Raw genomic sequence first — 72,089 nt, 5'->3', positions numbered from 1 at the left:
TGTGTGAAAAAAATCTCACAGCGCTTGTTCCGTTCATTCGATGCAACACGTACTTTACAATATGACGTTGTCCTGACAGTGCATTCTTTTTTCGCTTGATGTCTGAACTTCATTTTACTTAGTTTGCGTTAATCAAACGTAATTTATGCATCCTGAAATATACTGTAGTGAAAACTGTTACATTCATGCATCTTAATTTTATTCATGCTCAACCCATAATCTTAATGATTTTTTTCTACTCTGTTCATTAAATGCTGGCACAGTAATTGATACACATGTGTATGGACTGTTAGTGAAGACTGATGAGTAAACAGTGAGTGGAATGTTACATTCACAGCCCGCAGCTCGTGGTCGTGCGGTAGCGTTCTCGCTTCCCACGCCCGGGTTTCCGGGTTCGATTCCCGGCGGGGTCAGGGATTTTCTCTGCCTCGTGATGACTGGGTGTTGTGTGCTGTCCTTATGTTAGTTAGGTTTAAGTAGTTCTAAGTTCTAGGGGACTAATGACCATAGATGTTAAGTCCCATAGTGCTCAGACCCATTTCAAACTTTTTTTTGTTTCTTTTGTTACATTTGCATTTCACGAAGTGCATTTATGTTGCTTGTTGCTAAGCTACGATCTTTCTTTTCTTTTTGGGTACCGTACGTGTTATGAGTAGATAACTTGGCACCTATCGGGGCTGACATTAATATGTTGGGTTGATTTCATGAAAACAGGTTTGTGGATAATACTGAAGTTATTAATGTGTACTTGGATATTTTTATGTTTTCTTCTTGTGTTTAATTTGGAGGGGCAAATGTTTGGTGCTTTCCAGCAAAAGGAACTTGTAGTTCTATTGAGTCGTCACATGTCACTTGCTAGTCCATTAATTTGTGTAGAGATTCTTCATCAGGTCGGTGCATTTAAGACGCTCTTGATTGTTTAGTAGGAGAGTGATATTTTAGAATAGTGAATGGCTCAAGGGATTTGTCAGGGTCAGCAAAGTTAGTAGTACCGGTAGGTGAAGTTCCTGTTAGTGATGTTCCATTAGGTAGAACTTCCTAAGTGATATTACTGATATAGGGTCATATTTTCTGTTCTTGTGGAATAAATAGCAAATTAGTTTGACATTAAGAAAACATTTATGATACATATTTTTGTAACTGCCCACTTGATGTGAGATCTATATGGAAATTCTATGTGAAAAACTTTTTTCTGCTAATTGTATCAAGTACTGATGTAGATTAAATGTACCTAATTGTATGGAATCGTAGGCTAAAAGTTTCGAAAGTTGTTGACTGGAGCTGTGTGTGCGCCATTGAGCATTCATACTGATCTGCAGTTTACCTGTTGCCAGTTGGTGATTTTAGTATCTATAACGAAACTTATTACTGGGTTTCTGTGGGCTGTTGCAATAGGCAATTTAATTAGAATGTAGTAGTCAGAGTAACTTTGATTGTCAGTTTCATCGTTGTACTTCGCAGTGGTGAAAAGTTGCAGCTTCTTCAACCCTCCCCCACCACCTTCACGCTGGCATTAACTGTGATTTGACCAGAGCGGAATTTACAATCATTTTTGCATTCCTTAAGAGAACGAAATGCATTAACATACATGAGTCTGATGACTCTAGAGGATTTATTCGAACAGGGAAGTGAATATTCGACTTTGTAAATGTTCTCGCATGACCAAGTTAATGCCTGAAATTTGAAGTGTCTCAGACTACAAGTTTTGATTGTCTGCTGCTTGAATTCAGTATCAATGCCAAGCTGATTTACTAGTTTACCCTTTACTCTGCACCCATAGTGAAATTGATATTTTTTGCTGTGGGAAGATGGGTTGGATTCAGCTCACTGTGGTATATGTTACTTCACTCTCTATGTTATCCCTCTGTGGAAGTTTCTTTGAGAGAATTCTGATTCCGCAGGGGATGATATTCTAATATTACAACATAACGCATAGGACGACAAAGGAATGGTAGAACTTAACAGATTAATAGCAGTTGAAGAGGAAAATCTTAGAAAATTGTAACTGTCAAAACTAATTGAAAATAAGTGAAAGTCCAAGAGGATAGTTTTTGTTGAAGTTAACAATCTGAGTTACATGATAGGCTAAAAGCTGCTCCAATTCAGCCTGTTAAGTCAGGTTAACGAGCAAGTAGCTATTCATGTAACAGTTTTGGAAAATCTTGAACATGCAGTAGAAGCATTCAAGGTCAACACAGAAAATTTTGTTTCAAGAAACAAAGGATTATTTTCAGTAAATGTTAAACACGAGTTAGCCGTTAACGTGCTAGAGGAGGAACAGGTTGAACGAGCTATAGAACTTGTCATGGGCCTTGATGAAACTGAATTATTACTAAATAGGGATGTAGCAAACCAAAGTTGCGTGAGGAGAAGCGACTTCAAACCTACAGTGGTTTTGTGAATGTTGTCCCATCAAGGAGTAAACCTTGAAAACACGTTTTTTTTCTTGAATACTAACATATATCTACACTACTGTCAATTAAAATTACTACACCAAGAAGAAATGCAGATGATAAGCGGGTATTTATTGGACAAATATATTATACTAGAACTGACATGTGATTACATTTTCACGCAATTTGGATGCATAGATCCTGAGAAATCAGTACCCAGAACAACCAACTCTGGCCGTAATAACGGGCTTGATACGCCTGGGCATTGAGTCAAACACAGCTTGAATGGCGTGTACATGTACAGCTGCCCATGCAGTTTCAACATGATACCACAGTTTATCAAGAGTAGTGACTGGCGTATTGTGACGAGCCAGTTGCTCGGCCACCATTGACCAGACGTTTTCAATTGGTGAGAGATCTGGAGAATATGCTGGCCAGGGCAGCAGTCGAACATTTTCTGTATCCAGAAAGGCCCGTACAGGACCTGCAACATGCAGTCGTGCACTATCCTGCTGAAATGTAGGGTTTCGCAGGGATCGAATAAAGGGTACAGCCACGGGTCGTAACACATCTGAAATGTAACGCCCACTGTTCAAAGTGCCGTCAATGTGAACAAGAGGTGACCGAGACGGGTAACCAATGGCACCCCATACCATCACGCAGGTAACCAATGGCACCCCATACCATCACGCAGGGTGATGCGCCAGTATGGCGATGACACATACACGCTTCCAATGTGCATTCACCGCGATAACGCCAAACACGGATGCGACCATCACGATGCTGTAAATGGAACCTAAATTCATCCGGAATAATGATGTTTTGCCATTCGTGCACCCAGGTTCGTCGGTGAGTACACCATCGCAGGCGCTCCTGTCTGTGATGCAGCGTCAAGGGTGACCGCAGCCATCGTCTGCGAGGTGATAGTCCATGCTGCTGCAAACGTCGTACAACTGTTGGTGCAGATGGTTGTTGTCATGCAAACGTCCCCATCTGTTGACTCAGGGATCGAGATGTGACTACACGATCCGTTAGAGCTATGCAGCTAAGATACCTGTCATCTCGACTGCTAGTGATACGAGGCCGTTTGGATCCAGCACGCCGTTCCGTATTACCCTCCTGAACCAACTGATTCCATATTCCACTAACAGTCATTGGATCTCGACCAACGCGAGCAGCAATGTCGCGATACGATAAACCGCAATCGCGATAGGCTACAATGCGACCTTTATCAAAGTCGGAAAGGTGATGGTACGCATTTCTCCTCCTTACACGAGGCATCACAACAACGTTTCACCAGGCAACGCCGGTGAAATACTGTTTGTGTATGAGAAATTGGTTGGAAACTTTCCTCATGTCAACACGTTGTAGGTGTCGCCACCGGCGCCAACCTTGTGTGAATGCTCTGAAAAGCTAATCGTTTGCATATCACAGCATCTTCTTCCTGTAGGTTAAATTTCGCGTCTGTAGCACGTCAGTTTCGAGGTTTAGCAATTTAAATGGCCAGTAGTGTATTTTTGCTACTAGATGACTGTCTGTAATGACCTCAATGTTAATTGGAAATTAAACACTAGTCTTAGAATCTATAGAATTTATGCAGGGTCAAGTGCAGACCTCAGTATGTGGATGTGTGGAGGTACTGTATTTTCTGATGAGGTATTTAGCATAACATATCTAGTTTTAGATTCTATAGAATTTATGCACGGTCAAGTACAGACCTCAGTGTGTGGATGTGTGGAGGTACTGTATTTTCTGATGAGGTATTTAGCATAACATATCTAGTCTTAGAATCTATAGAATTTATGCACGGTCAAGTGCAGACCTCAGTGTGTGGACGTGTGGAGGTACTGTATTTTCTGATGAGGTATTTAGCATAACATATCTAGTCTTAGAATCCATAGAATTTATGCATGGTCAAGCACAGACCTCAGTGTGTGGATGTGTGGAGGTACTGTATTTTCTGATGAGGTATTTAGCATAACATATCTAGTCTTAGAATCTATAGAACTTATGCACGGTCAAGTACAGACCTCAGTGTGTGGATGTGTGGAGGTACTGTATTTTCTGATGAGGTGTTTAGCATAACATATCTAGTCTTAGAATCTATAGAACTTATGCACAGTCAAGTACAGACCTCAGTGTGTGGATGTGTGGAGGTACTGTATTTTCTGATGAGGTATTTAGCATAACATATCTAGTCCTAGAATCTATAGAACTTATGCACGGTCAAGTATAGACCTCAGTGTGTGGATGTGTGGAGGTACTGTATTTTCTGATGAGGTGTTTAGCATAACATATCTAGTCTTAGAATCTATAGAACTTATGCACGGTCAAGTACAGACCTCAGTGTGTGGATGTGTGGAGGTACTGTATTTTCTGATGAGGTATTTAGCATAACATATCTAGTCTTAGAATCTATAGAATTTATGCACGGTCAAGTACAGACCTCAGTGTGTGGATGTGTGGAGGTACTGTATTATCTGATGAGGTATTTAGCATAACATATCTAGTGTCTGCGTTTCTTTTTGTAACTCGGTTGTTTCCATGTGTTCTCTATGGGTATATTTTCACGTTTTAAAGACTTTTTTTTGCATGAGTGAGGCATTACTCACGTTTCTAGCTAGTTTCTTCTGTACGAGTATATCCAATGGTCTTGCCACATCAGATCTCACACGATCAAGAAAGTTCAGCAGTGCCAGGCCTGGTTAGTAATTGGATGGATTATATTCTGGATACTGAAGGCGCCATTGGATTTGAGTGACTTGCACTCAGCTGTTTCGCAATATGAATATTATTACTATAGATGCAACAAGTGTTAAATAATGCAGTATTCTTGAGGAATAGTATTGATGTGAGAATTTTGTGAGGTAATGGGTGAGATGTGGCGGCCTGTAAATATATTGAGTTCAGAGTAGGCGTGGCCACACAGGCTGCTCGTCAAGCCGGGGATCGTCAGCAACAGCGTGGAGCCGAACAGTAGCTGGAGCAAGTGGGGTAGCCCAAGTGTGTGGTCCCGGCCGACTGTACGGCTGGGAACTCCATGTTGACGCTGTGTCGAGGAAGGTGCTTTGTGCTGATGAAGGAGATTTGTATGCTGGGAGTGCCAAAGATGGCGGACTCTGTGAAACCATTATGGCAGACATTCCACAGTTCATGTAGAAATGAATAGTAGCCTGAGGAATCATGATACCTAAAACAGAAATATGTACGTTACTATTATTTGCACGAAAATTCTGATGGTGTAATCAGATTTTCCGTATCTTTATTAGTTTGTAGTTTAGTATCTGATTGTAAATTATACAAGTAACACCCAGCAACTAATTTCCAAAATCTAAACAGTTCATCCGATTTTATCGATCAGAGTGTCTTTAGGAAGCTATTAGTGTAAACTTAAATTGGTATGAATTACATGCGTGTAACTTGAATAGTATATGAGTTATTGGAGGTCAATGTGGCCGATTACTGTTGATAACGTCAGGCCATAATTAAGCCACAGTTACATGAAAAAACGGTAGCAGCATCCTTATAAATATATATTTATTAGTCTATGTCTTTGTTTACATCTGATTTATACTATTCATGAAGAAATTGGTCAAATATGTACTGTGTTTCAGAAGGCACAGAGACATTAGGCTGCTGGCCTACTTTTGATTCTATTCTTTCTATGTGCGTTCATGTATTTTGTTTATGTATTTAATAATGTCTGTTAGAGCGTGTTTATGGTCCAGCCATAGGAATTTTATTTAATTCGAAGTTATTTAAATGTAAATCCAGTATCTCATACTTGCTTCAATATTTTTGTGACTGTGCATTGGCTTGGAGACATGGCGGGAGCTCTCTAACCAGTCACAGCGCTCGTTACAATGGCAGGCCACTACTGAAGACAATGCAGAGACTGTAGGGCGGTGGGGGAGGAGCGTCAGGTCGCACAGGACACGAGGGGGCTCTGGACGGGAAGGCGCGACGGAGGGTCGCGTGAAATACTTGAAAAGTGTTGAGAAGTTTGCGCGTGGTCACGGGAGGCAGAAATATTTCGTAGTGCCGATTTGTGCACTTGTGAGATTTCCATGGCTTCTGCAGTGGAGACGTAGTATGCGTTTAGAAGTGAATATCTCGGGAGCTATGTTGTTATTCATAACTAATTACATGAAGCAGAAATTATTGTTTCCTTGTTACTCATCTTATATTTTATTTAATTGCTAGACCATCGACATCAGTAAGTGTTTTGCAGAAATAAACGGCATTCTTAAAAGTATTCCTGCTATCGTATTCAGCATTTAAAGTCGTTAAAATAGAACCTCCAAATTTTATTTAATAGCTATCTTTCATTTATAAATTTCTATGTTACACTCACAACACGCAGTTGCCGAGTGATAGCAATCTTCGACCATTCGATTGATATGTGTATTCGTATTGTATACTCTAGACTCAGCAGTATTTGGTATGTAATGCGGAAACTACGTATCCTACCCATTAGACAACGAAAATAGCCAATACTTTTAATATTTCAACTCTGAACAACTTTAAAAGCCCGCAGAATACAACGTTTCTAGCATTTGTAGACTTAGAGAAAGCTTTTGACAATGTTGACTGGAATACTCTCTTTCAAATTCTAAAGGTGGCAGGGGTAAAATACAGGGAGCGAAAGGCTATTTACAATTTGTACAGAAACCAGATGGCAGTTATAAGAGTCGAGGGACATGAAAGGGAAGCAGTGGTTGGGAAGGGAGTAAGACAGGGTTGTAGCCTCTCCCCGATGTTATTCAATCTGTATATTGAGCAAGCAGTAAAGGAAACAAAAGAAAAATTCGGAGTAGGTATTAAAATCCATGGAGAAGAAATAAAAACTTTGAGGTTCGCCGATGACATTGTAATTCTGTCAGAGACAGCAAAGGACTTGGAAGAGCAGTTGAACGGAATGGATGGTGTCTTGAAGGGAGGATATAAGATGAACATCAACAAAAGCAAAACGAGGATAATGGAATGTAGTCGAATTAAGTCGGGTGATGCTGAGGGATTTAGATTAGGAAATGAGACACTTAAAGTAGTAAAGGAGTTTTGCTATTTGGGGAGCAAAATAACTGATGATGGTCGAAGTAGAGAGGATGTAAAGTGTAGACTGGCGATGGCGAGGAAAGCGTTTCTGAAGAAGAGAAATTTGTTAACATCGAGTATAGATTTAAGTGTCAGGAAGTCATTTCTGAAAGTATTTGTATGGAGTGTAGCCATGTATGGAAGTGAAACATGGACGATAAATAGTTTGGACAAGAAGAGAATAGAAGCTTTCGAAATGTGGTGCTACAGAAGAATGCTGAAGATAAGGTGGGTAGATCACATAACTAATGAGGAGGTACTGAATAGGATTGGGGAGAAGAGGAGTTTGTGGCACAACTTGACCAGAAGAAGGGATCGGTTGGTAGGACATGTTCTGAGGCATCAAGGGATCACCAATTTAGTATTGGAGGGCAGCGTGGAGGGTAAAAATCGTAGGGGGAGACCAAGAGATGAATACACTAAGCAGATTCAGAAGGATGTAGGTTGCAGTAGGTACTGGGAGATGAAGAAGCTTGCACAGGATAGAGTAGCATGGAGAGCTGCATCAAACCAGTCTCCGGACTGAAGACCACAACAACAACAATGACGAGTGAGATTAAATATTTGAATAAAAGTATTAATGTTCCACAATAATACTTATTAGTTCGTTATGAACTGGCTTTCGGGTTCTGAGGTCATCGTCAGGTAACTTAATGCTAAATCGATATTCCACACACCTTGAGCAAGCATTCATAGCTGTAAAAAGAATGCTGTACAGATATGTGACATTTTATAACAGTATCGATACAAAACACAAGCATGATGTAATACCTAAAGACTCTGCTAAAATAAATCTGATATAACAGCATATTCGAATATGAAACTATTGGAGTATACAAACAGAAATGTTCTACAAGTTAGTAATTGCACGGGCTACTATGTAATATGGGCAACTGGTGAATGTAATGAACAGACCAAATAAAGAGAGGGGAAGAAAGAAGTCTATGGGCTGTGGGCGTGGAACGCTTATAACAAGCTTATTAGCCAATGATGAGAGGAATAATACGACATTGAAATATTTTCAATAGAATCTAACAGTATCATCTGCACCAGATCCTTCTTGAGTTTCTCAAACCCAGTTTCTTAAGCCATCATGTTAACGGAACGTGATGCTCTGTAATAATTGCTCATCTGTCCAGAATCCCGTCTTTGGCGTTGTTGATATATTATCCTCTCCTGTCTCTCCAGAAGACGATTAACCAATTCAGCGATAGCTGAATCTACATGGAAGCCATCTAAAAGAGTAAATTATATACTACCGCCCTAAACTCTCTATGCGTATCTGTATTATCTGTTCTCTGATGACCTACCTATTGCTATAAGAACTGATCTGCTTTCTGAGTGTGTTCTTCACTCATACACTGAGTGGTTTTTATACAGTAAAGAAAACAAAAAACGAAAGGGGAAAAGGTAAATATGTCGGATGGTAACACTGAAACACTACTTCTAATGCTTGTGTCTGATCATAAGCCTCTTGGACTCAAATGGCTGCCTAGCATTGTGACGATACGTAGAAAACGTACAGCACATCGCCGGGGCCAATTATGTGGCTCTGAGCACTATGCGACTCAACTGCTGTGGTCATCAGTCCCCTAGAACTTAGAACTACTTAAACCTATCTAACCTAAGGACATCACACACATCCATGCCCGAGGCAGGATTCGAACCTGCGACCGTAGCAGTCGCACGGTTCCGGACTGCGCGCCTAGAACCGCGAGACCACCGCGGCCGGCACCAATTATTTACAGGAGGCTCTGTGGACTAACAGTTTAGATTGTGCACGCCATACTGGTCGCGTTCCTCCGTAGTTCTCCTCTGTATTCCCAGAAGTTGAGCCACTTCTACAAGTGATTCTGGCATTCTACGGGAAGCTACACACAAATTCCAATGCCAAGCGAGGCGTTTCACTGTCCCCATGAGAATGGGAATGAACAGCCTCAGGACAGACTCTACTGTAATGGTGACGATGTACGTTGTTCCTTCCGCCTGTATTCGCCAAAAAATACTTATACCATCAGTTGTGACGGCGGCTCCAGCACCCCTCATGCCAACTGCAGTGAGGCACTGGGATGGTGCTTAAATCAAGTACCCCACTACCAGCTGTAGTGATTATGAGCGTTGTTTACACGAGTGGAGGATCTGAAGCTAGTAATATGTCCACTGATAGTTACTGTTCTCCTATATTATAGCCTGCAAAGAGTTTTAGTAATAACTGTATCTCACTGAAAGTGTCAGAGAAACTCACAAGCCTCAATAATGTAGTGAGGTAGTGAAGAAAGTAAGATCAAGTCTTATTAGATATTAAGAACTGATTGTATCATGAGCTTACACCAAGTGCGAAAAGTGTGCTGCTGGACATTAAAAACAGAGTAACACAAAGCATATGAAAATATTTAATTTGTTTATAGTGCTACAGTACGTATACAGTACGCAGAGGAAAGCATGATTGAATTTTTCATTTTTTGAGGACAGACAGAGTGCAGTATAGCTTCAGTACGGCGCTTCTACTCAGGTACACCAGCGCCGATTATGATAATGGTGAGTGCAGTTTGGCCACGCAGCAGAACTGAAGCCATGTGCATACCAGTTAGTAAGTGTGAAAGTTATTTGCTGTGAATAGATCGTTCTCACCTAAAAAGATTACAGCATAATCAGCAGCAACAGCACAGCATGAAGAAATCGCACCAGCAGAAATATGCTAAAGTAAAACTAAACTACTGGGACAAATATTGGGATGATTTCCTAATACTAAAAAATCTTTTACATGAAATGAAAATGCTAATCTGTTCATTATAATAACAATGCTCTATTTTAAACTTCTATTTCACAAGAACAAAAAAAAAAAAAACTGTCAGGAAACCAAAAGCTTTACATTCTTCGTAAAAGTCATACGATTCAATCCTTTTACCCTTACGCAAATTGAAATGAATTAAACGGAAGTTACCTAAACATAATCCATGTCCGACACACGACTACTCTCCGCTCTATAACTGAGCCAAAGACTCATAAATTCAGAGATACCGCTGTCACTGTCGTGAGTCACCTATTGCACGCATGTCACAGACGACTGCTTCACTCTCGTAACATGAAATTTCCACTCACTCTGAAACCATCCGCAAATAAATGTCCAGTCCACCTAGTAAAGTCCATCTTTTAAGTGAGGTAAATGTGAAATAAACATTAATTTATTTATTCCATTAGTTACAGCATTTGTGTTTTTGCCATCAGCGGCATGTGTCAGACGTCGGCCTCGGAGTCTTAGTAACGTAGTGAACTCAGTAAGCAGCCTGCACAGACTCGACAGTTTACACCAGTGGCAGGCTGAAGTGAGCTGTCACGGCGTCAGTACTCGGGCAGGCGGAGAACTGCCAAGTCAGGCCCCTGGGCCGCCATCACGCACCTCTGGAGGCGAGGAGAAGCAGGCACGATGCTGTGAGTGTGCTGAGGTATCCCAGTGTGGACAGGAGCGACAATGGCCTGCAGAACTAGAGTGTGTCGCCACAGGACAGCGTGCAATAGGGGTGCAACATCTCTACGGAGTGAGCCAGTGAGTGCTCCTCGGGCTGCAGGCAACAGTTCGACACTCTGCAGCATCAAGCCTAGGTCCTGCTAGTAGCAGTTGGTTGGAGGCCACGTCTAGCAGCGGCAGCTAGATGAACGAGACCAGGACGGCGAGTGGCATGCAGCATTTCTCGAACTCTGCTGGCAGTGGCTGACACTGCCTGCCCAAAATTATCGGGGGTTTTACCCACGAAAGGTTTGCTGAGCCAGCATATCTTGTCAGACAGGACAGGCAATAGCCAAGTTTTGGGCCAGGGCGTGCAGTAACCCTGGTCAGCGTTGCTACAGCCTGGCTCCTTTACTTCTGCTGTGTCATCAGTGTTTGACCGTGGTGGAAGCAATGAGTACTAGATGTGCGGCAACTTCGTATATAACAACGCCTGGATGGTGATTTTTGCCTTGTTAGCCCAGGCCATCCAAAGCTTCCAGCTACAGAAAGTCTAAGCGCTCTCCTCTCTCCTGCTATTCTCAACCTTCTTGCGTCAAGGAATGATGGCGACAGACATTATCTCTGCCATAAAAAGTACAAAAAAAGCGTGGCACAAAAAAGTGTGATATTTAGAACACTGAGCTTGCACCTCTGGCGGTAACAATGGTTCTAAACACGCGGGGTATGGAGTCGAAATAGAGTTTGATACAGGTATGGTTACGACATATCATTGTGCTTCTACGCTGTCCTGGACTTCAATACCATAGTGGTTGGTTACTGATGACGGAATTCCAGTGTCTAGGGAACTTATTACTAGATAATTTCACTGGATGACACATCTGCAGATTATTGTACGCTGGGTAAGGGCTGAATATCAGCAGTGTCAAGGCAGGTCATGGCAGGACTGGCATCCTGTGGCTTCGTAGTGTCTTGTTTCTGCATGATGACATGGGGCCATCGGCCCGAGCAAAAATATAATAATTGTTCTTCATCTTATCGACTATGCGAACCAGAAATTATCGTGTAGGGTACCAGCAACATCCCATAACAATACGCCGTGTGTTGCGTCCAGTGACAGCTTCGTCTTCATTTCAGAGCCTTCCACATACGGATACGTCTCTCGTGACACTATAAGTGGAATAGAGACTCGTCTGGAGAGACGCCGTGGTGCCACTCTTGTCTCCATTACTGCCATACGCCTGCCGGTGAGCCTCCCTCTGCTCCCCCAAGAATAATCGCCGTGCCGATATTCCGTGGTGGTCCACACGTCGTCGCACTGTGCTTGCTGCAAGAAAGCATTTCCTGACACAAGGCAATCATTTCCTGACTCAAGGTAACTCATGTTACTATACGATGTTGTAGGGACGAGACAGTTCTCTCGGACTCTAGTTGCCTGTGACCATTGTGATTCGCGGTGTAGAGTAGCCCTTCCGAAGCTATCAGTTTCATATTTACCCGGCAGTCGTTGGATGCCAATCGATGCGTGCAGCAACATTGCGGAGTGATAAACTGCAGACCCGATAGGTCAGCATACCGCTGCAGTCAAACTCCAAAATTTGTTGGTGCATCTAAAATAACTTACGACAACCAACATTCAAAGACAATTTATGAATCAGAAACCCGCTGTGTAACCTTTCCTTGCATACAGAATGTAGATGGCGTTAGTTTCACCTATTCCAAGTAGTTCTACTGAAAGGATAACTACTTGCATAGCCAAGTCTGTGCTATAAGTACACTTCATGCCAAATGGTCGTTTATTGCATGCTATTTTCATGTTAGTGTTGTATCAATTTTCATGTGCAGCAGCGTACAAACATTTCTTATGTATTAAAATTCAACGCGAACGGGTGCCATTATTCTCATACATTAGTCTGTCTGAAAGATACTAACCTCTTTAACAAAAAAAAAAAAATACTTCGATGAATAGAGCTATGTCTCAGCAGCTGCACGTACTTATACAACAAGTAAGAGGAAATAAATTCATGGAGAAGGGATTGGCCTGAGATAGACGTGTCGGTGGTAGGTGGTCATTTGTGTATAAGCGACAGCCATTTTAATATCCTATCTAAGGTAACATGGAATCGATAAGGACTTTCTTTCCAATCCAGAATAAAACACATTAACGATTAATATGATGGAAGGGAATTCAGAAGTATGCAAAAAAATTACATTTTATCTTATAGATTTTCTTAACTTCACGATTTATTTGTTTCTGCAATTTCTGCAGATCATTTAAGTAAATGTCTTGTTCAAGCCTACCTAAGATCCTCGATATCCATGATCAATTATTTAATAAACTGCGAGTGGTTGGGTTCAGAAAAAAGTCACTACAGAAAGAAAGCTGCACAAGGATGCAGAAACTGCTTACGGCATTGTGGACGTATGCAAGGGCACAACGGCACCCCTTGTTGTGTACAGGCTATTTGTCGTTAACTGACTGGCGGATGGATGGCATTTTGGATGCTAGCAGTTAGAATTTGTTATTGCACAGTACGACTAGAACGCATTCAGAAGTATTCACGCGAATCTACAAATTGAATTATTCTTTAGACAATCTTGACAGGAGTTGCTAAGTGAGAAGCAACTACCTAGAATAATGACTTAATGTAGTAACTCTGTTAATACTGATGGTTCTTGCAGACGCATGCATATTAACCTACTAAATGAATTATTAGTTAGACAATACTGACAGGAGTTTCTGAGTGATAGGCATCTATGAAAACTGATTGGACTTAGTAACTGAATTAATAGTGGTGCTTGTTGCCACGTGAATGCCATATCTTAAGTTTACCGAGTCAATCATTGAATTTCTGCTCTGATAAACAGACTGGAGGCTAAACAGGCCAATCGAAAGCTTAATCTCTGGAAAATTACTAAATTATACAAGTAATTCCTTGTGGGAATAACCGGTGGAAAGCACATATTTGTATTGAATGAATGAAAATAGTGTTGTCCCATTGAGGGCAAAGGCCTTAATCACGTTATTATCATGGTGTCACATGCGTCGCAGGTGATTCCATAGGAAGGCTACAGGACGTCGAATATCGAAATTCTAGTGTCTTTCTCACAAACCCTGCTGGAGGCTCAGTGTAAGACGTTCATCAATCCTACTGACAAGGAGCTGACTGACGACGAGGTTTTTCAGTTCTGGAGAAGAGACTTGACTTTGCTGCCACCGCTAAGTTCGCACCTGTCGCCGTCTTCATGAGCGCAATTGAAATGGTTGCGGCGCGACTACCGCCTGAAGCAGCTGCACAAGTACGTCGTGAAACTTGGCGAGCTCTGGCGAGAATAAACCTACGCACTCGAACGTTAACAGCAGAGAAAGGGTAGCTACTCGAGACCTGAGAGACTGCCCTGAGATTGTTGTCTTACACGCTGACAAAGGCAACGCTACTGTTGTTCTTTCCCACAAGGACAACAATGAGAAGATGCAGAGCCTATTAGATGACGACTTCTGCCGGAAGATCAACAATGACTCGAGAAAGGAGGTGGAGAACAGGAATAGGGCTATTCTCAAGGACGCGGATTTACCAGAGGTGGTCGACAAGAAACTGTTACCTCTAGGATTTGTACCGCAAAGTCTTTATGGACTCCGTAAAGCCCACAAAGATTGGATGTCATTGCGTTGCATTGTCAGCGATATTAGGGCCCCTATATATTTTCTGGCCAAATACCTGACGGAAAATCTCAGACCTTATGTGGAGGAATGCCCTCATCACATTCACAATTCTGTGGATTTTGTAAACCGCCTCCACATCTTCAGCGTGAAAGACTCAGACATCCTGGTGAATTTTAACTGCGTTTCCTTATGTAATAGGATGCCTCTACGAGAGGCTACAGAACTTATTGATCAGAAATTTGACGAGAAGACCACCGACATTCTCAGACGTATTCTTTCTTCCACGTATTTTGTGTGTAATGAAGAATACTGTGAACAAACGGAAGGAACCGCAGTGAGCAGCCCACTGTAGCCTGTGGTGACGAATTTGTATATAGAGTACTTCGAGTATATTTGAATGCAGAGAGATGCCACCTTCACAAAGGAATGCGTTACTAAAAGCACTAGTACACAGGGTGCGCACAATCTCAGACGCAGAGAATCTACCACAGGTAATGGAACACCACAAAACTCTATTCCGAAAAAAACAGGCACTCAGAATGGCAGATTAGGCGTGCTCTCCGCCCAACCACAACAATACAACTTGTGGAGACGGAAGAAGTTACGTTGAAAGAGGTAGCTACAACTTTTATACTGCATATTGATGCACCATGGGAAAAAATCAGACGCATATTGAATCACACAGTAAAAACTGTCTTTCGCCCTCCCAATAACACATGAACATTGTTTTGAACCGTCAAAGATGATCTCGGTTTGCGGAAATCCGGCGTATACCAGATTCTGTGTCAGTGTGGAAAAGTATATATTGGACAGACAGTGCGCACCGTCGAAGATCGATGCCGGGAACACCAGAGGCACACTGCAATGACATATATCAACAAGTTAGTGGTCGCAGACCACAGCTTGTGCGAGAATCACGCAAAGGAGTACGGGCGTACCAGGTTCATGGCGCAGACATCCAAACACTGGTACAGCCCTGTTAGAGAGGCCACAGAAATTCGCACCAGGGACGATCGCATCAATCGAGATTGTAGCTTTAATTTTAACGAGGCACGGAACCAGAACTGAGTTTAACTAAGAAGACTGTTAGCAAATGAAACGATCTGGCGACCGTGGTGGGCAGGGCAGCTGTATCAACGCCATCACAGACGCCGACGCTAGCGTCTCCGCGAGTGCCGACGCTCTGCCGCCGGCGGATACCCCGGAGGGAAAGGCAGGGGATATAAGGCAGCCCCACACCCTCACAAACTCAGTTCATCAGCGTGACTGACGATGGCGACATGTCTGACCGCTGAAATATTGTGCCCGCTGGACACTATGAACCGGCAGAACATTCGTGAACTGTTCGATCAAGCAAAAAACTTGTTACGATCCCCCAGCCGCAGGGGACCTAACGTAGCAGGATGGCTGAGAGATGTGGTGTGGGAGAGAGGGGAGAATCACGCCAGGGTGTGCGGAAATACACAGACAAGCATGACACTGACGTTTATTCCGCCAAAGAAAACACAGTGCCGCTGCTGCAAGTGTTAGTAGTCTCTCGTTTCCACCATGGTGGCTAGAACGTCACGTTCCTCTCCAGTGATCAAGTGCACCTGGGTTTTCCCAGCCTACCGGTTTATCTGCTCCCTGAAACCGCAGCGCCCTCCTACTGTTGAGGATACCCTGCAAGATGTCAGATATGAAACCTCTGATACTATCAGTTCCATCTTCCCATGACGGTCGAGGGATTCCGATTAACGCCAACAGCAGTATTCTGGAACAAAAAGATGCAGTCTTCATAAACCAAGATTCTGATGCTGTCGACGTTCGGCAAGTACTGGTATTTCTACTTTTTACACGAGGGACATTTCATCCATCTCAGAAACAAATGACCTTGAAATACGGTATATGAACGAGAAACTCCATGCTTGGACTTCAGTTATATTCGATATCCAATTTGCGTTATTCCTATGCACGTTGTGCTTTTGCACTGATATTCAAACCATCTGCATGTAAAGCGTGTGGTGCACTTCAGCTAATTTGCCGTTTATTGCATGTCGCGTTCAAGATCGAAGTCTTGCAGCTTTAATGAACATTGGTGTAGATTTTTTCCTTCGGTACTAAATTATAAAGTACGTGGATGACAGTTATTTGTTATGGATTACTATTATGTAATAGATTACTATTATCTGAAGCACTAACCTGTTTCCCAAGAGCATGTAGTCCATTGGCCTTGGCAGTTACGCCTGAGAGTTCTTACTGCGCCTTCAACATGGTTCAAATGGCTCTGAGCACTATGGGACTCAACTGCTGAGGTCATAAGTCACCTAGAACTTAGAACTACTTAAACCTAACTAACCTAAGGACAACACACACATCCATGCCCGAGGCAGGATTCGAACCTGCGACCGTAGCGATCGCGCGGTTCCAGACTGTAGCGCCAGAACCGCTCGGCCACCAGCGGCCGGCCTACTGCGCCTTCTTCGGCAATTGTGGTCGCTGAATTAATATTTGGGAGGTGACAGATAAATACGTTGTGTCTGTGAGAATCGACGCAGAAGGTTTGGCCTGTCTCTCTATTGTACGTTCGTAATGAAAGAGAAACACATTGATTAGGACATGAAAAAAGAAGTGGTCTTAAATTGACATGGTGTGGGAAGGAAGTCATATTTTAAGGAAGTATTATTTATTATGGTAGCTGTCATTTTAATAGCCACTGTAGGAACTGTCGAATCAATACAGAATACTAAAAGCCACACGTTTCTTTTCTGCTCCATAATTTATTTGTTTGTCTATTTCAATATTTCGTATTTTCTCATATCCTTTGGTGTTAATGTTATATTTTATCTGCTTCATACTCTCGGAATTAATTATCTAACGGCTATGTAGCACCATGTAGTCTCATATTCGTCTCATAAGAGAAACACAGTTGGGCAGGAGACTAACAGGTAGGGAGTTAGCACTTTGGATGAATGCAGTGAGAACCTGTCACTGGATCACATAGCGACGACAGTTAAACAATTTTTTATTATTACTTACTTGTTGGCTATTTTTGGTCAATAACATCAGCTATAAGATACCACATACATTGCATGGTAAAATTCTCATATAACATGTGATATATTAATATACAGTTATCAATGTATTCTTTTTTTCCCAATCTTTATTACAAAATATCAAAAGGTCACTGGGCCCACCTGCAGTCTGCCTATTCATCTGTTTCCAGGGGCAACAAGAAATTGATTATATTGACGTATTTAGGCAGTTTAAAATGCTGCCAAATTATAATCATTAGGAAGTATATGACTATTCTTACATTAAGTGTTTAGCACAATACGTCAAATATTTATGCATTTGTAAAGCAATGTTGAAGATGTTTCATACATGTGAGGCTGATTCTTTAGGTAATTATTACTTTTTGGGGGGAGTTGTGGGGGGCAGAGGGAGTTACTTCTATGAAAAAATAGTATTTAGAATCTAAGAGGATCAAGAGGAATAAGGTAAATTACTTGTTATGTAAACAAATTAGTTTACTTTCTATGGATTGTTCCTGTGACAAGTAAGTATTCAGATATAGAACCCAGAAAGCACACTATATACTATTCTACTACCGTACTTCCCCCCATTGCTAAACCACAGATCCTTAAATTTAGAACTCTGCAATACTAAACGTCACTGCTGTATTGAATAATTTAGTATCTCGTTGAAGCATACGTATTTTAAAGTCAAATTTTTTAGTTGTTTCGTGGCAAGTTCAAAACTATATTTATTTTCTTATGTATTTATCAAACCTTTTTATATTACAGAATAACATTACCGATATCAAATATGTGACTGAGAATAATAATACTTCCTTATAATTTTTCTCTCTTGATCTTTTAAATGAGCCATGCTAGAGCGTGTACGTTAGTAGTAGCAATGATGAAATATTCTTGGGTTTCCCTTCGTACGACTTCGACGAAATTCCAGGACGTTTTGATGAATGTCACTTCCATCACGTACAATTGTCAAAACTGCAAACTAGTAATACGTTAGTTAACCACATGTTGTGCGAGTTTACAAAGTCAACACCGAACACCTCATGTGAAAGAACATGTGAAACCTAAGTAAAAGATTTAGCAAATGCACCCAATGATAGATTAGCGAAAGGACACTTCTATCTCAAATAAAAATCCTGATCAGTAAGAATGTACTTTCTTTAAAAACAAACTGACACTTCGGTGAAATAATGGCCTCATTAAACACTAGGACAGGGAGCAGTTCCTCAGCAATACAAACCAAAATATCAAAGGTTTGGAAAGCGAGTGTCTGAAGTGTAACGTATTTTAGCTGCTCTAACGGGATGGAATATCGGATATTCATATGTACCATACACTAAGTCACTTCAACTCAAAATTATGTGTGCCTTGTAACAGTATACGCCGCAGTAACAGGTTCATCGTATTTATAAGAAGGTCGCGCACTACCTGTTTAAGCTGGGCACAGGATGGTCGGTTGGTTTGGGTGAGGGGACCAAAGAGCGAGGTCATCGGTCCCATTAGATTAGGAAAGGATGAGGAACTAAGTCGGCCGTGATCTTTAAAAGGAACTATCCACCATTTTACTGAAGCGGTTTAGAGAAATCACGGAAATCATAAATCAGGGTGACCGGACAATGGTTTGAACCGTCGTCCTCCGGAATGCGAGTCCAGAGTGCCAACCACTGCGCCACCTCGATCGGTCTGAGCACACGTTTCCCGGGCTCGCTTTCTTGCCTTCGTTATTTCCCACATTTTATGATGGAATAGTTAACGTATACCGAGCCCTTTCAATAAATCAATGCACGACTGGTGGAGTAATAACTGCACGACTCATATCGTTACCGTTGTCGTGTGTTCTGTGGTTGACTCGCTCGGACCTGTTGCCAGAATCTTCTTCTCCGAGGTCAGTATACATTAATGCCGGACCACTAGCATCGCTTCAGGTTCATCTTTTCATTTGCTATCTGCAACTGAAGGTGTAATGCGTGAACTTTGTTTCACAGCGTTATAAAAATTCAAAAACATTTCAAATTATTCTCTTTTTTTACGAAGAACAGTTTATAATACAAAATCACAAATTAACGTTCACTCAGTAACGATTACAATGGGTTCCAACGAAGTAATACAAAGCAAATACATCCACGTAAATTACTTGTATCTTTGGGTCCAACTTTAAGCTAGTTAGCGATACAAGATATCAGTATTTTCATTTAGTAGACTTTTGCGGTAGCTACAGTATTGGTCCAAACTCTCCATTTGCCCACTGTCAAGTAAAGTACAGGATGTTGCAGAAAAACGAACTCTAAAAGTGGAATGTTATTATAGGCAACACCTAAATGTCTGCCACGCGTTCCAGACAGGTCCTCCATTTGCCTAGATGGAGCAGTGGAGAGGGCCTGGGCGTGCAGTGGCTGTGAAGGCCTCTCACGAGGACGGTGGCTGTGTGTCGCTGCTGCTAGACGGGAATACCGCCGTCAGTTCGGCGATAGAAGGGGTGATGCTTTACCGTCAGCACATGAAATCATGTTGGGGTGAAAAACTGTGAAGCAACGGGAAGTGCACTTAAGCTGAAATCGCCAGGAAGGCCCAGAAGTTGTCACTCACAGGAACAGATAGAGGACGTTATTGGTGCGAGGGCAATCCTCAACAGCTCCATCAACGCCCCTTACACGGCCAGAAAGACACAGTTTGGTGCACTGCCTCGTCAATGGCCATAACGGATCCTTTCTTTTTTGAGGACGAACATGAACTCGCGACCACAACCATATCTCAACGGTATGCTGCCATGGTTGGCACATTCCTCGCACCTCAACTTGAACTGTTTCCTGCCAATGACTACTGGTAACGGCAACATGGCGCTACGTCTCATTTTGCTCAAATTTCAGTGGCAGCACTGCCCAAAGGGTTTGGCAACCACATCATTTCAAGGACTAGGGACATTTTGTGGCCTTCAAGACTTGCCGACTTATCGATCTGTGATTATTTCTTTTCTGAGTCCCTTAAACAAAGGCGCAAGATAGACTTCTGGACACAATTGCCGAAATGAAAGACAGCATTCACGCTGAAATCTGAATCATTCCTATAAAGTTGCTTGAACGACCCGTAAACGATTTACAGCGAAGATTGCAACGGTCAACGTAACAATTGAGGCCATCTACAAAACATCATTTCCCAAACATGAACGGTGCGTGAAATGGCAGTACGCGAGGGTTTCGTTGTTGTGATTGAAAATTTCTTAGAGGATATTTCTCTACCTGTTTCGCTATATCCAAATAGGCCCGCTTTTCTATTACACACTGTATTTGTTAACAGTTACAGATTTCTCCCGAATACGCTCACAACCGCTAAAACTCTCTCTACGCGCTTAGTACCCCGTTTAATGTAATCAATAATTCTTGGTGTCTCTTTCATAATCACCTCCCTACAACTATTTGTGTGTGTGTGTGTGTGTGTGTGTGTGTCCCACGCTGCTGGCTTCTACGCCAGCTACTCTCATTGTTACGTTCTGTGAACGCGGCACTGGTCCGTTGCTAGGCAATGTTCTTTTGGACTGGTCAACCCAGCTGCTCTTGCCGCATTTACAAGAAGTTTCGCTGCTATACATCGCCGTACTTTTGCAACCTGGTGGACACCGGGCGCCTGCTACTCGAGGTAAAGAACATACTTCTTCTCTGTTATACCTTATATAAGCAGTGTACCGTGCTTTTCACGCTGAAAGGTATGGATTACGGAAGGCCGATACGTACTTTCTTAGTCGTGAAGTAGCTGAAAATAAAAGCTCACTTCGGTGTATAAAACTGTACAAAAAGCAAAAAACTACAAAATAACTGTTTGGGTGCAGTAAAGAACGAAGATTCGTTTCTGTGACACGTGGCCAATATTCGTGGTTGGTTGACCCGCTTTTTATCGTGACGGTTCTAAACAGTTTACCATTAATTACTTTTGCGTCAACATTGTGTTTGGTTATCAAACTAACTTGACTGAAAGTCTGTTGCATTAACTCCTCCTCCGTACACTCGGAAATGTTTGTCTTTTGGTGTTTAATGTAGCAATCATGTATAAAGTGAAACAATCAATGCTCCCTCGAATAATGACATGTGCGAAACAGGCCGATTAAACGCCATGCCTAAGATTAGGCTAGTCTAACTTTATAGCTTATGCTCCTCTTCGTCGTTCATAAACTAATCTGTTAGGTCTACAACTTTGCTTTCGCCACTTGCAATAGATGGCAGCAGCGTAAAGAGGTGGTGCAGGTGGCAGCTAGTAAGTGTCACAAAATAAGCTGATGCCTCTGTGAGCATAGCGCCATCAGAATTGTGGTGTCACCGCTAGACACCACACTTGCTAGGTGGTAACTTAAATCGGCCGCGGTCCTGTAGTACATGTCGGACCCGCGTGTCGCCACTGTGTATTCGCAAACGTAGCGCCACCACAGGGCAGGTGACAAGACACGGGCTTGACCTCGCCCCAGTTGTACGGACGACATAGCTTGCGACAAGACGTATCACGTCTTCCTCTCATTTGCCGAGAGACAGATTAAATAGCCTTCAGCTAGTCCATCGCTACTACCTAGCAAGGCGCCATGTGTATCATTGCTAATTGCTTACTACTATGCAAGAGATGTATTTCAACAAGAACAAGACTACATTAAAGTTAAGTATATTAAAATCTCTCTTCTTTTCTTTATAGTTTTCATCCAGTCTCCTGTTTCAGAATTTACGCCCGTCTGCGTTAGTTTCGCGTGCACCTAGCCACTCATTGTGTCGAGACCTTAGGGAATCGACACAACAATATTTTGGCGACGAGGATGGGATGCCGCGCCCACGTTGCAGTCTTTGTGTTATATTTGCTCTAATTTGCTTGTGTCATGGCTTCGCCGCATTCTCCAGATGTACTGTCCGAATTTTTTCGCTTGCAGAATCAGCAGACGCAGGCGTTATTGGAAGCCCTTGGACAGCTCGTCCAGGGTCAACGTGCGCTGCAAACCGATGCGGCACCCGCCGCTTCATCGCTACCGCAGCCACACAACGCTGTCGCACCGCCATTTAGGCCCTTTGAGGCCCATAACGAGAGCTGGACTGAGTGGGCCGATCAGTTCCGGTTCCACCTCACAGCTTATGGCATTCAAGGTAAAGAGCGGCAGCCGTTTTTGCTTTCTTGTGTCGGTGTGTCTACCTACCGGGTGATAGTGAAATTGTTTCCCCGACGCGACGTCGCAACTCTGTCCTACGAAGAAATTTTGTCTGCTTTAGATGCCTATTTCAAAGAAACAGTTAATGTAGTTGCAAAACGGTATACGTTTTTTCGTACAAAACGTACGGCCGGTCAGACTAACAGGGAGTGGGTAGCAACTTTGCAAGGACTTACTAGAGACTGCGCGTTTGCCTGTGAATGTGGCCTCCCATATTCAGATACTATGGTGCGTGATGCAATTGCACAGAACGTTTCTGATGTTCGCATAAGGGAACAGATTTTGAAACTAGTTAATCCCTCCCTGCCACAAGTGATAGACATATTGGACAGGCAAGACACACTTGACTTTGCTCAGGCATCATTTGAAACTTCGCCAGCAGTGTGTCACATTAATCGGCCCGCCGGGCCCGCTGCACGGGACGCTAAGCGGCCCTCGCGCCCGACTTCGCTGCGGCCGCCTAGCTTGCAACCACGTGCGCCGCGTAAGCAAGCAAATGCAGTGCAATCTTGCCCGCGGTGTGCAACTAGACATTCGCGTGCAAATTGCCCGTCACGCCAAGCTATTTGCTTTTACTGTCAAAAGAAAGGACATGTACAAAGTGTTTGCCAGAAAAAGCTTAGGTCAGACAATCACACAAATTCCAGGCCCTTTGCTTCGCGCCGGAATCGAACCCAGGACAATCAGGCTCGTGGACCTTCACCCATGGACATCCATGTAGTACATTCCCACCCGTCCAGTGACACTTTAGCTCACAGTGACCGTGTTCGTCCCACCCAAAGTGTGCGTCGACGTCGCCGGAAATCCCGTAAAGTTGCAAGTGCTTCTGGACCTGTATCAGTTCAAATTGCACGAGACAGTCGCTCTTGTCGTCAACAAGACAATAAACTTTTTGTGGACTTAGACTTTGCAGGAAAAGTGATACCATTCCAGCTCGATACCGGAGCTGCAGTTTCATTGCTCAATCACGACACGTACAAACAACTGGGCGCCCCGCCATTGCGTGCCGCAAATGTTACGTTAACTAGTTACTCAGGACAGCATATACCTGTGTTAGGACAGTGCAGCCTTCTTGCAACATACCAGGGACAGACAAAACTTGTGTCATTTTATGTTCTTCGTTCCTCTAGTGCAGTGAACTTGTTTGGCTTAGATTTGTTTCAATTGTTTAATATGTCTATTGTAAATCAGGTCCTATCCGTGAATCAGACTGTGCCTTCCGCCAGTGTTTCTAGTCTTTGTGAAGAATTTGCAGACATTTTTGCACCGGGCCTTGGTTGCGCTAAGAACTATGAAGCGCATTTGGAACTGAAAGATAACGCGCAACCAAAAATTTTTCAGAGCGCGCAATGTTCCCCACGCATTGCGTGATGAGGTCGCAAGAACGTTAGCCGAATTAGAATCTCAAGGTGTAATTGAACGTGTGCAGGCTTCTCTCTGGGCCTCACCCTTAGTCATTTTGCCAAAACCTTCCGGAAAACTGAGACTTTGTGTGGACTTCAAGGCAACTGTGAATCCACAACTTGTGACTGCTACTTTTCCTTTGCCCCGCCCGGACGATCTTTTTGACAAACTGTGCCCGGGAAAATATTTTTCAAAATTGGACCTAGCAGATGCGTACTTGCAAATACCTGTGGACGAAGAATCCCAGCGCGTCTTAGTGGTTAACACGCATCTTGGCTTGTATCGCTTCAAAAGACTGCCATTCGGGTGTGCATCCGCCCCTGCTTTATTTCAGCAATATTTACAAACTATTTGTGCGTCGGTCCCTACTGCTGCGAACTATCTGGACGATATTGTGATCTCAGGAAAGACAGAAGCCGAACATTTGCAGAATCTCCGGACCTTATTTCAGGTCTTGCGTCAGAATGGTCTTCGCTTGAGGAAGGACAAATGTGTGTTTTTTGCTCGTGACTTACCGTACCTGGGCCATGTCCTTAACGCCCAAGGTATACATCCCAGTCCAGAGCACCTTCGTGCCATTCAGGACTTGCCGTCACCGCAGAACTTAAAACAGCTACAGAGTGTGCTGGGTAAGGTAAATTATTATCATCGATTTGTGCGCAATGCTTCTTCCATTTCAGCTCCGCTTCATCGCTTACGCCGTAAAGGTGTTCCGTTCGTCTGGCCAACGGAATGCGAACGCGCCTTTCGCCAGTTGAAATCGGCGTTACTTTCAAATACTTGCCTTACGCCCTTCGATCCCCGAAAACCCCTTTTGTTGATGGTAGATGCCTCGGATTTCGGGATCGGTGCTGTGCTTGCGCACAAGGATGGCTCGCATGATCGCCCTATTGCCTTTGCGTCCAAATTGCTCTCATCTGCGCAAAGAAATTATTCCCAAATAGAGAAGGAAGCTTTGGCTCTTGTGTTTGGTGTAACAAAGTTTCACGATTTCTTGTATGGTCGTCACTTTACAATCATCACGGACCACAAACCTTTGACATCACTTTTTCATCCAAACAAGCCTGTACCTCCACGTACAGCGCAGAAATTCATTCGCTGGTCTCTTTTTCTCTCGCAGTACCGCTACGATATCTTGTATCGGTCCACTGCTAAGCACGGAAACGCTGATGCGTTGTCCCGTTTGCCTGTTGCTGAGGATAAAGCATTCGATTCTTCCGAACTTGCTTGCATGTTCATTGATTCGGAAGCCGATGACGTGGTCGCATCGTTTCCGATTGATTTTCGTCGTGTAGCTACTGCCACAGCTGCTGACCCTGTCCTTGCTCCCGTTTTGCGTTTTGTTGCTACGCAATGGCCCTTGTCAAAGTCACGGATCGAGGATCCTTTGGTTCGCCGTTTTTTTGCTCACAAGGAGAGACTTTTTGTACGACGTGGTGTTTTGTTGTTGCGTTCCGATAATGATCAATCCCGAGTCGTAGTCCCACGTTCGTTACAGTCCTCTGTCTTACGGCTTCTTCACCAAGGACATTGGGGTATAGTGCGAACGACACAACTTGCTCGACAGCACTGTACTTGGTTCGGAATCGATGCTGCGATTGCGAATATGTGCTCCTCTTGCGTGGCGTGTGCCGAACAACAATCCGCACCGCCGCGGAAATTCTTTGCATGGCCGAAAGCCACTTCCCCTTGGCAACGCTTGCACATCGATTTTGCTGGTCCATTCTGGAATGCTCGATGGTTGGTTGTGGTCGATGCTTTCAGTAATTTTCCTTTTGTTGTCCGGATGTCTTCCACGACGTCTTCTGCCACCATCCAAGCCTTGTCTGCTATCTTTTGCATTGAAGGTTTTCCGCAGACTATTGTTTCCGACAATGGCCCACAATTCATGTCCGCAGAATTTCAGTCGTTCTGCAAGGCCAATGGTATTCAACATCTGACATCCGCGCCGTTTTCGCCTCAGTCCAACGGTGCCGCTGAACGATTGGTCCGGACTTTCAAGTCGCAGATGTTGAAGTTGAAAGAGTCGCATTCTCGGGAGGACGCTTTGTTGCTCTTTTTGTCCTCATATCGCTCTCAGCCCCGCGATGGTCGCTCGCCGGCTGAGTTGCTCCATGGTCGTCCTCATCGAACTCTGATGTCTTTGCTGCATCCGCCACATCAGGTTCCTGTGCAGCGGCAGTCTCCTGCTTTTGCTCCTGGCGACGTTGTCTATTATCGCAACTATCGCGGTTCACAGCGTTGGCTCGCAGGGCGCATTCTTCGCTGCCTCGGCCGCGCGATGTATTTGGTTTTGGGGGCCTCTGGTGAGGTGCGTCGGCATCTCAATCAGCTGCGCCTCTGTCGTCGCCTGGGTTCTGCCGCTCCCCGTCTGCTTTCAGCGACGGAGCCGTCAGGTCAGCGCCCTGGGGACCCATCTACTGGCTCGCCTCATCCCCAGGTGTTACCGACGATGCCTTCCATTTTGCCTCATGGCGTCGCGCCGCCGCAGCCGCCGCCGGCGCCGCCCGCAGAGGACGCTTCGCTGCAACCGCATGGCGCCTCCCTGGGTCACGCGCCGCCGCTCGCTTCCCGTGACCAGCCGTCCTCCGCCATGGACTTCTTGCCCGCTCCGGACCAGATGTCGTCTTCGCCCGTCGGGTGCTCCGACCACATGGAGGTCGACCCTTCTATATCATTCCGTGCGCAAACACCTCATGTTGACGTGCACCCTGGACTAGGTTTGCAGGCGTTTCCTAGCTCCCCTCGGACCGAATGGCCGGGTGCGGGTGGCACAGCCTCGCCTGTTGTTCGGCTCCCCACCTCATCGCATACGTCAACATGGGGTCCTCCCCACGGCGGGCGGAAGCCTTATCTCACGACCGTTCGCCGATTTGCGGGGGAGGAATGTGGTGTCACCGCTAGACACCACACTTGCTAGGTGGTAACTTAAATCGGCCGCGGTCCTGTAGTACATGTCGGACCCGCGTGTCGCCACTGTGTATTCGCAAACGTAGCGCCACCACAGGGCAGGTGACAAGACACGGGCTTGACCTCGCCCCAGTTGTACGGACGACATAGCTTGCGACAAGACGTATCACGTCTTCCTCTCATTTGCCGAGAGACAGATTAAATAGCCTTCAGCTAGTCCATCGCTACTACCTAGCAAGGCGCCATGTGTATCATTGCTAATTGCTTACTACTATGCAAGAGATGTATTTCAACAAGAACAAGACTACATTAAAGTTAAGTATATTAAAATCTCTCTTCTTTTCTTTATAGTTTTCATCCAGTCTCCTGTTTCAGAATTTACGCCCGTCTGCGTTAGTTTCGCGTGCACCTAGCCACTCATTGTGTCGAGACCTTAGGGAATCGACACAACAAGAATATTTCTCTGTTTGTGATGGCATCATAGAGTTCATCTCGACGGAATATGTCAACTTCCGTGCGCATTTCTAGTCGCCTGCTAGAAGTATTTATTTTCTGCGGCAGAGGCTCATCAAATGCTGGGTAAGAAATGTGGTGAGTTTCCTATTAGTGAAATAACTTGCAGAGAATAGTTTCTGTGCTTCAGAAACGGTGATTTTGACATCGGATACCGGAGCGGCGGTGGAAGAGAAAAGATTTTCGTAGTTATTGGAACCGACGGAAACAATCACAGGAGATAGTTCTCGAAAGCAATTTATGCATTTGAGCCCAATCCTGGAAGACAAATGGCCACAATACAGTGACAGTCATGACAAGCTGATTTTGCAGCATGACTGTGCCACGGTTAGATGATGCCAAGTGAAGAAATGATGAAAATACAGAACAATAGTGTAAAAAAATTTTGGCAAATAGACTTAACGAATCCCAAGATGGCGTAGGAGAGGGTACTGAAGAAAGATGGAAACGGTCAGTGAGACTGCTGAAACTATACAGGCTAGAAAGAAGCAATCGAGATCCCAGGTCTGGTTTCATGAAGATTGTAGGATGAAGACAGAAGACAGAAGATAGGAATGAGGCAATAAAAAGAATGCTGGAGAGGAGAATAAGAATTACTGTAAAAGAATACCAGGAAAAGAGAAGCACATAAGGAACATAGGAGTAAACAGAGAGAATTTGAAAAACGGTGGTCTGATGGGTTAGAGGAGAGAAAGACTGCTCAGGAAACAAGGAAAATGTATATGCCGGTGAAAGATATAAATAACGGATCCGAACTCAGAGCAGTTACACTGAAGAGCCAAAGAAATCGGTACACCTGCCTAAAATCGTGAAGGGCTCCCACCAGCACAAACAAGTGCCGCAAGACGACGTGTCATGGACTTGACTAATGCCTGAAGTAGTATCGGATGGAACTGACACCATGAATCCTGCAGGGCTGCCCATAAACCCGTAATGGTACGAGGAGGTGGAGATCTCTTCTGAACAGCACGTTACAAGGCATCCAAAATATGCTCAATAATGGTCATATCTGGAGATTCTGGTGGCCAGCGGAAGTGCTTAAACTCAGAAGAGCGCTCCTAGAGCCAAGCCACTCTGTAGCAATTCTGGACGTTTGGGGTGACGGATTATCCTGATCAAATTGCCCAAGACCGTCGGAATGCACAATGGACATGAATGGATGCAGGTGATCAGACAGGATGCTTACGCACTTTGTCACCTGTGAGAGTCGTATCTAGACGTATCACGCACGAACACAGAACTGCACACTGTCCACACCATTACAGAGCCTCCAACAGCTTGAACGGACATGCAGAGTCCATGGATTCATGGAGTTTCCTCCATACCCGTAAACGTCCATCCGCTCGATACAATTTGAAACGAGACTCATGCGACCGGGAACGTGTTTCCAGTCATCAACAGTGCAATTTCGGTGCTGAAGTGCCCAGGCGAGGCGTAAAACTTCGTGTCGTGCAGTCATCAAGGGTACAGACTGGGCCTTTGCCTCCGAAACTCCATAATCGATGATGTTTCGTTGAATGGTTCTCACGCTGACACTTGTTGATGGCCCACCATTGAAATCTGCAGCAATTTGTGGAAGGGTTGCGCTTCTGTCACACTGAACGTTTCTCTTCAGCCGGCCGCGGTGGCCGAGCGGTTCGAGGCGCTTCAGTCCGGAACCGCGCGACTGCTACGGTCACCGGTTCGAATCCTGCCTCGGGCATGGATATGTGTGATGTCCTTAGGTTAGTTAGGTTTAAGTAGTTCTAAGTTCTAGGGGACTGATGACCTCAGATGTTAAGTCCCATAGTGCTCAGAGCCATTTGAACCATTTGATTCTCTTCAGTCGTGGTTGGTCCCTTTCTTGCAGGATCTTTTCCCAGCGGCAGTGATGTCGGAGATTTGATATTTTACCGGATTCCTGGTATACACGGTATGCTGGTGAAATTGTCGTACAGAATAATCCCCATTTCGGCGCTACCTCGGAGATGCTGCGGCCTATCGCTCTTGCACCGAGTATAACACCACGCTAAAACTCACTTAAAACTTGATAGTCTGCCATTGTAACAGCAGCAACCGATCTAACAACTACGCCAGACACATATTGTCTTATATAGGCGTTTCCGACGGCAGGGCCGTATTCTGCCTGTTTTCATATCTCTGTAATTGAATATGTATGCCTATACCAGTTTTTCTGGTGTTTCAGTGTATAATAATTTGTTATCCAGGAGGAGACGGGACCTGGGAGAAAACGTTAAAAAATGAGAGAGATATGGAGCGGAGCTGTGACTGACAATTAAATAGTCAGAGACCAAGTGTATGTTAACTATTAGGAAAAGGTATGGTGAAGGAGAAAGAAGCATGACTTTGAATGGTGAGGAATATGATCATTGTGAGAGCTTAAAATATCTTGGGCCACTGATAACTGAGAATAATTATATGAGAGAAGAAATGCATACATGAACTGCAACTGGTAACAGGAGTTACTTTGCATGGATTAAAGTGTTAAAAAGCAAGAAGTCTTAGTAGGAATCTGAAGCTGACTGTGTATCCTAGAGCAGTGAGACTTGTAGTGATGTATGTTTCGGAGACTTGGACGACAAGGCTAAATGATGGGGATTTGTTGCAGAGATAGGAAAGGAAGATACTTAAAAACCTTTGACGGACCAATGGGTGATAGGGGAGCTTTGGCTAATAGCAAATAATGAAATCAGAGAGGTGTATAACAAAGCAGGTGTCGTGAACAAATAAAGAGTAATAGACTGCTTTATCTGGGACGTATACAAAGACTGGTGGAGAACAGCACAGACAAGAAAGTTTTCAAAGTAAAACCAAGGCGACGCCGTATAAGGGGCAAATTAAGAACAACATGGCTAGACAACGTGGAGGAGGATCTGAGAAGAATGGGAGTCAGAAGATGGAGAGCCGGGGCTCCCAGCAGAGAAGATTTGGCGTAGATTGTCGAGGAGGCCAAGGCCCTACACGAGTTATACCGCCAAGGAGTAAGTAAGTTAGAAAGACCTATGGTGACGTACCTATCAGTGAAAGTACTTGTATAGAATGGTTACAGCGCTTCAATAGCGGTGATTTTGACGTCGGAAACCTGCATGGCGGTAGAAGTGGGAAGCTTTTCAAAGCGACTGACACCAAGTGGAAACAATGACAGGAGATACTTGTCGCAAGCAATTGACAAGTTTGAGCCGAACACTGAAGGGCATATGGCCACAGTACAGCGACAGACATGAAACGCTCATTTTGCAGCAGACTGTGCTCGACCTCCTGTCGCAAAACGCGTCAAAACTACCTGGAAACGTGAAATGGGAAATAATATCCCACTCGTCGTATTCTGCAGACATTGCTCCCTCTGACTACCACCTTTTTGGAAAATTACACAGGACCTGGCTGACCAGTGCTTCCGGTCTTGTGAGAAAGTGCAGAATAAGGTCGATTCATGGATCTCCACAAACGACGCCCAGTTCTTCCGCCGCGGGATTCTTATGCTACCCGCCCGCGATGACCATTTGGAATCGTCAGTTTTTATAAGCATTCCGTAATAAAGTCTAGAACTTCGAGAAAAAACATCGGAAGCTAAGTTGCAGACCTGTCAGTAACATTTAAATATCTTCTCGTACATCTGTCACCCTATTCCTTTGTTACTACCTGCGTGTGGAAAATTATTATTATTATTCTCGTATTTTCAATCGGTAGCTTACAAGAGACGGATTTTATAGTTTAATGTCATTAAGTGCTCAGTAGTAAAGGCACGAACGATTTGGCAATGTGACGAGGTCTGAAATTTTAAAAAACTTCTGGAAAGACATTTTTGGTTACAGCTGCATAAATTCTTGAACAGCACATGGTTGGCTGTGCTTGAGATCCGTAAGCGTACCTTGCGCTGTACAAACATCAGCACGCTGCCAAGACATTTACTAGCGCCACAGGCCCCCAGCGGCTCATCATTCATTTGCTGGGTACGGGCTTGGCGACCCCGGGGTTCCTGAGCTGGGGACTGGTAAGCGCCGCCAGTCCCCTGTCACCGTAAGCGCTGGGCACACTTCAGCGACCACCGTGCGGCGCGGCGGTGGAACGTTGTGTGTCTCAGGGAATGGGGATCTTGGCTTGACCGCCCGGATCGCGAGGATGGAATAAACCTCTATAAACAACCCCTCAATCTCAAGGTGTGCCGCGCGCTGATGAGATGCATGGCTGTTGAGGTGGAACAGTCGTTATCGGGCAACCTCTGGGGAACCTGCCGCACCTCAGTTGTATAAGGCTTACCTAGGCACGCGGGGCTCTGTCTAGGTGGACTTCTAGTTCCCAGATGCTCGTGGGACCGAGATGGATCCTTCGAAATCCTCTTTTCTTCCCCCAGCGGAAACGGTGAGCCGCTGGAAAGTTCTAACACCCAGTCTCTTAAGAGGGCTCGTGCAGTCAGTCCCCCTGACTCCTGCACCTCTTTGACAAGTCCAGTCTTAGGTAACAGAATGCATTCTGGTAATCCGAATGTGTTTCTCATTGTGAAACGGAAGGAGGGTAGTTTCGAGAAGGTTTCGCCCTTCTATATACAAAAGGGTTTGGAGGGAATCTGTGGCTCCTTAAAACCGGTGAAGCGCTTACGTAATGGGACCTTGCTAGTCGAAACTTCCACTTCCCAGCAAGCAACTAACCTCCAATCTGCTAAATGCCTTGGAGAGTATGCCATAGACACTGAACTGCACAGCACCTTGAACTACAGCAAAGGTGTTGTGACATGCCGGGATCTAGTTGATATTCCCAAGGAAGAACTGCAACGTGAGTGGGCTCCGGAAGGTATCGTTGATGTCCAACATATCATGAAGAGGGTTGATGGCAATCTTGTCAAATCCGACTCCTTTATTCTGACCTTCAGTAGCACGAAACTTCCTGAACATGATAAAGCTGGCTTCCTTCGCCTTAGTGTGAGGCCTTATTTCCTGACCCCCAATGTGCTGTTTTAAATGCCAGCGTTTTGGGCATACCACCTTAGGATGTAAAGGCGAAGCGACTTGTGGCAACTGTGGTAAGGCTGCCCATGAAGGAGTTGGTTGCTCCTCTCCAGCCAAATGTATCAATTGCTCTGGGAACCACCCTGTTTGGAGTAGGGACTGCCGAATATTTTTAGAGGAACGCAAAGTCCAAGAAATAAAAACAACCAAGCGTATCCCCTATGGTGAGGCCAAGAAGATCTATAAGTCGATGCAACCTCCCACATTTGCTACATATTTTGCATCCCTGGTTCAGAAGCCTACTCCAAAAGTCGATGCATCAACACAGACAGTGGTGGTGAGTGTTGGCACTAATACCTGCAGCTGTCAGTGCACTTGCAACGCAGCCAGTGTTTCAGAGCCAGTAGCCCCTACTCGAACGGCAGACAAAGGTACAGTGGCGAACTTGGGCCAGCCCCTGGCGCTTCCAACAGCTGAGGATGTTCCGAAGCCCATTACAGTCATTACTACTGCCACATCAGCTCCCCCAAAGCCCACCAAACCACAGAAAGCTCCCGTACAGCAGCAACAGCGGGTCAAATCCTGTGGTAAACCGTCTGATCATGCACATGTTGTTTTACGTGAGGCTTCATCTGACTCTTCTCCAGAGTTGATGGAATACGACGTATGTGTGGGGAAATCATCTCGCCCCACGCCTGCCCCTCCACATGCTGCGGTCTCCCCGCCCCGTCGGAGAGACAGGATGAAGGTGCTACCCCCATCATAGATGGCTCCCATACTTCAGTGGAACTTGCAAGGGTTCAGGACGCATGTGGAGGAACTTCGTCTACTCTCTCAGGGTAGACCACTGTGTCTCTGTCTCCAGGAGACTTATTTCCATCCCTCTTACTCCCCTGAGCTACGAGGCTATACACTCCACAAAAAGGACGACCTGCGTGGAGAGAGAGCTAGAGGAGGCGTAGGTATTTTCGTCAGGACGGACTACCACTCCTCGCCTCTCTCACTTACGACGACTTTACAGGCCGTCGCTGTGTCCGTGTACGTGCGTCATCCATTGACTGTATGTTCGCTTTACTTTCCCCCACATGATGCACTTGATGAAGCGGCCCTCACCGACCTTATTACACAGTTCCCCCAGCCATTCATTATTTGTGGTGATTTTAATGCCCCCAATGTGCTTTGGGGCTCTGCAATTACCTGTCCCAGGGGTAGAGCAATTGAGAGGCTTCTCCTGTTATCCTGTGCCTACTTGTTCAATGGAGGACAGAGCACTCATTTCTGCACGGCGACTGGGTCGTTCTCTGCCATTGATCTCTCGCTTTGCTCTCCAGCTCTTGCCGTGAGTGCTCATTGGGAAGTGGTCGCTGACTTGCATGGCAGTGATCATTTCCCAATCTGGATTGACCCGCCAGATCGCGTGGGTCCCGAAAGGAGACCACCGCGATGGGTGCTCAGTGGAACCGACTGGACATTTTATAGCCAGTTGGCCCAGTTCGAACACTGTGCGAATGTTGAGGCGTGGGTGGATCATATTACCAAAACGGTCCACCACGCCGCTGCAGCATCTATTCCACAGTCCACAGGCCACCGGAAGAGGCCACCTGAGCCTTGGTGGAGTGCCGAATGCCGCTCTGCAATCAGGACCAGGCGTGCTGCTCTGTGTCAGTTCCAGTGTCGGCCGACTGCTGAGAATCTTGCAGCCTTTCGAGTGGCGAGGGCAAGATGTCACCGCATTATTCGTGAGAGCAAGAAGAGGTCGTGGCAAAAGTTCCTGAACACCATTAATCGTTCCACCAAAAGTTTCATTGTGTGGGAGACCATCAGGAGAATTTCTGACAGAGGAGGGAGGTGCCCCATAGCTGCTGTAATGAATAACGGCACTCTCCACACGGATCCGCGAGACATTGCCCAGACTATGGCCGCGTATTTTGCGACAGTTACTGCAACAACCAGTCAGGATCCAGGTTTCCAGCGCCATAGAGCAGTTGCTGAGAGATGTAGTCTGGACTTCCAGTCCACCTCTCATGAAGTTTACCACTGCCCATTTTCTACGTGGGAGCTGGATTCTGCATTGTCTGCAGCTTGTGACACATCCCCTGGTCACGACAGGATCCATTACACAATGCGCAACAAAGAATTCCTTCTCGCACTTTTTAATGCCATTTGGGTGTCGGGTCACTTTCCTGACGCGTGGCGTGAGGCAGTTTTAATTCCTTTTTTAAAACCTGGGAAAGACCGCACGAGCCCGAGTAGCTACCGTAGTATTGCCCTCACCAGTTGCATGGGGAAGACCTTGCAGCGGATGGTCAACCGCCGCCTTGTCTGGATGTTAGAATCCCGGCAACTCCTTAGTCGCTCTCAGTGTGGGTTCAGGAGGTTTCGTTCCACCTTCGATAACCTTGCCCTCCTGGAGGCGGCTATACAACAAGCTTTCCTACGCCGTCATCACCTTCTAGGTGCATTTTTCGACACCGAGAAGGCCTACGATACCACTTGGAGGCGTCTCATCCTGGAGCAGCTTCACGAATGGTGTTTACTTGGTTGTCTTCCTCTTCTTATTCAGTCTTTCCTCTCGCCACGATATTTTAGATACCGAATTGGTGACGTCCTGTCTGACCTGACTTTGTGCAGGAGAACGGTGTCCCTCAGGGTAACGTTTTAAGTGTGACTCCCTTTGCCATCGCTATCAATACCATTACGTCCATAGTGAAAAGTCCTGTCCAGTGGTCCTAGTTTGTGGATGATTTCTCTTTGTTTTGTTCTTCTTCAATCCTTGCAACGACAACTAGTCAGTTGCAACTTACTCTTAGACGTTTGGATGACTGGGCGCAGAAGAGTGGTTTTAAGTTTTCCACCGAGAAGTCCGTATGTGTTCTTTTTCACCGTTCTCGTTCGATTTTAACCTTTCCTGAGTTGAGGATGAGGACACTACTCTTACTTTTAAAGACACGGTGAGATTTCTGAGGCTCATTTTTGACTCGAAGCTTTCGTGGTTACATTTTAAAGACCTGAAACGGCAGTCGCTTCAGGCTTTAAGTATTTTAAAATGTCTTAGCCACAGTACATGGGGAGCTGACAGGACTTGTCTGCTCCAGTTTTACAGGGCGTTTGTGAGATCTCGGCTCGGTTATGGGTGCACGGTGTATGGGTCTGCGAGACCTTCTTACTTAAAGATGTTGGACGTTGTGCACCATGAAGGGCTTCGGTTGGCCACTGGGGCATTCCGAACTAGCCCCATACCAAGCCTCTGTGCAGAGGCTGGTGAACCGCCACTTCATCTGCGGCGACGGCTACTTACAGTATTCCAGGCGTATAAAACTTTGTCCACACCAATCACACCTGCATACCATACCGTTGCTCAGCCTCCTCTGGCACCGTTATTTCATAACAGGCAACGAGCGACGCAGCCCTTTGGGATTCGCGCACAGGATTGCCTCGCTGCGGTGTCTATGGCTGTTCTTTGTGTTTTACGTCGCGGTTGGAGCAGATCTCCACCTTGGCTCCTCCGGAGACCCAAACTTATTATAGATTTGACTAATTTTAAGAAAGATGGAACACCAGTTTCTACATTCCAATCTCTGTTTTTTAACATTTTAGAGTGCATCACGGTTTCACTGTCATTTACACTGATGGCTCCAAACAGGAGAATTTCCTTGGCTGTTCTGTGGTGTTCGCTGATCATGTTACCCGGATTCGCCTCCCTGCTGAATATACCGTTTTCGCAGCGGAGCTCCACGCGATCCTGAAGGCACTGGAGCAGATGAATCGTGTTCGGGGCGATCGATTTCTTCTCTGCTCCGATTCTCTTAGTGCCTTACAATCACTGCAGAACCTATACACGACTGAGGAGATGGTCCAGCTGATACATGACCAACTGTACTTGCTCCAACGGCGGGGTAAAGAGGTATCCTTCTGCTGGGTGCCTGGTCATGTCGGCATATGGGGCAATGAACAGGCCGATCGGGCTGCCAAGGAGGCAGGATGTGGTCCAGTGTCCTATCCCCTTGCAGTCAGTCATCGCTGCACTCCACAGGAAGTGCATGGAGTTGTGGGAGGACGAATGGCTGGCGGTGACGGCCAATAAACTGCGGTCGGTAAAGTCAGCGACTCGGCCGTGGCGTTCCTCCTACCGGTTGCTCAGGCGGTAAGAGGTGGCCCTCACACGTCTTCGGATCGGGCACTGTCCTCTCACACATAGCTTTTTATTACGGCGGGAGGATCCTCCGTTTTGTGATGCTTGTGGTGTGCACATCTCTGTCCAACACATTTTAACAGACTGCATTTTATACCGTGACGCAAGGCCAGAAGCACAAGTTGATGGGGATCTGCCTTGTGTTTTAGCTAACGATGAGACGTGTGTGTCTAGGGTTGTTAAGTTTTGTGATGTGTCTGGACTCTGGCCTAAACTTTTAGGCTGGAGGTTTTAGTGTATTGCAGAGTGGCTGTCTGCTCCTTTTTTTCCTTGCGGTCAGCCAGCCACTTCCATCTGCTACATTGTTTTAGCTCCCTCTACCATTTTCTTCCTGTCTTGTCCATGTTTTACTGCTGACACCCTGCTTCATCCCACGCTTCGGTGTGGGTGAGCACATATTTTTCAACGATTGTTCCCCGTGTTTTTTTTTTTTTTTTTTTTTTTCTTGATACCCGTCTCACTATGTTACTGAACGGACGCTGAAGGCCTTTCTGTCGTGCGCCCAAAAACCCCTCCACTACTACTACTAGCGCTACGGAGCACTGAACTGTGTACAGTGACATCTTCTGGCGAAAAAGTCGTTAAGAACGCTGCACACAGTTCAGAGACATATCACGCTAGTAAAAAGCTTTACTGTGTGCTGCTATTCGTACGGAATCGGTTATCATTGCTACAGCTCTCAAACTCGACCAGTCACCGAACACTCATGTGTTTAACGAGTTTAACATTATACTGAAAGTGCCTACAAAGAGGAAACATCGTGGTATACAAGGTAAAAATAAAACGGATATAAAAAACAACCAAACCAGGAAATCAATTCCTTTCAAGAAGTTTACCATTGGCGAGGAACCTATTGCAACTAAAAGCTATTAAATGAGATTATAGCCTAGTCGGATTTTCAGCTTTATTTTTTTAACATTGTTGTTTGTTACCTTCTAGTTTCTCACTGAGCATAGAGTACTGTTTGTCACTTATCGATTAATATCTAATTGTTTTGTATATCTTCAGTACTACATTATTTTATAAAAATGTGATGTGATATTGCAGTTCATTTCCTGTTATGTTCAGTCGTGCTGAGCTATGGTCCTACACGTTACCATTCCCTCATTTTTGTATCCCAGTATTCTGTTTCTTACAGAAACTTTTTAAGTCAACTGAAGCTTTCGTATACCTTTTGCTTTTCTCGCTGGTGTGGTACTGTTTCCATCTCATTGATCTCCTAACGAATATCTTGCTGCGGTACCATCTGTTGCTACTTGCGTCCCTATAGTGCAATAAATTTGGTATTTAATTTAGGTCACGTCTCTTCGCGATTTTGGTTCCCTTTTAGGTGCGTATCGATAAAAATATCAGTACAGAGCCTGTTTCTGTCGCATATATATTACCGTGGAATGTCTGAAACTTTTTGCACATATTATGCTAAATTTTCTCCACAAATTTAATGTAAAAAATTCTCTTAAAGAGAAGTAAATGAGATTAGATGTTAATCTACAATTTGTCGTCTACAATTGACATTTGTCGGGGAGAGCTGTCTTTATAGTACGGGCACCCCTACTACAAAATAAGTACCTCACGCTCTGTCCGACATTTTGTCCGACATCAGCGTGAAATACGTGCTTCTCGGAGCCATGTTATCGGCTGCTTATTCAGGAACACGTCATCTGAAGACAGCTTTCATTTTGTTGTAGTCTTCTTCTACTGTAACCTTTTTCTTTTGCACACGTGGCGAAGAGAATTAGCATTACAAGGTAAATGGTCACATAATGTTCTATTTTGGATTAATGTACATGAGACAACTTTAATTTGCAGACGTTCATGACTGCGTATTCGTTGTGGTTGATTTGTACGGAATTGACAAGAAAAAGGCGACGTTGCCTATAATGTACCGCTATAAGTTTCAGTTACAATTTAAGAAACTTGTTCCTATACTCGAGTTGAAAAAACTTGTTTAGCATTATAAGTGCAACATAATTCTTACATATGATGTGATGCATTCTATCATCCGTTTTTATGCTAAGTTATCAATCGAACAATAATGTTATAACATGGTAACACAAAGGCGTTATGCAAGTGAAGCGCAGATGAATTGGACTTAGTTGTAACAGTATATCTAAATGGCAATCATAGATTAAATGTATATGAACAAATATAAAATGTCCCTAAGCTAAATATTATGAGACATGCTGAAAATGAGAAGAAAAACTCGAACGGGAATGTTAAACTGTTTTCCAACAAAGGTGAAAACGAATTGGCATGATATACTCTTACATTTCAAGAGATAATGTTCCATTTAAGCTTCTCGGATGTAATAAAACTTGCGTTACACTTTGCAGAACGAGTCTGCTTGTCCCATAATTTCGATGCAGAAGACGCAATGACACACAAAAACTATGCTGAAGCTGTCCATCCAATCAGAGGTGAAGAAAATTAGAACTACAGTTCGACTTGTGAAATGGAAGTGTATCGGAGACTGCGGGAAGCCATTACAGAGACTCATTCCTAAAACAGAGAAATGGTGTAGTGAGTTTTTGATGAAGACCAAATGGAAGAAGTGACCAGACGCATGAAATAAGAAAATGTGGGCTCCTGCCAAGTGTACAGGGATAGGGAACGCATGGAAAAACCTGTATCCCGATGCATACAAATAGTGTTGTAAGAACTAAAACTTGGAACATTTCCTTAAACTTAGAGACTAATACGTATCTCTAAGTACAGGGACATAGTTTATAAGGGAGTTACAAATTAAAAAACCAGATTCTTAATTTCTTCAGCCTGTAGATGTTTAGAAAATTAAGTGTAGTGTGTTTAGTTTTCCAAGAGTTTCAGTTCCTTAAATCAGACACCGAGAACAACATCCTGCAGTTGAGGATGGCAATGTTTAAATGATTGTATAACGCAATTTTCAGTCTACAGTAAATAAAATACCAAATGTGGTACAATTTAGACAACTCTCTCATACTTGTTCAGGTTATTGTATGTAGTCGTAAAGATAAGATTATCTTGATAGCTACGTAATAATTTATCTCTCCTTTTGCTTAATTTCAGCAGATTCGTTATCAATTGTACAATTTATTACAATTTCCACGATTGTAATTTCGACTTTCGATCATTTTAAAGTGATTGAATGTGCTGAAAACACAGCAACTATCAGTAAAACGAATAAAAATAATTTAAGCCTGTCTTCACGTTATTAATACTGACAACTGCTGTGTTTTCAGAACAAACAAAGATATATCGTTTCTATTTCGGTGGTACGGAACTCAGTAAGAAATGCGAGACTGCGTTGCAGCTTACGTCTACTCACAGATTACATCTGGAATACTTATTTGTTTGTGTGAAACACATCAGCAGGTAACCTGAAGTGGGACAAAGAAACGTACATCTACAACTACATACATACTGGGCAAGCCACCGTGCGGTGCGTAGTGGAGAGTACCCTCGAACCCTGAACCAATGCTACTCATCTCCTTTTCTGTTCCACACACAGATAGAACGAGGCGAAAACGGCTGTCTGTCCACTGATGAGGCGAATGTTACGACCACGTGCTTAATAGCCTGTCTGTTCGTCTCTGGAACGAAATACACCACTCATTCTGCGTATCAGGGATCCGGCAGTTTGGTGGTAGGTTTGTGGATGTATGTTGCATCCTGTGTCTACCAACAGGTCATGTAACTCGCATAAACAAAAGGCCGCTGATTTACATACGTGGTGAAGGGGCCAGATATCGACCCAGATGGGTTCCATAGGATTTACATCAGGCGATTTTGGTCGTCTAGACGTTTACGTGAGTTCACTCTCCAAACCATTGTAGCAAGGATCTTGTTCCGAGACACGAGGAATTATACTGCTGGAAGATGACATCGGCGGCAGGAAAGACATGAAGCGTTAAGGGATGCAGAGGGGAATGTCTCCCACAGCGTAATACTGCTCCCACCAGCCTGTGTCCGTGCTGTGCTGCACGTCTCGAGCCTCTGCTCACTTCGATGACGGCACGTGTGGAGACGACCAGTGACTCAGTGTAGCAAAAATGTGATTCACCGTAAGGGTCGACGAGTTTCTCTTGATCGACTGTTGAATCCCGATGGCCCTTTGCACATTGTAATCATAATTGACGATGTCGTTGGATCAACATGCGAACGTGTAGGCGTGGTCTGCTGCGGAGCTCCATGTTGAACAACATACGATGAACGGGGTGCTCCGAAATACCTTTGCGTGCACCAGCATTCTACTCTTTCGGCAGATATGTCACAGATCATCATTTATCATACTTTATAGAACAGTCTCTAAAGTTCTTCCATGATAAGAAAGTCGATTTCCCTCCAGGAAGCATCTCCGTAATACTTACGTATTGTTCGGACCTAGCACTGACAAATCTAGCAGCGTGTCTCTGAATTGCTTCGATGTCCTCGTTTTTAATCCGACCTACGTATCCAAACCAAATAAGCAGAATTCAAGAGTAGCTCGTACTAGTGTCCTACATGCGGTCGCCTTTAAGGATGAATCACAATTTCCCAAAATTCTCCCAATGAACCGAAGCTATGTATATAGATATTTAAACGTCAATGTCTCAAGCAGGTGACTAATAATGCTGTATCCGAAAATTACGGGTCTGTTTTTCCTACTCATCCGTATTAACTTACATTCAGCTCTAGATGCCATTCATCACACCAACTAGAAATTTTGTCTAAGTCATCTTGTATCTTCTTACAATCAATCAACAACGACACCTTCCAGTACAACACAGCATCATCACCAAACAAATGCAGATTGCTGCTCACCCTCTTCGCACATCATTTACGAATAAAATAAGTAACAATGGTTCCGTCTGACTTCCATGGGGCACTCCTGACGATACTGATGTCTCTGATGAACACTCGCCCTCGAGGACAACATACTGGTTGTATTACGTAAGAGGTCTTCGAGCCACTGTCGCATTTCTATTCCATACGATCGTACCTTCGTTAACAGTCTGCAATGGGGCACCGTGTCAAATGTTTTTGTAAATCTGGAAATATGGAATCTGCCTGTTTCCCTTATCCGTAATTCGCAGTATAGCATGTGAGAAAAGAACAAGGTGAGTTTCGTATGTCGATGCTTTCTAAAACCATGCTGACTCGTGTACATTAATGTCTCGGTATCAAGAAAATTTATTATATTCAAACTGGGAATACGCTCACAGATTCTGTAGCAAGCCGATGTTAGAGATATTGGCCTGTAGTTTTGTGAGCCCTTTCGTCTGCCCTTTTTTTATACAGTAGTCAAATTCACAAACCACCCATTAACTCGCATCTTACCCAAAACCACCTTCCATTCAACAGCAGATTAAGGATTAACATGTTACCGTCGGCATAGCTTCCTTCTCGGTATATCGCCGCTGTCTTTCTTCCGTCCACCGGGGAATCAGTATTTCTGGCTCATAGTCAAGACTGTCCCAGATTTCCTCCAAACTACGTATTTATTTAATAATTCCCTTAAACTCATCTACTAACTTTTCAGTATTATTTCTTTCTCTTCCCCGGAGCAGTCATCTAGATCCTCAGATATTACTCCATCATAACTAGTTGACTTGTACTACTGTTTGTTTATCATTGCTTCCATTCGAAAGGAATGAAACATTACATGATAATTATTGAACACAATCTTGATAGCACCGACAATACTGTAACAGCATACATTCACTTTCTTTAGTATTGGCAGTAGCAGTATTGGTATTATTAGTATTATGAGGTGCAATTCATGAGCTAGACAAAGTTCAGCGTTAACTCCCCTAAGACAGTTTAGATGTTAGAAAGGGCTGAATTCCTTACTATTGCCTCGTAAAATAGTATGTAAATAAATAAATTAACAAATAAATGAGTTTTCTGTAGAAACTGTCCTATAATTGTAGTTATAGCACATAAGTTGTTAGCTGCACCCAAATTTCGTTACACAGGTATATCTAGAATAATATATGTTGGCGTACAGCCACATAATCACTAGAACTCATAGGACAATCAGTCTTAGAGTTAACGATCCCCAGTTTTCCATTTTCGTTGTTCTTAGTTGCAAAAGATCGCTATCGAGCATTGTAAAAATTTCTATATCATGTAAATTCATCCCCTAAGCTTAGAGGTATTGTTAAATTGATCTGCTTAGTAACAGACTTTTCGAGGGTTCACCAGCGCGTACAACTAAATACTGCTCTTCACAGAACTAGTTTTCAGGTGTTTCTGCAAAAAACTATGCTTTAACGAAACATGTGGTTATGGGCGGCTCAGTTACTTCAGTACGACAATAGCTCCTATGTTCAATAAAGAAAATCGTATCAGAGTCATTTAAAAATGTTCTCAACTCAGCTTCATTTATACTGAGGTGACAAAGGTCATGAGATAGCGATATGTACATACACAGACGGTGTCAGTGTGGCGTGCACGAGCTGTAAAAGGGCAGTGCATTGACGCAAGCTGTCGTTTGTACTCAGATGACTCATGTGAAAATGCTTCCCTTTGAACGTGGGATAGTAATTGAAGATTCACGCATGGGATATGCCACTTCGGTAATCGTTACGGAATTCCGTATTCCGAGGTCCACAGTTTGCTAGCGTAAGCCTTCGCCAGCACACGGGTCGGCACTAGGAAACACTGTACAGCAGGCGCTGAACTAGGCGTCCCTATGAGAAGAGAAGACCAGGGCACGCCCCTAGGGTACGCGCCGATGGCGCCCCCTGGGCCGCGTGCATTCAGGCAGCCGTCGCCAACCAACCTGTCTCCCTCCTCAGCCCCCTTTTTTCCCCTCATCTGTCCGCCCCCCCCCCCCCCCCACTCCATGTGCCTTAGGTTGTGGTTTGTCATATCAATGCCAATTTTTTAGTGCAGTGTTTAAGTGAGTGTTGAATTTCCGCCATTTTACAATCCAAAAAGTCACCGTTTTTATCGCCTGCTTTTATTGTTTATTATCTTCTTATTACGTTTTTAAATATTCTGTTTAGGCTGAAGAGCGTCGTACTAAGCTGCTGCCAGCACACTCCCTCCGGGGCGGTCGAAACCCAATACAGAAAAAAACAAGTGGCGAAGAGTCTGATCAACAAGTTTTATTTACTTATCAAGTGTTCTAGGTTGCTGCCGGGGAGCTGTCGTTAATGATTCTACACACATCAAAAAAAGTTTTGCATCACCCTGGTTCCCAGAACTACTGAAGACAGACGTTGACTGTGGATATTGGTTCACAGACACAGTCCTTTTGACTATTCAGAGATGCCATTAAACCCTCTCAAAGATGTAAACAACCATGCATGAGCAGCGCCTATTAGACGGAGGGCGTCCGACAGCCGATCAGTTCCAGTCATTCTACCAGGAAGAAGGTGCACTGCTCGTATTGTCAGTAGTTCAACCATGCCTAGACGGTCAGTACCGCAGTCCAATCGCGTCCGCATTTTTAATTTGTAAGAGGAAGTGCTCTCAACAAGGGAAGTGTCCAGGCGTCTCGGAGTAAATCAATTCGACGTAGTTCGGACATGGAGGAGATATAGAGAGACAGGAACTGTTGATGACATGCCTCGCTCAGGCTGCTCAAGGGCTACTACTGCAGTGGATGACCGCTACCTACGGATTATCGTTCGGAAGAACCCTGACAACAACGCCACCAAGTTGAATAATGTTTTTCGTGCAGCCACAGGACGTTGTGTTACGACTCAAACTGTGCGCAACAGGCTGAATGATGCGCAACTTCACTCCCGACGTCCATAGCTAGGTCCATCTTTGCAACCACGACACCATGCAGCGCAGTACAGATGGACCCAACAACGTGCCGAATGGACCGCTCAGGATTGGCACCACGTTCTCTCCACGGATGAGTATCGCATATGCCTTCAACCAAACAATCGTCGGAGACGTGTCTGGAGGCAACCCGGTCAGGCTGAAGGCCTTAGACACACTGTCCAGCGAGTGCAGCTAGGTGGAGATTCCCTGCTAAAATTAAATGTCATGTGACTAGGGTCTTCCGTCGGGTAGACCGTTCGCTGGGTGCAAGTCTTTCGATTTGACGCCACTTCGGCGACTTGCGCGTCGATGTGGATGAAATGATAATGATTGCGACAACACAACACCCAGTCCCTGAGCGGAGAAAATCTCCCTCCCAGTCAGGAATCGAACCCGGGCCCTTAGGATTGACATTCTGTCGCGCTGACCACTCAGATACTGGGGGCACACGATTCCCTGCTGTTTTGTGGCGGCATTATGTGGGGCCGATTTACGCCGCTGGCGGTTATGGAACGCGCCGAAAGGCTGTACGATACGTGAATGCCATCCACCAAACGATAGTGCAACCTTATTGGCAGCAAATTTGGCTACCCATTCGTCTTCATGGACGACAATTCGCGCCCACATTCTGCACGTCTTCTGAATGACTTCCCTCAAATAGAGTGGCCAGCATGTTCTCCAGACATTAACCTTATCGAACATGCCTGGAATCGATTCAAAAGGGCTGTTTATGGACTAGGTGATACACCAACCAGTCTGAGGTTTCTACTCAGAATCTCCGTTGAGGAGTGGGACAATCTGGACCAACAGTGCCTAGATGAACTTGTGGATAGTATGCCACGACGAATACAGGGAAGCATCAATGCAAGAGGACGTGCTACTGGGTATTTGAGATACCGGCGTGTACAGCAATCTGGACCACCACCTCTGAACGTGTCGCTGTCTGCTTGTACAACATGCAATGTGTGGTTCTCATGAGCAATAAAAAAGGCGGAAATGATGTTTATGTTGATCACTATTTCAATTTTCTGTACAGGCTCGCGAACTCTCTGAACCGAGGTGATGCAATACTTATTCGATGTGTGTAGATCGATTACAAGTACTGGATATGGTATGACAGTTGTTTGAATAGGTTGGCCATCTACGAGAAAGTGTGTATCTCTACACGACACGACGAGAAACAATTCATTTGGGTTGAGTGAGACATGGTGGACTGTGTCATGGGAAGCAGTAATTGTGATTAAGGTCTCGATATTGATACCGTTTCATTGATGCATCGCTATGTTTAATGATGGTTTCTCCAACTGACGTGGTGTTTAAGATTGTGTTGGTCCCATATCTCTATGCAGCAAAGCATCTAGCAGTTATGTTTATGTCCGAGATTAACTAAATGGCTCTGAGCACTATGGGACTTAACTTCTGAGGTCATCAGTCCACTAGAACTTAGAACTACTTAAACCTAACTAACCTAAGGACATCACACACATCCATGCCCGAGGCAGGATTCGAACCTGCGACCGTAGCGGTCGCGCGGTTCCAGTAGTAGCGCCTAGAACCGCTCGGCCACCCCGGCCGGCCGAGATTAACTGTAGTATAATTCTTGTGCGTAGGTTCTTTGAGCTGCAGTCGTTCATGTTTGACGTCCAACGGCAGACAGTGACGAAACATAGCTTACTACGTCAGCTAGGGGCCATGACCTTCTTCTGTTGACGCATCCTGTTGTTTGCTGTACTTCCATGTAGCATTTAACCTCTTTGTCAACCTTCCGTCTCCTTCTGACGAACACAGCTTCTCTGTCGTCTCTCTAAAAACATTCGAGTTTTTGTTTGTAATCTTTACTCTGTCACTTAAATGCAATAACTTATTGTGTGCTTTAAGAATTATAAATTTCCTACAGTTTATATCTTTGTTTAAGTAAATCATTTCAGTCTTGCTATTAACAGTTACCAATGGCGTGAAAGTTTAACTTAGTGAAGAAAGTAGAACAGCTTTGATTTGTGTCCTACGGTTTCCAGCGATGGGAGGTTACATGTTGGTTTTGAGTGAAGCTGGCCGAACTATAACTGGATATACTGCACAAGAGACTTGACTACGCCCACCTTTGTACGCGTTGGCTGTATTGTACAATACTAAGCAAGGGAAAATTCTGAAGAAATGAAGTCCCATTATTTACATCACTAAGACTTTTAATAACTACCTGGGATTCTGGTAAAAATTGTGTAATGGCCATGTATTCTAAAAGTTCGTAATCATAGCAACACTGTTATAGAATTTTAGTGCAGGAAAACCCATATTCACCAATACTGCTGTAATAATATTTAATTCACTGTTCATTATATTTTTTTCAGAGCGATTCCCAGAAAATCAACAAAATTATGGTGCAAGTTTTAACGAAAGGCGATGAGGCCAATAGCATCCGCGTATCCAAGTGAACGACGCCGTAAAGCTAATGAGTTGGACTCTGGCTGCGAGCCAGTCGGCAGAAGTGGCGCAGCTCTACCGTTTCTGAGGTGCGGAGAGTCGAACCCAGGAGTAGCCGGCAGAGGACAGGAGCTGTCTGCGCCGCCTCCCTGGACAGCGCGTGCGAAGCCACAGTCACCATTAACACCAGTGACGACTGCCACAGTATATGCAAAATAAGTCTCACCACGAGCTGTTTCTGGTGCTGTAATAAAACAGCGGCAACTGTATTCCAAGATATACTGCACAGCACTGTCACCATGAATAAAACTAAGAATATCTGGTGGGCCGATAGGACCTCTTGGGACAGGTTGGACAGTGTGGCGTAGACTCTCCTCATCTTCCGGTAGCGGTCCGCAAGTGGTCGCCGCTGCCATCTCACTCGGGCTGTAGCTCTCAGACACTGGTTGAGCTGGCGTAAGTCACTCCTCACAAGAACAACGAGGCCCACATATCTGGCAACAGCGGTAAGTACAATACAACTTGAGAGCAGTGTTAACATCTGTGTCCATTTCATCTCCTTCCTCAGACATTACAACGTCACAGGCAACTACACGTAGCGCGAGAGAGCCTCCAAACACCACGTTGCTGGAGATCCTCACCGCCGCACTGGAGAAACGGCGCGACTCCAGGATGCCCCTGTCCCGATAAGACAACAGACTGAGGATCCTCTGCTACTTGTGGGTGTTTCGAAACAGGTTTGCGGCGATCGCCATCGCCGTGGTAGCATAGCATGTCGTCATATAGCCTACCAACCACACGAAGGTAATGGAGTCCTTTTTTCTTGTGTTCATAGCTTGCATGTGGACGTGCGCTGTTATTGCTATTTTCCTGACGAGAACAAAAGCTGCGTACAGTGTACCAGGAGGTGTTCTCCGTAGCTCACACTTCTCAATGTCGACTGTGAACGGCGTCAACCCGAATACCCTGCAGACGGCGTGGTATCGCGCTACAGATCTTAAGAGGTCTCTCCTGTTCACCATTTCAACACCGGATAGCACCCCAGGATGCCTATGTACCTGTGATGAAAGAAAAAAAGTTCCCCAGCTATGGTAAGCAAGCTGCTTGCATTGCAAAGAGATTTAATCTAAAATTAACGACTTACAAGTGATTAGCAAAGTACAGTCAAACCTGAGATAGCAATCCCAACATAAATGAGTCACGGTTCCACAAATTAATAGAAGAACAGTGGAGTAAACACAGGGCATGATTAAAAATCTCCTTCATAGTCATTATTTTCCGGCATCTGTAATCGAAACAAAGGTACGACCATTATAGCAAAACAAAACTTGACCATCCAGTACAGTTGCTGCATCTTACAGACCGCGAATACTGAAAACTGTATAAGTTTTTGTGTAGGCCTACATTCAGCAAAGTCAGTAAGACCGACCTTGCCGTAATACATTTATTAATTACTACAAGTATTATTATTGTTACGCAGAAACCACCTATCAAGCTCATTGCAAAGTTTACTGCTACGAATATCTTTAAGGTGTCTTGCTTACATCTCAGACAGAGTCTGCAAGATTTCAAAATTTTAGGTAAAGTAACAAAATAAATGAAAATAAATAAGACAGTAATCGGGAACCATTACAGACGGCGCACTAAATCAGCTGGAGAGCGAACTGGTGGTTGCCACTTGAAGGAGTAGTGTCGACAGTCATCAAGGTAAGCCAAGCAAACCTACATCGTCTGGCTAAATAGAAATTCGTATTCCGTGTCCCCTATATATGAGTTTAGTATCTCAAATTTTATCGAAAGTTTTTTTTGCCAGTATAGTGTGACAGTAAACTGATCTTCCTTGTTATCATATTCCTCGTTAGTGTAATGCTGCCTTTATTTTATTTTGCTTCCATTTAGGTGTAGCCTTTTAATAAGAGTTTTGTCGTGTAAAATGGAGTAGTAGCCATAGTTTTCTTCTGTTTTTTGGTATTTAAGTTAGATCTAAAAAGTTTATTTTATTATGGTGTTCATGCTCGATTGTACATACATTTTTGTGTGAAATCAGATAATGGAATAACAATATGGGAATAACAGATTACTGCTCATCACACAGACGAGGAATTGAGCTGCAGACAGGCACAATGAAAAGACAGCTTGAATCCTGTGTTTCATGACAAATTCCTTCATCAGAAATAGAAAAAAACACACATATTCAGACAAGCACAGTCCACACAGACATGGCCACTGTCTCTGGGCAGTAGGACCTGACTCATGCTACGTGGTGCTCCGGCGCCTAGGGACAGTGGTTATATCTGTGTGAGTTTTGATCGTATGAATGCGTGTGTGTTACTTATTTCTGAAGAGGAATTTTGCTCTAAGGCTCAGTTTTGTAACAGTCTCTTTGATCGAACCTCTCTGTGAGTCAATGCCTCCTCATGTAGTGAGCAGCAATCTATCCTCTCCATATTGCTTATATTTTTGTACAATTTGTTCGATTCAGCGGAATATATCTATTTATTTTTCTGATCGGTCTTGTAACGTTAGGGTGTTATCTACACACCTGTACAAGAAATAAATATTATTAATCCATGTGAGATGGTATAAGGAAATTAGTTCTCAGTATGGTGTAGTAAAATACTAGCTAGTGTACCAACAAAGTAGTTTCCCATTAGTGAACCGTATTCTAGTACATGTCGTTGGTTATTGGACTTGGAATAGTTATGGGAGAGCTATAACTTTAGTAAAGTAATGAAATTCGTCTACAACTATTGCGTTCATCTGACGATGTGTGAATATATTATATTTCACAATTTCAATGGTCTCATCTACTTCTCCGTTGGTGAACATGTTGATTACATTCAACAAAATGTTTTAAACGGTGTAGAATGTCGATGTCTATAATTTGTTGTATCATTTCACTCAAACTATTCGCTGTATATTGACTTCTGCTGATACAGTCTTGAGTAAGTATATACATTAGCTTGTTTTTTTAGTCAGATTGCAAAGCTCTTATACAGTTTATCACTAGACTGATAGGGCTGCTACGTATACGACTTTTTGGAAGTGACTACAATGTATTTGCAGATGGGTTCATTATGCAGCAATATGTATTTTTCTCTTTTGTCAAGTAACTTTTGAAAACTATTTAGAGATTTTTAATTGTTTATGCAAATGAAACTCGAAGATTGTTTTACTACATACTGTTTTCAACATGACTGCTACTCTATTCCCTTGTCAGTTACTATTGTGTTATTAGTGTTTATATTCTCATAAATGGTACCGATGGTTTACGTACTGCGGAAAGTGTCAGATAATATGAAAGGTTCATGTCAAAACTCCAAGTTGAGAATAATTATCAGAACACGCAACAGAAGACAAACTTGTCATTCTACGGAACAACCCTGTAAATTCTCACATTCAGGAGTGTATAAATTCAAATGCGGTCGCCATGAAATAACAATCATAGGTCTAACAGGAATATTTCAAAACAATATTCATGGAATTTGCGAACTTCACTGACATGAAACTGTCTTCATTTAGTTCACACCTAAAACTGCAAAAACTCAGTCAGTGACGTAACACGATGCCTGGCAGTCCCAGCGACTGCTGAAAACCGTAGGCAAGTAAATATTTCGACGAAACATGAAGTTTTACATATGTGACGAAACATCCTGTATTGATTATAACACAGAGTCGGAATTAAACAACAAAAAACGCATCGAAAATTTCACGAATTCTCTTACAAATGTCTACTGTTGAAATAATTCCTTTGTAAGATATTCTGTTACCAAAGATAATCTAATGTACAAATGATTAGGTATAACCTGTGATCAGTCAAGTTAATCACCTTTCGATTTCAAGTACATCACATTTGACAATCATCTACCATATCTACAGGGTGAGTCAAAATTATGAGAAGAATTTTAATTTTGTTTCGTTTTTTACTCCAGTTTGTTAGAACCGATGTCTGATAGACTCACACTTGAGCAGAGAAGAATGATTGCAAGCTTACTTGAAGTTCTGTTGCCGGCGAAAAAAGTGTGGCGAAGGCTTGCAGAACGATTTTCAGGTAGATGGTCACCTGCTCGTTTACCAGAAGATTTGAGGAAACTGGATTAGTAGCAGACAATTATCACTTAACTGTATTGCTGAACTTTGAGTGCATTAGCTGTGTTGATCAGGTTGAGAGTCTGTATAACGAAAACTCATAGCAAGTCCTTTTTCTCAAATAGTATTCACATTATTGTGACTCACCCTGTATGTGCTGAATACCAGTGGCATACGCTAAGGTAGTAATATGTAAGTTATTGAGAAAAGTTTTTGTGATGTGCAGAGAAAAATGTACGTACCTTGTGGGTTATATGAACATATATACTGATATGGGACACTATACACCTGAGGAAAATGTCTTCTGTAGTGCTGATACCGCTGGAGATGCGTATGTATCCCAGTTCTAATTTGGAATTATATAAACAAGAATATTATCTATAGGAAAATTTACGACAGTCAGCCTTAGTCTATTACCAATCCTTGACAGCTCTGGTCTGCTGTGCTCGTTGTATCTGCATATTCCTTCTGTCTTTCGTATCCCAATACTTAAGAATCTGTTTGCAGTTCACTTTTAGTGATCTTCACCTCACAGGGTATACACTAGTTCCAGAGAGTAAGCCATCCTATTAACTTTCATACTGCACACTCGTCCTATCAGAAGTGAAGGTTCCAACTCATTCTCATCCCACAGAACTGAAATACTACGTGTCTCCTGGCTCTTCTTCTTCACCTTTGCCGTGTACCGGTTGGCTACGGGATCGAATTGTTACATGTGCTGAAGCAATGTTGGTGACTGCTGGTGACCAGATACCAGATACCGTTCCTGACGCGACCACTCCTCGTGGCACAGAGTCTGTGTACCTCATCTGCCTGCGTCTGGTGTACAGCTCATGTCTGAGTGCGAAAGCTTTCTTCTGAATGTTTGTGTGGCAGGTATCTGGCGCGGGACGGAGGCTACAGCCCAGTATTTACGCTGGGGGCTGGGGGAAAGCGCATAAAAGCCACCTCTAGGCCGAGTGGCTGAAGTGCGCTCATCGTTAATCCGAGAGGAGAATTTACGCGACACGTATCTTCAAATACTGCTCAATGAAGAGTCTGTGTAGTGTGTGTGTAGTGAATACTCAATTAGACTTGTTTAAATATTTTCGTTTGCCTCTTGCCAGTGCTTCTGCACCCGCCATTTTACAATGGTATTTTGAACAGCTGACTGCTCAAGATCCAAACTGTTCGAACTATTTTGACGATATTGTCATAGCAGGTCGTACACCTGAAGAACATTTGCAAATTTGCGCGCTTTGTTTCGTGTGTTATGTGATGCAAGACTGAAGTGTAGACTGGACAACTGTGATTTTTTTTTTACCCGACTTGAAATATCTTGGTCATGTCATAAACCGTCAAGGTGTAAATCCTCTTTAGTCGCATTTGTTAGCTATATGAGATTTGCCTGTTCCTCGCAATGTTACAGAATTGCGATCAGTTTTAGGGGTCATGAACTGTTATATTTGGTTCATACCGAATGCTGCACAAATTACAGCTCCATTGCATCGCTTGCGTCGGAAGAATCTCCCCTTTGTTTGGACAGTTGAGTACCAAGCAGCTTTTCAAAAATTAAAGATTAATTGGTCAGGGATCGATACTTAGCACACTTTGATCCTGACAAACCATACGTATTGAAAGTTAACGCTTCCTGTTACGGCATCGGTGCCGTACTTTCGCACAGAATTGGTGATGTAGAGAGGCCTATTCATTTCGAATCAAATGTGTTGTCCAGAGTTCAGTGTAACTATTCACAAATTGAAAAGGACGCTTTGGCTATTGTGTATGGTGTCACCAAATTCCACCACTATTTGTATGGCACAAAATTCTACTTAATAACGGATCACAAGCTTTTTCAGTCCTTGGTTCATCTCACGAAACCGGTTCCTTTCCGAACTACCCAAAAATTGCAAAAACGGGCTTTGTTATTGTCTCAGTACCAGTACAAGGTTGTGTACCGTCCGACTGCTGAACATAGTAATGCGGACGCACATTCACGTCTTCCGATTGGCCCTGATACAGGTTTTGATGCTTCTGCTGCATCTCGTTGCCACATCGCTGCTCAGGTTTCAATCTTTTCCGCTGAACTATAGGAAAATTACACAGGCCACGGAACCTGATCTAGATTTGTACATTTTGCTAACATTCATTCGCACATCTTGGCCTCGTTTCATGTGTAGCATAAAGAACTCTGTCGTGCGCCGATACTTTGCATGTCGGTGTAGCCTCGCTATACAAAAGGGGGTGGTTCTTGTTCAGAATGGCAGTGGACACCCATGTGTGTTGATCCCTATAGCCTTGCAGAAAGGAGTGTTCCACTTACTTCACCAATGGGCATTGTTCGGACGAAACATTTAGCGCGTCGACACTGTACGTGGCAGGGTGTGGACTCCAAAATAGAACAGATGACGCCACAGAGTGACGCAGGTGCGGAAAATCAGTCCGCTCCGCCACAAACATTACCATGGCAATGTGTGCACATACACTTTGCAGGACCTTTTTGGAACACTCGTTGGTTGATTGTGGTTGACTCGTATAGCATGTTTACTTTTGCTGTGCCAATGAACTCGACAACGTCAGGTAGGTGTTGTCCTCTATTTTTTGCCTCGAAGGTGCATCTGAAGTAATAGTGTCAGAAAACGGACCTCAGTTCACGTCAAATGAGTCTGAATCTTTCTGTGCACGCAGTACAAAGAAACCGTGGCACAACGAAAGAGTGACGTTCATAACACAGAGCTTCCACCTCAGATGACAACAGTGGCTCTAAACCTGCAGTCTACGCAGCCGAAACGGAACTGGATCATTAATATGGGCACATCATTCCATTGTGCTTAAACTTTGTCGTGGATGTGGTTAGTTAGTGATTAAGGCATTCCAGTAACTCTACAACTTATTACCAGATAGTTTCTCTAGATGACACATCCCACAATAAGCTGAGTTGGGATGGGGTTGGGTTGTTTGGGGGAAGAGACCAAACAGCGAGGTCATCGGTCTCATCTGATTAGGGAAGGACGGGGAAGGAAGTCGGCCGTGCCCTTTCAAAGGAACCATCCCGGCATTTGCCTGGAGCGATTTAGGGAAATCACGGAAAACCTAAATCAGGATGGCCGGACGCGGGATTGAACCGTCTTCCTCCCGAATGCGACTCCAGTGTGCTAACCACTGCGCCACCTCGCTCGGTCTGAGTTGGGCAAGAGTTGAAGATCAACAGTATCAAGGTACGTCATGATAGGATTGGCCGCCTGCAGCTTTATAGTTTCTTGTTTAGATGTAACGTCATGGGGCCACCGACCTGATAAGAAATGCAATAAGTGTTGTTCATCTTATCGACTATGCGAACCAGAACTGATCGTGTAGCGTACCCAGTGACATCCCACACCAACACCCCATGTGCTGTGTCCATACGACGGTCTCGCGCTGACTTCAGAGGCTTCCGCACACGGATACGTCTGTCGGGACACAATACGTAGAGCAGAGACTCGTCTCAAGAGATGCTGTGGTGTCACTCTAGTGTCCGTTGTCGCCGTTCCTCTGCTGGTGTACCTCCCTCCCTCTGTTGCTGAGATTCCGTGGTGCTCCACTCGTCGTTGCACATCGGATATACATTCTTGCCTTGCTGGAAGCAAGCCCATTTCCCGACTCAAGAAATGTGATGTTACTGTACGATGCTGTAGGGCCGAGCCAGTCCTCTCGCACTCTAGTCGCGTGCGATCCTTGAGGCCTTTCGTGGTGTTAGGCAAAGTCACTATGATGTCATCAATTTCATATTTACGTGAAAACCGTGGCATGCCAAACAACACGTGCAGCAACATTGTGGAACTGCAGACCCGATAGGTCATGATACTGCTGCATTCGAATACCGGAATGTGTTGGCAGACAGTCCACATTCTTATACAAATTACAGTAACCAACATTCACATATCATTTATGAATAAGAAACCCCTCTGTGTAACCTTTTCTTTTATTCAGAATGTGGTACAAGTACTATTCACGTCATTTGCTCGTTTCTTGCATGCCATTTTCATGTTCATGTTGTTTCACTCTTAATAGGCAGCAATTTACAAACATTTCTTAATGTATTAAATATCAAGGCACACGGCTGCCATTATTATGAAACATTACTTTGTCTGAAAGACACTAACCTGTTTACCCTGAAGACGCGGACCATACGTGTACAGGTTCGGTAGCGAGTTCTTGTTCTACCGGCCATGGCAGCTATGGTCGCTGAAATAATGCATAAACATAGGGAACAGAGAGATACGTATCTTTCGACTGTGAAAAAATACTTGGATGACTACAGCTATGTCTGCATTCGTAAAGAACAAGGAAGAGAAAATGAGTGCATGGAGAATGGATTGGCCTGGAACAGACGTGTTGGTGATAGGTATTCATTTGTTTCCAAGCGAGTGCCACTTTAATACCCTCTCCGAGGTAAAATAGAATCAACACGGACTTTTCTTCCCAGTCCCGAATAAGAAGCATTAGCCATTTATGTCACGAACCGGAATTCAGGGTTATACCAAAAAATTACATTTTGTCGTATACGTTTTCTTACCTTCACAATTTATTTGTGCGTGTAGTTCGCACCATAGGCCGTATTTCTGCAAATAATTTTAGTACATGTAATGTTCCAGTCCGCTTGAGTTTCGCGATATTAATAATGAATTATTAAATAAAATGCGAGCGGTTTGGTCCAGGAAAAGTTCACAAGAGGAACAGAAAAAAATGGCTCTGAGCACAATGGGACTTAACTTCTGAGGTCATCAGTCCACTAGAACTTAGAACTACTTAAACCTAACTAACCTAAGGACATCACACACACCCATGCCCGAGGCAGGATTCGAACCTCCGACCGTAGCGGTCGCGATGTTCCAGATTGTAGCGCCGGCCGGCCAGAGGAACAGAATTGCATAAGGAAGCAGAAACAGATTCACGGCATTGTGGACATACAGAAGATCACAACAGCACCCCTTGTTCTGTACAGGCTATTTGTCGTTAACTGACTGACCGAGAGTTGGCACTTTGAATGGGAGCAGCCAGAATTTGTGTTTGCATAGTACGACTGGAACGCATTGAAACATATGCATACAACGTACCAACTGAAATATTAGTCAAACGATCTGGACGGGACAAGCATCTACAACGCATTCTTTAAAAATCTTTCATTCCAACTTAAGGGAGATGTTGGGTTACAGGCCTTTCCAGCCGGTATTTGTATTCTGTGTTGTTGTGACGCCACTTATTTACGACAACTGGATCCTTCTTTAATTTTGTAGAACTTTTAACTGGATGTAGATGGATAGCTGAGAGTAAGATGTTGTTAATTAAGTTTCTTTCGTGCCATATTCCTGCATATGCCTTACGTCTGAGAGAAAAACCTCTCCGTCGATAAAAAAACCCGGATAGAAATTTGTTTCCCGTTGTTTGTCTTACGTACGTTCATATTGTCTCAGTGGTCTTGGTAATGCTATTGTGTGATTTTGTAATTCGTTGGTGTAGAAACGTTTCTGTCTAATTCTGTGAAAGACGAGAAACTTTAAAATGTTGCCGCTGCAGAGAATATTATCTTCTGCTATAGGAGTTGATTGAAGTAATTTTGTTCAGTAAGTTCTTCTCCTGTATATCAGGCTGCTACATTTTCCCAAATACTTGCAGGTGCTCTTGGTTTGTGGACAGTTTCATTGAGTTCTTCGTTTTCCAGAGGAATCTGTTGGAGTGAATTGGATACTGCTTCGAGAAAAATGTAGGGGAAAATGAACTTTTGAATTTCGGAAAATTAAACGTTGTGTTATAGGGCTACAAGAGTGATTTTGTGAGTCTGTTGTTACGTAGTCTGTTGATTCCGAATCTGGTGATTTCTTCTTTTATTCTGTATTGTATGTTCTTGGTTTTAAGTGTTTCGTAAGGAAGTTTGTTTGGAAGCTATACCGTCGATCTTCAGCAGTGTGTTCTTGGTTTTAAGTTTTTCGTGAAGGGAGTTTGTTTGGAAGCTATACCGTAGATCTTCAGCTTATAGAAGCATCCTCTGGTTAGCAGACAGAGTTTATTTTTTCGTTTCATTAGAATGTATGAAGAAAAAAATGGCTCTGAGCACTATGGGACTCAACATCTTAGGTCATAAGTCCCCTAGAACTTAGAACTACTTAAACCTAACTAACCTAAGGACATCACACACACCCATGTCCGAGGCAGGATTCGAACCTGCGACCGTAGCAGTCCCGCGGTGCCGGACTGCAGCGCCAGAACCGCTAGACCACCGCGGCCGGCACGTAAGAAGAGAAACTGGTAGCTCCAGTCCATTTGTTTGATATTTCGTGAGACGTACAAAATTATGTCGGCTTTCAGCTTGTTTAATCTTTTCAGTCCTGTCTTTCTGGCTACTTAAGAGTTCATCTAGACAGATGTAGACAAGGTATTTGACGTTTAGTTGTGGAACAATTTCTTGTCCACAAAGTCGAATGTATAGTTTTGGGTTATCCTGTAGTCGGCGATTAGTAAGATTGCCGTGTCTGAAAAGGAAAGGTTTACTTTTTGGTGTACTAGATCAATCAGATTCTCCATTCACTGGGCTACGTTTCAAGTTTGCTGATGTAGCTGTTGACTTGTTCATTGATTGCATTCGAGGTGGGCGCATGACACCAGTAAGTGGTGTCATCTGCATATAGAACCATGTCTTCATTCCACCACCGGGGTTTTGGGATATCCGCTGTGTATATCGTTCATAACTAAGTGGATGTGACGGCAGCCTGGGGCACTCCCGGTCTGGGTGTGGAGTAGGACGATTTTCGACCCCCGTCTCGTAGTCGTACTTTCCAGTTTCAAATGAGGCTAGCTAATAATGGTACTATTGCAGGTGGGAAGTTGTGCTTTAGCACTTTGTGAAGATGTCTGTATCTTATCAAAAGCGCGTTCTGTGTCCAGAAAGAGGGTAGCAGTTGCACCTGTGAAACTGCAGGCTTCCGCTGCATTCCTAATTAGCCTTAATCATGGATCAGCGGGATTGTGTTTCTGAAACCAGCTTGTTCATGTGATATAATGCTTTTGTCTTCTGCAAAATGTTGTAGTATGTTGTTAACTTTGTCTTTCAAAGTCTTGTCAATTATTTATAATTATTTTTATATTTCTAAGTTTGGTTTCAAAGTCGGTTTGCTGAGTGGTGAGTTCGACACGGTTCCTTCTTTATTTCATGTAAATCACAAATTGTACAAGGTTGAATTCTTTCAGTCCAGGTATGAAAAGACTTAACGGTTTCCTTGGGGTCCAGATTTTCAATGATAACAATTCTAGTTAGAACATTCAGATCAATCATTACTGGGTTCTCACCGGATTCTGTGGACATGCTGGAGTTTCATCTCGAGTTACGCCTGGGGCGTACCTTTTAAAAACCTTCGTCGTTATGTATCTCAAGAGATTCCGTTTCATGAGGAAAATCATTTGTTTAGCAATGAGTAGCTGGTTGTTGGGCGCACTGAGATTGCTGAGGCTGCTGAGATTGTTGGGGTCGGTTGGTGACTGTTGAGATTCGACCGGTGTCGTTGCGTCAGATCTGATGATTTTCTCGTGTTTTTTGTTTAGCATGAAGAACGTTGACTCTGCATGGTGGAGATGGGATGACCTGAGCGTTCTCTTCATACAGTTTGTATTGGGCATGATTCCTGCCATATACCATTTGCTTCTTTTACTAATTTGACATTCATAGTACCTATATTTTTTTCAAACAGTGTAAATATTTGCTACGTTGAGCAAAACTAACAGATCAAATTACACTTACACCTCAAAAAAACCCAGTCTGAGAAAAATAAACATCATTATACGCAACATAATGAAATCACAAATATCTCATTCTCTAGATCAGTGCTTTAAATTTACTCGACCTTGTGTTTATAAATTGACATATGGAAGCCAAAATAAAATATACATTAGAATAGACAGAAGGAATTTTCTAAACAATGTTCATACCACATCTGAATCTCACTGCCATGATATTATCTTCATTGGCTCACCATTAAAACAACAAGTTCCACACACCAATGAAAAAGGACATGTGCTAAATATTTTACAAGAAATAGAAAGTTTCTTATATATGATAAAACATCAAGACATTATTTTCAACGAACAGGTTGAATCAAAACAATTCATTGTAAATTTCACCATTCTTACTCTAAATGTTTCATGTTGAAACACATTCCTTTCTTTAGATAACGTGTTAACGTAGATAACACTATTCAGGAGTGAAATTATATAATCTGTGATATAGCAAAGTCAGTCATTATATTTGTATGTAAAGCACTCTACCATTAAAACTTACCGAGCGAGGTGGCGCAGTGGTTAGACACTGGACTCGCATTCGGGAGGACGACGGTTCAATCCCGCGTCCAGCCATCCTGATTTAGGTTTTCCGTGATTTCCCTAAATCGCTCCAGGCAAATGCCGGGATGGTTCCTTTCAAAGGGCACGGCAGACTTCCTTCCCCGTCCTTCCCTAATCCGATGAGACCGATTACTTCGCTGTCTGGTCTCCTTCCCAAAACAACCAACCAACCATTAAAACTTAAACAATAACCAAATATATGTTCTGATTGCAACTGATATATTATCAGTTAATATTAAATATGTCACTGGCTAACGTCTGCTATGTCAGTTGTGTGAAAAAACAGTCGTCATGTTAACAAATAAGAAACAGTAGTCACTCGACGTAAATCTGCCTCGAAGTATATTTTGTCTTCTCTAATGCTAGTAGTGCTACTGATGGACATTTGCTTTTGTTACTATCCCAGCAATGTATAAATAAAGGAACTCTCTGTTGTTCAGTTTATGTGAGTCAACACCAGTACCAACAGCCCTGGTGTCTCGTACTTTTCGTAATCCAACACAAAACCTGTTTTTTAATGGTTCAGTTTTAATAATCACTATCTCCCAATGTATAAAATAGTCCCAGAGACCTACCCATATTTTAAACTTTACTGTAACACACTCATCACATCAAAAGTGAAAGCTCAAAATGATTCTCTTCCAGCAGAAATGGAATATTACATACCTCCTAGTTCTTACATACTACAATTAGTTCCTTCCCTCATAAGTACAGAAAATATTTTTTCTTCTAACTCTATTCGAAATACTGTCCTGATCATCATTCCTTACTTACAACTACGAGCAGTCCCCAGTATCGTCAGCTTCATTCGCTACATAAATGACTGGAATAACTAGGTGAAAAAATGCAGGTGTACAAGTCTGAAAGCAGTACAAAACTGTTCTTGTTTCTGAGTAATGTACAACTCCAAAGACTCTTAATCAGCATAAAAAATCAAAGGATCTTAAGCGCAAATTGATGCAAAATCCTTCCAGGTCGGTAGACTTAACGCTTTCGAACTGAAACAATTCCTACATCTAACCAATTTTATAGCTAGTAAAATGTTTTCAACAGTGTTAGATGGGAATCAGGTAAAATTCTATGGATCCTACTGTTAGCACAGAATATAGTAAGTTGGAAGCTGACAAATCCAGGTCGTTGACATCGATGTCCATAGACAACAGGTACTTTTTGGGCCTAAAAGTAATCTGTTATTATCAAGTGAAGAACGATTCACATTACATCCGTCCACAGCTGTATACATTCTGAAGATAAAATCCAGTTTTTGTTCGTATGGTTCTCTGCTTTGTACAATAAAAGTCAGTTAAATTCGTACTGATATTCCCACCTCGTTGTTTCTGTCATCAAGCATCAGTGCAGAAGTCAGTTTTCTCAACGGCCAGTTACTCCAATCCAGATCCTGGTATTCATAATCACAAAAATTCAGTTTTGGTAGTTAGTTGTGTAACACAATTTTCTCTAAGAATGGTATACATAAAACCGGCACTTCTGACTCTGATTAAAGCTAGCAGCAAATAAATATACTCCAGAGTAGCAATTACACTAGCATAATTACATCAGAAAACTGGCACTGACAACCAGTCATGCCAACACAGTACGTGTGGACTAGAAAACAAATTTGAAAAAGAGAAGATAAAACGTCGTTTAAACTAATAATGGTGCTTACGTTGTCGATGTTAAGATTTTTAATAGTAACTGTTTCTCAGAAACGCTATACCGCCTGCGGGTTCGGGGCTTGGAATAGACCCGCGGTATTCCTGCCTGTCGTAAGAGGCGACTAAAATGAGTCTCAACTGTTTAGGCTATTAATGTGATGGTCCCCATTGCGATTGACCTCCATTTTTCCAAATTCTACAGAAGTACGAGCCTTTTGGGGAAGGACGCCTTACGTGGTGCACCATCAGTCCTCTGTGCCCTAAGACCTTGGCACATTTTATCGTCTTTGCGTCGTAACTGCACCCTCCATCCCTATTTTTGGGCATACACACCTCATGGTTTGTGTCAGTTACACCATTAGTGCGTCACCATCTGCACACACGATACCTCTGGACTTCCCATGGCACCCAAAATCCAGCACGGTAGCCAGCCCGTTCTGGTGGGGTCGTCATGTACTCTCTAGGTTGTAGCCCCCTGACAACACAGGGATCGTACTGCCGATGCCTGAGCTGACACCTCTCCACGTAAGCCAAGGAGTAGATGCTCGTCCCTCTGGGGCATCAGGACTCCCGGCAACGGCCATCCTGCCAGGTGGCCTTTGCTGTGGCTGGGTGGCGCCCGTGGGGAGAGACCCTGGTCGGAGTGGGTGGCATCGGGCCGGATGCCCCGCAATGAAGCGGGTGAAGTCTCAATCCGGTGGCCGCACGACCACCAACGTCTCTAAGCGCGGTAAGACAGAATTTAATGCTGTTACATATAACCCCAAATCGTTCCCTTCACTAGCCACGCCATGGGAGGAACGTAGGGCTGCGGACAAACAGGAGCCGTATTCACCGCGATACCTTGTGTGCAGCAGAACCGATGGGGATTCGTTTTTGGGGACTAAGCCTCTCTTCTTTCTTCACCATCTTGAAGATAGGTTTGGGGAAGTGGCATCTCTTTCCAAAATTAGGAGCGGGGCCATTTTGATACAAGCAGTTTCATCTGCACAGTCACGGGCGTTACTCGCCTGTGAGAAGCTCGGTGACATCCCCGTTCACGTCACTCCCCATAAGTCCTTAAATTTGGTACAGGGGATTATCTTTCATAAAGATCTTCTGCTACAGTCTGATGACGAGCTATGGGAGAACCTGGCACGACGAGGTGTGCACTTTGTCCGCCGTGTCTTTAGGGGGCCCGAGGATAATAGGGTCGCTACTGGTGCCTTCATCCTGGCCTTTGAGGGTGACTGCTTGCCTGAGAAGGTCAAGGTCAAGATCTACCGGTGCGATGTCAAGCCCTATGTCCCGCCCCCTATGCGATGCTTCCAGTGCTGGAAGTTTGGACATATGTCCTCCAGATGCACTGCCAGCCCCACGTGTCGTGATTGTGGACGACCTTCACATCCTAATGCTCCATGTGCTCCGCCTCCCACCTGCGTTAACTGTGGGGAGCATCATTCTCCCTGCTCGCCAGATTGTGCAGTCTACCAAAGAGAGCGGAAGATACAAGAAATTAAGACCCTGGACCGTTTAACCTACCAAGAGGCAAGGAAGAAGCTAGAACAGCTCAACCCCACATCTATGTTGAGGAGTTATGCTGCTGCAACTCTGCCGCCACCAGTTCCTGCAAAGACTCCCTTCTCAGTTGGCCCACAGAACGGTCCAGTTACGCCTGCCCCACTGCTGGTAGGGGCCACTCTCTCTTCCACTTCTCCTAAAACACCCAGTTTGGAAGCAGTGCGCCCCGAACAACTGGGGACGTCAGTCCCCACCTCTCAGCCGGAGAGGCGACCGCCCTCTCCAGCTGCTCAGCCGGAGAGGCGACAGCCCTGTCCGGCTGCTCAGGCGGAGAGGCGACGGCCCTCTCCGGCTTCTCAACCGAAGGGGCGAAAGCCCTCTCCGGCTGATCAGCCGGGTATGCACGGGCCTCCTCCGGCCTCACTTGTTCGGAAGGGATCCCTTGGGGGAGTCCCTTCCAAGGACTTCCCCAGTGTCTCACAAGAGACTAGCCAGTGGCTAAAGAAGCCACCAGCTGCTGGTCGAAGGGCTTCACGCTATTCGTCTGTTCCTGATAATGCGTCAGGAAAGCCCTCCCAGCATGCAAACCCTCCTCCGAAAGACAAGAGAGAGAAGAGGAAGCTCTCTAAGAAGGATAAGGACCCAGTGGTTCCCGCACCACCGCTTCCTGTCAGCTCAGCCTCTGAGCATGAGGTCGAGCTCTTTGCGTCCCCTGATGACCTCAGAAACGATGGACGTAGCGACGTCCGTCACTCAGTCGACGGCAGTAGGGACCCTGCGAAGTAATTTGCCTTTTCAGTGCCTGCATGCCCCTACAGGACACGCTTTGTACGATCCTCCAGTGGAATTGTGGCGGTTATTTTAGCCATTTACCTGAGTTACGTCAGCTTCTAAGCATAACACCTGCTTTCTGCATTGCCCTCCAGGGAACCTGCTTCCCCGCAATGCGGACCCCTGTCCTTCGTGGATACAGGGGTTACTACTGCAGGAACAGTCGAATCAATACAGAACACTAATAGCCACATTTATTTCTGCTCCATAATTTGTTTGTCTACTCCAACACTTCGTATTTTCTCAAGCCCTTTGGTGTCACTGTTATATTTTATCGTGCTTCATACTATCGGAATTAATTACCTAACCATTATGTAGCACCATGTACGCTCATATTCATCTCAAGAGAGAAACTCAGTCGGGTAGGGATCTAAGAAGTAAGAAGTTAGTGCTTTGAATGCATGAAGTCAGAACCTCTTGACTGACGATTGTTAAGACAGCGCCAAAGAAATTGGTATAGGCACGCATACACAAATACAGAGACATGTAAACAGGCAGAATACGGCGCTGCAGGTTTATCAAGATTGAAATGAGTTTGAACGTGGTGTTACAGCCGGCGGACTAGCGATGGGACACTGCGTCTCCCAGGTAACCATGAAATGGGGGATTTTCGAGCACGACGATTTCACGAGTATATCGTGAATATCAGGAATCCTGTAAAACATAAAATCTCCGACATTGCTGCGACCAGAAAAAGATGCTGCAAGAACGGGACCAAGGACGACTCAAGAGAATGTCCTTCAGAACATAAATCAGGCAACCCCTCAGTCAATTGAGTAGTACTGCCTTTTGGGTTGAAGGCAGAAACAGAAAGTACGTTGTCGTAAACAGGAAGACCAAACAAATGAAATGAATCAAATCCAAAAATATTTTCACAGCGACGTGAACGCAGAATTGTAAATGTCACTGTCTTAGTGTGAGACTGGAATGTGGCAGGTAAACAACGCGTACCAAGTAGCGGAATGCCCTGACCGTTATCCGCAGTAAGTCGCGTGCAAGTTTTTCTGAACTGTGCCGAGCCGAGCTGTTCATAAGTGGCACGATTAAGCAACGAAACGGAAGTGTCAGTGCCTAACTGAACAGCCTCTGACACTCACTAAGGTCACAAACAGTTTATCTCACTGTCGTTGCACAGCATTTTGTCGGGGTGAAGGCACACCCTGTATTTAATCTTTACTAGTACCGGTAGCCGGATAGAAAAAGCTAGAGTCTCTGAATGTGAAGATGCTTCACACTTACGAGAGGGAAGGTGGGTAGAGCTCTTTTTCTAATGCAAGCATACAGACTGCACATGAGCTGGCATTCCAGAAGCAAAACAGGTCACGTTCCACGAGGGCAAATTTTGTCTTGACATGATTTCACAGCAGAAACATGCGTTAACGCTTGTTTACTCTATCCATGACGCGGTGGCTAGTTTGTGTGTGGTGGTTGGTGGTAAGACCGTATCTATTTGTCACTTTGTGTTACACTGCAAATGGGAACTACCTCAAAGTTTTCCACGGCACTATCACATGGGTCCTGATGTTCAATAACTTCTAACACTTGTTTCAAAGTAGGATCTGGCACATTGTACATAGTTGCATCACGAACCATTGTGTCACTACATTTGCCGTCCACAGCTACATTGCAAACGACACTGCCGTGTCAAAGACTGAAGTTCAGTGACCTATTGATGGTATGTCTGTTCTGACCTTCCCCACAACCGAAATAACTTGTAACGAGCTGCACCGACCTGCACCTGATCCTCGTTTTACTTAGTGAGGGCAGAAACTAATTCTTCAAAAACCAGCAACTGCAGCCTAATAGTCGAGAATAACTTCTGAGGGAGTTGGTAAACACCTATACCACCCATTGACGTGAAATGAGAAAGTTTCCCAGTACACTGCACTTGATGTGTATCACACTGGGCGTCGGAACGAACGTAGCGCTCGTTCAGTTCTTCTTGTTGTTCACTGAAAGTTTGGAACGGTGGAACAGCACGGAAGCTGTGTCGCGGATGTGGCTAGCTGTTGTGGCGGAGTTGATACAGCACCTGCTATAAAAAATACTTATTTACTTCGTAAATTTTGATGAGCTAACACAAAAACCCTCCGTCTCCTCACATAGGATGGTATTTGAGAGAGAGCAATTTGTTATTTATCCGTAACCATTTTCCACACAAAAATGAATTAGAGCGCCAACTACCAAGAATCAAAACAAATAATTAAGACAAAATGTACGTAGTTTTTATGTAGAATCTGATTCTGCAATAAAAAATGGGGGTTCACATTTGAAATTTTGAAGTTGCCCCCGCCCCAACCCCAGAGGGCTGGGGTGGAGGACTAATTTTAGCACCAACAGATGTCCCCCTCGAAAATAATCGTCTTTGGATTCTACACATTTTATCGTGTGAAGCGTATTTTTCGAGTTATTCTGGTTTGTCAACTTACAATTTACACCCTGTATATACAAATAACTGATCTTGAAAATTATTTGGATCTTTGTATGGAATGGAAAGCTGAGCGCTGCCAGCCCACCGTTGTTCTTGAAGACAGCTGGGCCTATGATTGGGGTGCGATTTCACATGACAACAGGACCACTGTCCTGGTTACCCCACGCACTCTGACTGCGAAATTCTTCGTCAGTCTGTTGATTCGACCGTCGGCCGGAGTGGACGAGCGGTTCCACACGCAGCAGTCTGGAACCGCGCGATCGCTACGGTCGCAGGTTCGAAACCTGCCTCGGGCATGGATGTGTGTGATGTCCTTAGGTTGGTTCGGTTTAAGAAGTTCTAAGTTCTAGGGGACTGATGACCATAGATGTTAAGTGCCATAGTGCTCAGGGACTTTTTTTTTTCCTGGGTATCCCACGCACTCTGACTGCGAAATTCTTCGTCAGTCTGGTGATTCGACCTGTTATGCTGTCATTCGTGAATGGCATTCCAGGGGGTGTCTTTCAACAAGATAACGCTCGCCTGCATATCGCTGTTGTAACCAAACATGCTGTACAGAGTGCCGACACGTTGCCTTGGCCTGCTTGACTACCAGATTTGTCTGCACTTGAGCTTATATGGAATATCATCAGACGAGATATATTCCCGAAATTTCATTACTCTACGTAAATTGTTTTTTGGTGCTTAGTTTTTATCCGTCAGTGTATTTTAAAATTTTGAAATAAATATTTGTGTTTGTAATGAAATATTCTACGAGATTCCATAGTTTCTATTATAGCCACAATTATTAAACATAAAATAGTTTGAAGTTCTAGACCGTACTTAAACATTAGTACTTCTTTAAGAAGTATGATGTTAATATATGTCAACAAAAATTAAATTTTTTTGTTTTTTCTTAGTTTTTTACGGTGAGCCAAAAGCCCCCCCCCCCCCCCCGCCTCCTTGAAAAAGTTGGTAATGCGAGGATTAATGTTATAGGTGTTTGAAAATTATGTCTTTATTATCAATACACTCAGTTATTCGAATTTTGAATTTCCGGTTGGATCTGGCGGACATAGAGATGGATGTGCGGCCCACTGCTGAGATTATATTGTCCTTCCAGTGTGCAAGAGTCCTTGGACGATCGCTGTACGGATTGGATTCTGGAAATACCCTAAGAAACGTCACAAGGGTATAATTCGATGAGGCGACTGTCCCGAAAGATCAGATGAGACGCCCGGAGAACTTCCCTGCAAAACACGCAAAGCAGTTGGCGCTGTGTGCGCCGTCGTCCCAGCTACGTGCAACACGCAACCACAATATTAATTTGTCCAAGAAGAGGCAAAAAACATTCCTCAATCATGCTGAAAACTCTCTAAGAATTCACGTTTGGTGTATTCTCAACACTGCACACCAAAGTGTTATACGTAATGAATGCCTAAGAGCTGTTTGGTCCTCTCGTGAAGTTGTCCAGGTTTTTTAGCCCACTAGCACAGCGCGTCTTGTTTATTAGCGCAGTCAGACAGATTAAAGTGTGCTCCGTCACTAAAGAACAGCAGCGCATTGTGTGGCAACTGTTCAAGCAACTCCCCACATGGACTTTTTCGCATCAATAAAATCGCATTTTGCGTCACACCCAGTTTATATGGGTTACAATTGTAGGCGTGGTGAAAAAATCGTCTCACAGGACGATCAAAAAGTGTAAGGACAGCGGTGTGTGTGCCTTCCGAGTGGACGACGACATCATTTGCTTCTACGTTTTACAGCAATCAGAACGTAAAATGGAAATTTTCAAAAACAGAATAGTAATTAAGCTTACAATAACATGTATTCTTTTTGAAAATCAGTGTAAAAATGAAGTTAATGACCTGCATTGGACGTAATTACCAAGGCATTGTACACTGGAGGGGTTAGGTAACTCCTGGTCCTCCACTGATTCAAAATAAAATATAATCAGTTTGATCATAAACATCAATATTCAGCAGCTCCAACGTGATCGAATATCCCGCATTCACATCTATGACGCACCACTCACTTCAGCTCGAAAGCTTGTAACGTTAAACGCCGCACTATCAGGTTCATTGAATTTATACGAAGGCTGCACACTGCCTGTTTATTCTGGGAACGTTGCTCGCTCACTCTTTCTTGCTTTCGTTATTTCTCACACTTTCGGATGGAATAATTAACGTACTTTGATGCCATTCCGTACGATGTTATACATTTCAGTTGTCAGGAAAGCTGGACGTAGCCTAAATTAATATGTGTCAATGAAAGAATATGAAGTCAGAATTAATACATAATTAGTTATTATTGATTAACTTCCTGGCATAGTTTTAAGGAGATATCACAGTGGATAAAGAAACATACAAGAATATTGAGTCCTTTTAATAAGTCACCACGCGAGTGATGGGGTATTAACTGCACCACGCATATCGTTAGCGCCGTCGTGTTGTAGGCGAACCATTTCTTCTGTGGTTCATTTGCTTGGAACTGTCCTGGTCACATTTCTTTTGCAGGATTATTCTTCTCTAAAGTCAGTTCATTAAGTCAGGACCACTAAGTTCACTTCAGGTCCATCTTTTCATTCACCAACCAAACCACTGAGCAGGTAAAACAAACGTTCTTCACATCATGTTTCCACACACCCATGTCCTCAGTACGTGCCAAAACGTGTCCTATTTTAATCGAGTTAGCGATGCAAAATACCAGTAGTTCCATCTAGTAGATTTAGGCGATAGCTACAGTATTACTAAAAACTCTCGTAGCCACATAAAGTACAGGTTGTGGTAGAAAACAGGCAGTTTTAGTTAGTCTCTAAAAGTCGAACGGTATTATTCGTCACAATGAATGTCGGTCATGTGTTTCAGTATCTTTCTTGATATACGTGGTACAACTACTGACAACCTAAACTGTGTTGTGTCAGATTCTGTTACGGCACCTTATGTAAATTCAAACATATTTCAGGTTATCCTCTCTTTATTTTTTACGAAGAACAGTTTACGGTGCAAAAGCACATATTTACATAGGCTCAGTAACGATTGCAATGCATTCCAACGAAATAATATAAAGAAACACTTCTGTGTAAATGTCTTTGTGTCCTATTTTAATCGAGTTAGCGATGCAAAATACCAGTAGTTCCATCTAGTAGATTTAGGCGATAGCTACAGTATTACTAAAAACTCTCGTAGCCACATAAAGTACAGGTTGTGGCAGAAAACAGGCAGTTTTAGTTAGTCTCTAAACGTCGAACGGTATTATTGGTCACACTGAATGTCTGTCATGTGTTTCAGGTAGGTCCGCCATTTGCCGAGATGGAGTGTTGGAGTGGGCTGTGGCTGTGGAGGCCTCTCACAAGAACGGTGAGTGCCTTGCTGCTGCTAGACAGGAATACCGTCGTCAGTTCGACCTTGGACTGAATGATTCTGTACCAGTTGCACGTGAAACCACGTTTTAGATGAAAAATTATGAAGCAACGGGAAGTGCCCTTAAGCTGAAATCGCCTGGAAGAATTAGAAGTTGTCACTCACTGGAACGGATAGAAGAAGTGTAAAATTTTGTAACGAACAGTCACCGAGCTAGGTGGCGCAGTGGTTATCACATTGGACTCGCATTCGGCCATCCTGATTTAGTTTTCTGTGATTTCTCTAATGCGCTTCAGACAAATGCCGGGATGGTTCCTTTGAACGGAAACGGCTCACTTCCCTCCCCATCCTTCCCTAAACCGATGGGACCGATGACCTTGCTGTTTGGTCCACTCCCCAACCAACCAACTAAACAGTCCAATGCGTTCTGTGAGACAGGTTGTGGCTCTAGAGGGATTGTTCAACAGTAGTGTGCACAGAATTTTACGGAACAATTTAACGTTACAAATATACAAGATACAGGTTGTGCAGCAGTTAAATGAAAATGGTTACGAAAAGTGAATACAAATGTCTGTTTAACTGTTTACTAAAAGTAGGGACAACGAAGTTCTTAAATTTGCTATGGCTGAATGACAAGGCACATTCGCATCGCAGCGGTTGTGTCACCAAACAAAACTGCCGTTACTGGTGCGACGATAGCCCTCAGTAACTCCATCAACGCCCCTCACACAGCCATTAAGTCACAGCAAGGGGCGCCGCCTCCTCAGTGGACATAATCGACGCTTACTTTTTTGAGGATGAACATTTACGTGCAGTCGGCAGAGGGTTTGGCAACCGCATCGTTTCAAGGAATGGGGATATTTCGTTGCCTTAAAGGCCTCTACACTTATCGATCTGTAACTATTTCCTTTGTGGGTCTCTTAAACAAAGGGTGCGTGCTAGAAGCCTACACACGATTGCGGTACTGAAAGACACCATTCAGGCGGAAATCAGAATCATTCCTATAAATATGCTCGTACGTGCACTAAACGATTTGCGTCACAGATTGTCCGTCATTGTAACAATGTTGGCCATCTACGAGATATCATTTCCAAAACACGAACTGTGCGTGAAATCGCAATAGTCAAGACTTTCGTTGTTGTGTATGAAAATGTTTACAATATATTTCTCGGCCTGTTTCGGCACATCGAAATCGGTCCGTACTTCTGCTACAAGTTTCTCCCAAATAGGCTCACAACCATTACAACGCGTATTTAGGCGTGTATTACCCCGTTACTCCCACTCCTCTTCTTTGCACACTTCCAGTTCCTCTGCGAGTTTTGATCCACGAGACAACTGATTGTCGGCCAGCAACAGGACATGGGTTCCCACTATAACTTCCTTTCTATGTCAGGGCTGCCCCTCCCTCTTGCTTTTTCATTTCTCCCCGCCACTTCAGCTCCTGATGTTAGGGCTCTACCCATCCACCAAATCTATCCTTCTTTTCCGTGTTCCCACTATCCATCCTACCACCTTCATTTTCAGTATAATCCAACGGCTTATATACTAACTCCCGCACTCTAACCCACTACAGAACAACCAAAGTTTAATCTTCCCACAACTTTTTTAACCAACGCCGGTCCTTCAGCTTTTTAAACGGTAGTACGTTGCTCATTTTTAATCAACGTCGCCGTTTTCAACTTATTTTAAATATCTATTTTGTCCTTTTATTCTTGTCTGTTGAACTGTTTATTTCTGTTTTTATTTTAAAGGAAGGAAACAACATTGTATTTTGTAAATATCGTCGAATAATCAGCATTACATAAACTTTAAAAACATTTTTAAATTCTCCACCCATAAACCTTGCTGTAATGTCCGTACTTACATTTTGTAAAGGCATTTGGCTCAAAAGCGATATACTGTAGCGCAGAAAGACCACCTCCAGCACGTATGGGGCGGGAACGGCGAAATAACAATAAACAAAAAATCAGAAGTTGGTCGAAAATACTGAAGTGCATACACGATGTACGCTGCTCTGCGATGATCCGTCAGCCGTTAGAAAAGCGAGCCCTACGACAACGGCGCATTGCTCCTTCAGCGAATCAATTGTTCCTACTGGTAAACCAACTTTCAGAACAACTGCTTCGAATGAGACCATTCCCATTCTCCACTTACCATTGCTCGCTTCACCCCATCTCACCTCACCCTGAATAAAAGCAGTAACCTTCGTTGCCACATCCTTTGCGGAAGAAGACGCAGGATTGGAAATAATCTACCTTCATCACGATAGCGCACCTGGACAAAGACGTGCTTTGGCAGTGGCAAAACAGACATTTGAACTATGAGTAGTTGGAACATACATGCTGCCGTTTTGACGAATTATGACTTTTACCCGTTCCTACGTATAAAAAAAAAACTGTGAATGAATTTCTTTTAGGATTGTGCACACACAGAATCACACTTCGAAGATGAAAGCTAACCTCTGAAAGGTATTGGACAATATAAAATTCCTTAAAAAGAGCGTTTACCAACAAGTTAGTTTCTTGCTTTAAATATACAATCTAATACAAAAAAAAGACGACGATGAAGGAATTATCTGAATGGGACGGAAATACAGTAGTAGATGTGCTGTACGTCTACAGAGAAACAAACGTTCTCCATTTCAGAAAAAACTGTATGATTTATTCAGGACACAGAGCATCATAAATTGAGCATATCAGTAACCCGTTGGTCCACCTGTGGTCCTTATGCAAGCACTCATTCTACTTGGCATTGAGTGACAGAGTAGTTGGGTTTCATCCGCGTGTTTATTGTGCCAGATTCTGTACAAATGGCTCTCTGGGGAACCAGAATCACGAGATGTTTAGAGTGTGTTACCCACGACGCTCCAGACGTTCTCAATTGGAGAGAGACCCTGAGGCCTTGTTGGCCAAGGCAGAATTTGACAAGCACGAAGGCAAGCTGTAGAAACTCTCGGCGTGTTCAAAGGGCATTATGTTGCTGAA

This window comes from Schistocerca nitens, chromosome 1 (assembly GCF_023898315.1).
Source record: "Schistocerca nitens isolate TAMUIC-IGC-003100 chromosome 1, iqSchNite1.1, whole genome shotgun sequence".
NCBI lineage: Eukaryota > Metazoa > Arthropoda > Insecta > Orthoptera > Acrididae > Schistocerca > Schistocerca nitens.
Note: the sequence above shows the minus strand (reverse complement) of the source record.